The 70,359-nt window shown below is 38.9% G+C and overlaps 8 protein-coding genes, 1 long non-coding RNA gene and 1 pseudogene across 10 annotated transcripts in view; 5 read left to right on the top strand and 5 right to left on the bottom strand.

The window, feature by feature from the left end:
* The first annotated feature begins 4,493 nt into the window (after positions 1-4,493).
* LOC140932452 (uncharacterized) lies at positions 4,494-8,098 on the top strand. The gene is made up of 3 exons (XM_073382061.1): positions 4,494-4,779; positions 4,858-5,328; positions 7,671-8,098. The coding sequence occupies exons 1-3, from the start codon at positions 4,494-4,496 to the stop codon at positions 8,096-8,098; spliced, it is 1,185 nt and encodes a 394-aa protein (XP_073238162.1).
* Positions 8,099-20,278: 12,180 nt separating this feature from the next.
* LOC140932451 (uncharacterized) lies at positions 20,279-23,622 on the top strand. Its single transcript, XM_073382060.1, has 5 exons — positions 20,279-20,305; positions 20,697-20,855; positions 20,970-21,142; positions 21,438-21,806; positions 22,905-23,622. Exons 1-5 carry the CDS (start codon positions 20,279-20,281, stop codon positions 23,620-23,622), a joined length of 1,446 nt encoding a protein of 481 aa, XP_073238161.1.
* Positions 23,623-23,819: 197 nt separating this feature from the next.
* LOC140932450 (uncharacterized) lies at positions 23,820-26,996 on the bottom strand. The gene is made up of 3 exons (XM_073382059.1): positions 26,971-26,996; positions 25,246-25,388; positions 23,820-25,153 (listed from the first exon to the last, which is right to left on the bottom strand). The coding sequence occupies exons 1-3, from the start codon at positions 26,994-26,996 to the stop codon at positions 23,820-23,822; spliced, it is 1,503 nt and encodes a 500-aa protein (XP_073238160.1).
* Positions 26,997-29,011: 2,015 nt separating this feature from the next.
* On the top strand, positions 29,012-34,655 carry LOC140932449 (uncharacterized; annotated as a pseudogene).
* Positions 34,656-36,022: 1,367 nt separating this feature from the next.
* Positions 36,023-37,033, top strand: LOC140932448 (uncharacterized). The gene has a single exon (XM_073382057.1). The coding sequence runs from the start codon at positions 36,023-36,025 to the stop codon at positions 37,031-37,033; it is 1,011 nt and encodes a 336-aa protein (XP_073238158.1).
* Positions 37,034-40,748: 3,715 nt separating this feature from the next.
* Positions 40,749-45,413, bottom strand: LOC140932447 (uncharacterized). Its single transcript, XM_073382056.1, has 4 exons — positions 44,670-45,413; positions 44,135-44,428; positions 41,230-41,723; positions 40,749-41,090 (listed from the first exon to the last, which is right to left on the bottom strand). The coding sequence occupies exons 2-4, from the start codon at positions 44,298-44,300 to the stop codon at positions 40,749-40,751; spliced, it is 1,002 nt and encodes a 333-aa protein (XP_073238157.1). The 5' UTR covers positions 44,301-44,428; positions 44,670-45,413.
* Positions 45,414-48,656: 3,243 nt separating this feature from the next.
* On the top strand, positions 48,657-51,106 carry LOC140931338 (calcium-responsive transcription factor-like). The gene is made up of 3 exons (XM_073381133.1): positions 48,657-49,034; positions 50,258-50,409; positions 50,523-51,106. The coding sequence occupies exons 1-3, from the start codon at positions 48,797-48,799 to the stop codon at positions 50,670-50,672; spliced, it is 540 nt and encodes a 179-aa protein (XP_073237234.1). The 5' UTR covers positions 48,657-48,796; the 3' UTR covers positions 50,673-51,106.
* On the bottom strand, positions 50,419-54,225 carry LOC140931339 (uncharacterized). 2 transcript variants are annotated; one of them, XR_012164957.1, is made up of 2 exons: positions 53,973-54,225; positions 50,419-51,751 (listed from the first exon to the last, which is right to left on the bottom strand). It is a non-coding gene; the product is annotated as an uncharacterized lncRNA (long non-coding RNA). The 2 variants fall into 2 exon arrangements; XR_012164958.1 differs by having other exon boundaries at positions 53,987-54,225.
* A 5-nt stretch (positions 54,226-54,230) lies between these two features.
* Positions 54,231-55,903, bottom strand: LOC140932445 (uncharacterized; the record flags this gene model as incomplete). The annotated part of the gene is made up of 3 exons (XM_073382055.1): positions 55,334-55,903; positions 54,803-55,032; positions 54,231-54,610 (listed from the first exon to the last, which is right to left on the bottom strand). Coding segments are annotated over exons 1-3 (1,098 nt in total), but the record flags the coding sequence as incomplete, so codon positions are not given.
* A 13,815-nt stretch (positions 55,904-69,718) lies between these two features.
* The window catches only part of LOC140932444 (uncharacterized), a 1,050-nt gene continuing 409 nt past the window's right edge, over positions 69,719-70,359 (bottom strand). The window contains exon 1 of the mRNA XM_073382054.1: positions 69,719-70,359. This exon is cut by the window's right edge and continues 409 nt beyond it. Coding sequence (XP_073238155.1) covers positions 69,719-70,359 — 641 coding nt within the window.

Below are 70,359 nucleotides of genomic sequence, written 5' to 3'. Positions count from 1 at the left end.
GTAAAAAATATCCCATATGTGCCAGGGGGCAACGCTTAGGTCCTTCAACAGTTCGTCCTCGTTTAGGTTCTTGAAACCCCTGAATGATATAGCCTTGCTAGGATAATGTCTTCGATCGTTGTCACAAACCGGCACAGCGTTGAGATCGCCGCCGAGCCGAACATAATTGCACTCGTTGTAAATATCAGAACTTGTAACTGCAACTGGAAAGGCTTAAATGAGACCGCATTTCCCGCTCATTTATACCTAAGGTTAGTACTATATATTTCCGAGACCATTCAGTAAATTTCACAGTCGACCTTTCGCAAGAAGGAGTGTTTATCGATAGAGTTCATCGCGTGGATCCCACAAAATACAATTTCAATGCACAAACATTAGTCTCCTCCGCTACTCATAAAATCACGGGAAAATGCGGCGTTCTTTGTCCAAAAACGCTGCTTTTTTTAACGGAGAAACAACTCCACGTCATAAATTTCTTGGCTATGACATCTGGCTATCCCATAATCCTGCGTGTCTTCTAAGTCTTCAATTACTGGAAAATCATTCACTGGGTTCGGACTTTTCACACACTAACCCTAACCATAACGAAACCCCAACCCCTCGTTTTACTGACACTCCCTATCTTTTCCGATGTTCCGTTTCTCCTGGAAATTTCAGTTCCACTGGAACGACTTGCCCAAAAAGTCATGTCTCTTCCACCTCATGACTATCACAGTGTAATACTCAAGGCGTAACGAGGAACTGGTTTTAAAAAGTTGCGAATCTGCCCGGTGTCCAATTCTTGGAAGAGAGTTCGTCAAGTTTTGATGTCCTATTTTGTTTGTTTTTTATTTGATGTTTTCGAGGTTAGAAGGGTTAAAAACGAGGATGTTGGTGATTCGGCGCGCCATTTAACATTTGCCACCTCACTGCCTTTACCCTGCGAGCAAAGCTAAGGTTTGTTTACAAATACCTAGTTCGATCGACCGGGAGAGCCGAAAATTTGGGTTTATGGCTCACTTAACGGGAACAGCCGAAACATGTCCAATCTTAACCTTTGCCTATAAAAAGCATCACAAAAATGCATGATAGCAAGCAGGATAAAACGGTAGCTTTCCTCCAGTTCAAAAGTTGCTCATACTCTTTCAACGTAAACAAATCGACTTGTTTGAAACATAAATTCAAAACATGTTAGATTGTTCCAGGCGTACAGATAGTAGAGCGCGGGAGAAAAATTCACGAAGAAAAAAAAACGAGGGGAGACTAGAGGGGGAAAGGGGGAAGCTGTCGCCCCCCTCGCTCAATCTAGCCGACAGTTCTAGCGTCAAAATCAGGAAATCATGTTATTCCCAGCCAAAAAAGGAAAACACATGTATAGCTACTCAGGTCCAGGTATTTCGGAGAAAACCAAAGAAACCAGGGTTACTTGACCACAAGAAAAAAGCTTATGGCTTAAACAGTGGTGAAAAATAAACTGCACCTGCGATCAAATCCTGTTAGAAAACAACTTCAGAAACATAATCCACAGGAACTGATTACTCAATACGCATGGAACAGACCAGCTTCCTCGTTTTCGGCGAGTTAGCGCTATTTTGGTGTTCCACTGCAGTGGAACACCAAAATAGCGCTAACTCACCGAAAACGCTTCAAAACGGCCTGAGACGCGGGCAAACAACAAAGAATACAACAAGGCAATAAGGTAAGTCGATGTTATTTAAAAACATAACATTTTTTCTTTCTTTTAAGAAAAACCGTTTACATCCCATACAAGCCTTTGTAAATAACCGTTTGTAACACAACACCGCTCGCAAGCAAGAGTCACGTCCGCGTTCATGTAATGAGCTTGGGCCGCCTGTGATTTCGCCAACGGGATGGACCTTTGCTATAGGCTCTCACATCTTTCTTAACTGGACTTGTAACAGCTTTCCCGAGCTCTCTGTGAAGTGGTGGAATTTTAGGAGTACCCAACGGAGCCGCTCGACAAAATACCCGCTCTTCTGCAGAATTTGAGCTCGCTGGGAAAAAAACTTTGGCTAATTAGCTGGCTGGGAAATCTAAATGTCTCTATGTCTTTGCTTTCATCTGAATGCCTCTTTGCAGGTTTTGGTGAGTTACTTTATGGCCTCAACTTTTTTTTGCATTTTGTGATCCATTTTTAGTGCATCCTTCCAATAGCGGGCAGGGTCACTGTTCCAGTAGCCTGGTTAAGAGATCATCATAAAAGTATGTCCAGCAGGTAAGAACGCCTTTTGATTTTATCACGTTGATCATGTTGATCTTGACAATGGTATGTACCTTCATTAGAACATGGCTGTTCAGAGACATTTTTGTTTGACTGTAGCACATAATAAGGTCTTTTCCTTTGAGTCTTTTCTTTTCGACGAAATGTCAGCAGCAAATAGAATTCTAAACGGAGTTTTCATGCAATCTCGGGAGACACAAGTAGGACTTAATTTCGAATGATTTAGATTGGCAGCTGCCATGTTCAGTCAGGATAAAAGGAGCTACAACAGGCTCTTGTCAGAGAGAAAGTTGAACAAGCTAGTGGGAGATTTTAAAGTTGTTTTGTAACCGAAATTTTTCTCACATTTTTTGTAAATGGTAAACAACCGTTGTTTTGCTTGTTAAACGTATTGCGTTCTTGGCGGCGCCGTTGCCGTCCCGTTTAAAGGTCTTAAAAGCTTCGATGAGCAAGAAACGTATAGCTTATTAATGTAAGAGCCATATTTTTGACGGTTCAGCAGCTTTACCTTTGATGTGGCCGCTTCGGGATTTAGACAAACCCGCGAAATTGTTCAGTAAACTATCTTTTAACTCTAAAATATATAACTGATATTCGTTAAATTGTCTTTAACCCGATTCAACGAAGTTTCGGCCGCATTTCTGAACTCATGAGTATCAACAGAATAACACTGAGTTTCACAAGTCCACCTCATGACTATCACAGTTTAATACTCAGGGCGTAACGAGGTCAACTGGTTTAAAAAAGTTGTGAGTCTGCCCAGTGACCAATTCTTGGAAGAGTGTATGTCAAGTTTTTATACCTCATTTTTTTTTGTTTGTTATTTGATGTTTTCGAGTTTAGAAGAGTTAAAAAGGAAGATGTCGGTGATTCGGCGCGCAATTTAAAACCTTGCCACCCCTTGTATACTGAAATCTACCCTGGGGGCAAAGGTTTGCTTTGGGCGCAGTGACATGTTAACATTCACAGATGGGAGTTTGCAAGGATCGTTTACAGTTTAGAGTAAACAATGAAAGAGCAGTTCGAACTTTAAAGCCTTCTTCTGAACAAAAAAGTTGCTTTGAGAGAATTCCTTCCAGGCCAGAATTTGCCTGTAAGTTTGCCGACTGGTTTTCCAGCGGCATTAAACAAAAATATGGACTGCCAACCTTTTTCACTTGCAGCCAATGGCTGAATTGTGGAGGAACCAGAGAGGTGACATGTAAAGGCGCACTCGTGCAGCCACTTCAGTCCATGTTTTGACCACACCTTGCCCACCCTAGTCTGCTACACAGCCGTTTTTAGTGTCGTCACGCAACGCTACTCTTCACGTTGCGTGACGACACTAAAAACGGCTGTGTAGCAGACTACGCCCACCCAGACCCGATGACGGTACAAGTCAGATAGACCATGACATCGGGGCCCACATCCCCTAATTTTTTCGAACAATGTCACAGGTTCTGTTACGTCCCCTTCCAACTGGAGTACAAGGATAAAGGAGACAAGGCCAACGGCTTTACGTCACCGCCCAATGACGCGAACTGAACTGAGAAAGGGGTTTCACAGCTAGCATGATCTCACCAGTTTTTTAAAGACCTTAGTTGATGGTCCGGCCGGGTTTTGAACTCACGACCTCCCGCTCAGCAGACCGGCGCTCTTCTAAGGACCGGTTCAGACGCCGAACTGAGCCGAACATAATTCGAATTAAGCCGACCCAAATTATTTAGACCGACTGAATTGATACAGACGCCGATCTTAATTGCAGCTGAAGTAAGTTCAAAGGGCGAAAAAAGCTCATTTCAGTCTAACTGCTTACAAAATACGTTATAATAATTTATGCATTATGTTCGGTACATGAAAAGTTCGGCGTCTGAATAAAAGCCGGCCGTTCCGTCGCTACAAAGGTGAAATTCTCTGCAGGGCTAGGCGAGAAGAACGGCTGAGTCGTTCCAAATTGAATCAGGCGTTCTTAATTGATTCAGACGCCGAAGTTTTCATGTACTTTTATTAAAATTCAATGTATTAGGTTCGGCTCATGAAAAGTTCGGCGTCTGAACCGAGCCTAACTGAGCTAACCTGGCGGCGGTCTTCCAATCGCGTAATCTGCAATCTAACCGACAGTTCTAGCGTCAAAACAAATCAGGAAATGTATTTATCATGGGTTATGTAACCTTTTCTTTGGGGTGTTACATGGTATGCTGTTCTGTTGCTTCATTAGCGGTAGGCTATATATTTGAGTTGTTCTCATTTATATTCATTCGCGTCTTACGACCGTCCCTACGCCCTCAAAATTATGTCCGATGTTGAAGACGTTACTCCAGCGAGCACAGATTTTCCTGGCAGCGACGTTTTGCTGCCTTCGCTCCCTAAACAACCTTTGTCTCAACCTCTCGAAGCTTCAGTACCAATCCAGTCTTCAGAATCCAGTGATATAGCGTCCGCGTTCTCTCTATTTAAGGATTATTTCGACAAGAAGTTGGGCGCCTTGAAGAGCGATATTCAAGACAGGTCGTGCAGTAATACCGATTCTGTGGCCAAAAAGCTTAAAGAAGAATCCAAGATCACGTTTAGATTCGAAGGTAATAAGAAACAGTTTCAATTCAACTCCGACCCTGCAGAGAAGGTGAAGTCGGCGTGACAGTTGCTCTCGGGAAGAGAAAAATTAGACCTTGTTAAAACTCACCTGGAAGAACTAGACTCTGACATCAAGAAGCGCAACAAACTTATCAGACTGGCAGACAAGTCCGCCGCCGGTTGGGATTTGGTGAACGAGTATTTATCAGACGAGCTGGCTAGCGGGTCAGAGGACGAAAAGCGTATCCGCCGTGCCGAGCAGAGGGCCCTTCGTAAACGCAACCAACGCCAACAGAAAGCGAAGCCATCCAAGCAAGGTTATTCACAACTCCAATCATCTACCGCAACCACCGCGTTTGCTGGCCAACATTCATCATCCTCCAGACCTATTTCTCGTACTTTTGGCGCTTTCAGCAAACCAAGATCAAGTGATATTTGTTTCGCCTGCGGCCAGCAAGGTCATTGGAGATCTCAGTGTCAAGTTAATCCTCAAGCCAGATCTTCAAGCTCGGGGCCGTCCTTTCCTAGTTCTTCTGGTCTTTCGGGCATTGGAGGTAAATAGGACCACAGAATTAAAAACTTGTTCTCCAAGGTTAGATATTAGCTTTACTCAATTTATTAGACATGTATCCTTCTTATTTGGAGTATTTCAGGGAAAGGGACTCTAGTTCATTAGTCGATTTCGATTATGATCGTAATCTATTTGAATTTGAACAGAATTCCGCATTCCCAGCACTTAAGGGTAGACTTAGGTCCTGTTTAAGTTATTGGCACACTATTGGTGCCAATAGTTTTGTTATCGAGACTATTAAATTCGGTTATCGGATCCCATTCATTAGCACACCTTGTCAGGCGCGTTTTTCTAACAATCAGTCAGCTCTTAATAATGCGTCTTTCGTGGAGTCGGCTATCGCTGAATTAGTCCACACTCACGCCGTCGTTGAGGTGCTCTTTATTCCACATGTCGTTAATCCACTCTCTGTCTCGATACAGTCTTCAGGCAAGAAGAGGCTTATCCTGGACTTAGGTCATGTCAATCATTTTATTTGGAAACAGAAGTTTAGGTGTGAAGATTGGAGAGTTTTATTATCATATGTTAATAAGGGCGATTACCTTTTCAGTTTCGATCTCAAGTCTGGATATCATCATATCGATATTTTTCCGGATCACCAAACTTTTCTGGGTTTCTCCTGGGTTTTTTCTGGTACCGTTCGGTATTTTTGTTTTGCATCACTTCCGTTCGGTCTATAAGCTCAGCCCCATACGTCTTCACCAAGTGTCTCAGACCACTCGTTAAGTTTTGGAGGTCTAACGGGCTTAAAATTGTTGTGTTCCTCGACGATGGGTGCGGAAAAGGGGATTCACTGCCTATGGCCAAGCAAAATTCATTGTTTGTGCAATCATCCTTAAGCTGTGCGGGGTTTGTTGCCAACTCCGTCAAATCACTATGGAACCCCACTCAGGTGCTTGTTTGGTAGGGTTTAAACTGGGACTTAGTTATCGGTACCATTTCTATTACCGATAGACGTATTTGCAAATTTATCGCTCTGATTGACAAATTTCTTCTATCCGCACCTTATGTTACGGCTCGGGATTGTGCCGTTATGGCAGGTCATGTTATGTCCATGTCGCCAGTTTTGGGTAACCTGACTCGTCTCAAAACCCGTTTTCTTTACAATGTCATAGACCGCCGTAGTTGGGATTCCCGTTTTAATATCGGGCTTCATAATGATTGCCTCTCTGAAATATTTTTCTGGAAAAACAATATCGTTAGTCTTAATACGAGACCTATTTTGCCTTATAATGCTCCCCTTTTGTTTAGCTATTCGAACGCTAGCAACGTCGCCTGCGGGGCTTTTGTTGTGGGCACTAATGAGGTGTCCCATCGTATGTGGACTGCTTGCGAAGCAGCTAAGAGCTCTACCTGGAGAGAACTTAAGGCTATACAATTTGCCTTAAGTGTGTTCAAAGCCTCGGTTCGGGGTAAGTGTGTAAAGTGGCATTCGGACAGCCAAGGGGCCGTTCGTGTTGAGGAGATAGGGAGTCCTAGTGCAGAATTGCATTCCATTGCGCTTGATATTTTCTATTTTTGTCGAACTTACAATATTACACTTATTCCCCAGTGGGTTCCCAGGGAACTTAATGCTTGTGCTGATGCGATTAGCCACATTGTAGACTTCGATGACTGGTATACAACCCCCGAGTTCTTCGCACACTTGGACCACCTTGGGGCCCACATACAGTCGACAGGTTTGCGAATGCTGCCAACGCCCATCTTCCCAGATTCAATTCTAGGTTTCGCGTGCCCGGCACTGAAGCTGTTGACGCATTTTCAATCTCGTGGAATGGAGAGAATAATTGGCTAGTCCCTCCCGCCCACTGCATTACTAGGGCGGTTCAGCATCTCCTTGTATGCGGTGCGGTTGGTACTTTAGTCGTCCCTTATTGGCCGTCTAATGTGTTTTGGCCTTTCTTGTTCGCAAATGCTATTCAATTCCAACCGTACGTCCTTGAGTACATTCATTTTCCCGACCCTTCAGGGATTTTTGCCCTTGGGTGTTACAAAGATTCACTCATTGGTTCAGACAGGTTTAACAGCGCGGTGCTGGCAGTCAGAATTGGCGCTAAGGGGCCTTAGTTTTTTCAAGCCGAGTGGCTTTATGTTGGCCCACGTGTTTTTTTTTTATTCCGCTCGTCGGTTCATTTGTCCTCGTTTCGCATGAAACTAGCTCGCCGAGTGGCTTGTTTACCGTCGTTTTTGAGTTGGCCCATTCGGCCTTAAATAGTTTTGCATCCGGTCAGAGGCATTACCAAGCGTCCATTTTTTATTGCTGTATTGACTCCCAGTGCGTGTACTGAGGAATTTTGCCATATATTTTTGTTCTTATCCTCGTAGAAGTTCTCAAAGATGCCTTGCAGCCTAATTTTCAACAGGTTGAAGACGGGCGACTCCGGGCACTGGTTCAAGATCTCCCCGCAGTTCTTCTTAAATCCAAAGCCGACAGTACCGCGAGGAAGTACGAAAAGGGCTTCAATACGTGGAGAAAATGGGCTTCTCAGTTTAAAGAAATTGTTATATTTCCCGCTTCTAGTGTGCACGTTTCATTGTTCTTTCTTAGCTTGATTCATGAATCTGCTTCTTGCAGTACTATTGACGAAGTCCATTATGGGCTCAAGTGGGTGCATGATTTGGCAGGTCTACCCGACCCCTGTAATTCCTTGTTAGCTTTACCTTTAATAGAATCTGCTAAGAGGCTTCTCAGTATCCCTGTTAAAAAGAAAGAGCCCTGTGACCCCCGAGGCTATTCAGCTTTTATTTTCTAAGTATGGATCGTCTTCAGCTAGTTTGTCTGATTTACGAGTGCTTACTTTGTGCGTTTTAGGTTATGCAGGGTTTTTTTCGCTTTAACGAGTTGGTTCAGTTACGCAGGTGTGATTTTCAGTTTGAAGATTCTTTTATGAGAATCTTTGTTCATCGAAGTAAGACTGACGTTTACAGGGATGGGGCTTGGGTTGTTATCGCTAAAACTTTCAAGCATACATGTCCTTATTTATTAGTTCAACGATATTTTGTGGCCGCTTCTTTTTCAGCAGACAGCGAAGAGTTCATTTTTCGCCCTCTTGTTTTTCTTCGCAGTACCGGAGCTTATAAATTGCGCGGGTCTGTTCCTTTGTCTTATACTAGAGCGCGGGAGATAGTGCTTGGCGCTTTCGATTCCATCGGCCTTCCCAAGCAAGACTACGGTCTCCATAGCCTTAGGGCCGGAGGCGCCTCCGCTGCTGCTAATGCTCGAGTGCCCGACAGATTGTTTAAAAGACACGGCCGTTGGAAATCAGACAAGGCAAAAGACGGTTACATTAAGGATAGTGTTCATTCATTGTTGTCGGTTTCATTATCACGGGTATTTAATTTTCCGTATTTCCCGTTCTTTTAGTTCGCACACGGCTCGTGTTGACACACCCCAATTGAGGTTGCTTGTTACATGATAAATGTTTTATATTCGTTTGAGCGGGGTAGCGAATTAGAATATAAATGTATTTATCATGGGTTATGTAACCTTTTCTTTGGGGTGTTACATGGTATGCTGTTCTGTTGCTTCATTAGCGGTAGGCTATATATTTGAGTTGTTCTCATTTATATTCATTCGCGTCTTACGACCGTCCCTACGCCCTCAAAATTAAATACCCAGTAACCAGGGGTTTCTCTTAGACGTAGTTTTTTGCATGCTGCTATACGAAAAGTTTAGCACGTTTTGTATGAATCATTGTTATACGAGCATAGTTTAGATCATTTTGTTGGGTTGTTTTTCTTGCTGTAATTTTTTTTACATTTCCGAGTTTTCGTTCTGTTTGTTGTATTATTTCCATCCATTCTGTTGATGAAGGCATAATAAAGAGGGTCGCACACGGCTCGTGTTGACACACCCCAATTGAGGTTGCTTGTTACATGATAAATGTTTTATATTCGTTTGAGCGGGGTAGCGAATTAGAATATAAATCAAGTTATTCACGGCCAAAAAGAAAAACACATGACTCAGGTCCAGGTATTTCGGAGAAAACGACAGAAACTAAATTAAACCCGAGGTTATTTGGCCGCAAGAAAAAAGCCTAAGGCTTACACAGAGGGAAAAGAATATATTAAATAGTAAAAAATACACTGCATCTGCGATCAAATCCTGTCAGAAAACATCTTCAGAAACATAAAGCACAGGAACTATCGAGGAACTAATTACTCAATACGCATGGAACAGACCAGGAGGGCCCGTTCCTCGAAAGTCCCGATAATTAACGGGCCCGGTAAGCTGTCTCCGTTTACATTAAAGATAAAGGTTTCAATAGTTTTGCATCTAACATGATAAAACTGTCAGTAAATGAAACTAAATGGAGTAGTTTGCTAGCCGGGACCCGCGCTCTTATTCTTTATATTTTGATTTGAATTTTTGATTTCGGGCCCGTAAAGTTACCGGGACTTCCGAGAAACGGGCCCCTGCTTCCTAACCTCTAAGCGGCCGAAAAAATTTGCTCAGTCAAAGTGTCCATGAGAGTTTAAGTAATTAGATTGTATTTGATTTGTACAATTTTTGGCAAACAAAACAATAAACAATAAACAGTAGAATACTCCATGCACTGCATAAACCACGCAAAAAGAGAGCAAGAAAAACCTCTATTGTTCAAGCAAACTCTACTCTGCTCTTATAATACCTGCGAAAGGTCCAGTATATTTACCGGTGAGATAAGTATGTGTAGTCAAATGGTGACGAGTGAAATTCACACGCGTTTTGTCCAAATTCTAATAATTTCCTTGGACAAAACGCAAGTGAAATTTTTCCCTAATTTCACGAGTATACCATTTGATTATCATGGGTGACGAATTACGTTAATCCCTTGTTTTTTTAGCCTGTGTACAGCCGCCCCTTACCTCAAAAAAATCGGATTTTTTTTAGGTAAGGGGTGGCTGTACACAGGCTATTGTTTTTTGTTCACAAGTTGTGACTGAATAAACTAATGCAATGTTTCTATTGGTCAGAAAGTTTAGGACTTTTGGCGGGAAATCGCAGCGGTCGGACGTGTATTCATCGTGTCTGCCTAACATTGCCAAAGATGACCCCTCTCTGGCACCTACTCCTATGAAAATACACTATCTGGCTCCCTGACGATGTAATCTACCTTCTTCAATGTAAATGCCTCCCAGAAAGAATAAAAGAGGTGATCGTGGCTCAACCGAAGACGAACCAAGAAATCCGAAGAAATCCAACATGGCGGCCGAGGAAAACATTGATGTTGAAGAACCGATTGAAGCGGGCAAGGAACAAGAAGAGCCTAGCCTTCTTGAAATCAAGGCTCTACTGGTCGACATACAAATCCAAATAGCTGCAGTTCTTAGCGAAAATCGAACGCTGAAGAAGGAAATCGAAGAATTAAAAGAATCTGCCAACTTCTACGAGAAGGAGCTTAAAGATTTGAAAGAGTCCTTGCAAAAGACCAAGGACGAATACAAAGAATTAAAACACATGCTAGCCTCAACAAGGAACGAGCTTAAAACAACAAAGGAGAATCTAGGAAAGCAAAAAGAAGAATCCGATCGACTGTGGGAACACCATGATGATTTGGAACAATACACTCGAAAGAACTCGCTGGAAATCCATGGAATTCCAGAAGATGCGTATCCCAGTACGGAGGCCGCGGTCATCAAGGTTGCTGAAGCCCTAAATATCACCATAGAGCCTGAAGAAATAGAGATTTCACACAAGCTGAATCGGGGCAAATCCATTATAGTGAAATTTTGCAATCATAAAGTGAAATCGAAACTTTACAAAGAACGCACCAAACTAAAGGATGTCAAAATCAAAGATCTATTTCCCAGCTACCCTTCAAATGCACAGGAACGACAACGTATTTTTATAAACGAGAACCTCACGGCTTATAGGCGTAGAATCATGAAAGAAGCGAACAAGAGAAGACAAGAGGGTACTCTACTCAGTGTTTGGTCTTTGGATGGTAAGATTTTTGTTAAGACATCACCCTATGGCTCCCCTGTTAGAATTTTTTCCGAAGAGGACTTAGATCAATTATAAACTGAACAGGCAAAATAATCTACGTTAAGTCTGGAGAGGGACGTCTTATCAACCATTCAAATTTCTCGCTGCCAAAGTAATTTAATTTTACTAACTACAAATTTGTCTATGCTCTGTTCTTTGTTTTTGCGCTACTCTTTTTTATTTATTCAAAGTGTTATTTTGTTTAATTTACCTTTTGTGATCATTTGCTTCAGTCTAATATTATATGCACGTTTTAGTCTTCATTATTTGTTTAAAATATCGAGTACCTTTTGCATCAATCATTTTACACCTAATAGAAAGAATGCAAATCCTTTATTGAGGCGCACATGTTTTTTTCCCGTCGAGACAACGTTTATTACAAAAGACTTGAACAAATCGTGACTTTGAAAATAACTTCATTGAATGTCAGGGGACTTAGGGATGACGCTAAAAGAAGAGAAGTATTTAATTGGCTTCGCGCCAAAAGGCCATCAATATGCATGCTCCAAGAAGTACACTGTATAGAAAAAACAAATCACTTGTGGAAAGCAGAATGGGGCTATCAAGCTTACTTCACCTCTTTTGAAAGCAACAAAGCAGGGGTATGTATTCTTTTTAACAATAATTTTAACCTTCAGCTCCAAAGACTTTACACCGACCCTGCAGGGAGATTTATTATCTGTGACTTAAAAGCTAACGAAAAGCTTTTGACCCTCGCTAACATCTATGCTCCCAACGAGGATAAACCTTCATTCTTTCAAAACTTTTACGATCATCTTTTAAATTTTAATTGTGAAGACATAATAATTGGCGGTGACTTCAACCTTGTTCTTAACATCGAAAATGACAAAAAAGGTGGCATTGCCAAAACGCACCAAAATAGCTTGAAGACCGTTCAAGAAATTTCAGAGAACCTAGATCTTCTCGATGTCTGGAGAATTCACAATCCAGATGACAAAAGGTACACTTGGAGACAACGACAACCTAAGGTTTACTGTAGACTTGATTTCTTTTTAATAAGCCAAAGCGTTATTGGGGACGTCACTAACACCGATATAGTGCCAGGATATAAAACAGACCATTCCATGATTACTTTAGATCTGTCTCTTCATGCAAATAGCAGAGGACCCGGCCTTTGGAAATTAAATACCTCTCTTTTAACCGAAACTGCTTATGTTAATCTTATTAAGACAACGATTAAGGAAGTTCAAGACGAATATGAAAATGATGACATGGTAAACTCTGCTCTATTGTGGGACATGATTAAGCTTAAAATACGGGAAAAATCGCTCAAATACGCAATGAATAAAACTAAGAAAACAAAGGGCCGTGAGGCAGAACTAGAGCATGCAATTTCCAAACTAGAATCGAAAATGGAGAACGGAGACTCTAGCGTAACAGAAAATTCTGAACTTGCAGAACAACTGAATGATCTAAAGAGTGAGTTAGAAAGAATTATTGAGACTCGTACGAAAGGTTCCATATTGAGAGCTAAAATTAAATGGCATAATGAAGGAGAAAAAAATACGAAATATTTCCTCAACCTAGAAAAGAGACACTATAAGCAAGGCATTATAAGCCAACTTAAAGTGGACGAAAATAACTTTATTACTTCGGATCAGGAAATATTAGCAGAAGGGGAATCTTTTTTTATGAATCTATATACATCCAACAGAAATATACACAATTTAATTGACACATATGTTTTTTTTAAACACGAAAACGACACCGTCCTGAATGACGAACAACGGAACAACTGTGAAGGCCTGCTAACTGAAAGGGAATGCCTTGCAGCCCTGAAAACCATGGAACAGGGAAAAACCCCTGGATCTGATGGGCTACCTTCAGAATTTTATAGAGTATTTTGGACAAACATATCAAACTTATTGATTAATGCTCTTAATTATGCGCACGAAACGAGTCAGCTTTCCATCACACAAAGAAGAGGAGTAATCAAACTCATTCCCAAGAAAGACGCTGAGCCGTATTTCATTAAAAACTGGAGACCGCTTACTCTTCTCAACTGCGACTACAAAATTGCAGCAAAGGCTGTAGCTAACAGGCTGAAAAAGGTTCTTCCCGATCTCATCAGCTGTGATCAAACTGGCTTTATGAAAGGCAGGTTTATTGGCGAGAACATACGATTAATAGACTATGTTATTCGTTTTACCAAAGAAAAAAATATCCCAGGGCTATTATTATTTCTTGATTTCGAAAAGGCGTTTGACACGATTGAATGGCCTTTTATCATAAATTCTCTTCAATACTTCGGTTTCGGCCCAAGTGTTGTAAACTGGGTCAAATGCCTTTACAGCAACATAGAGAGCTGCTTCTTAAACAACGGCTGGACAAGCAATTTCTTTAAAATTGAAAGAGGGGTCAGGCAGGGGTGCCCGTTGTCTCCATATCTATTTGTTCTTTCAGTCGAAGTCTTAGCCAAGGCTTTTAAAAGAAACAGCAATATCAGAGGAATACACGTTAACCAAGAGGAAATTAAAATAAGTCAATACGCAGACGATACAACCTTAATATTGAATGGTTCACAAACGTCGCTCTCAGCTGCTCTCAACACACTTGACGATTTTGGAGAAGCCTCGGGTCTCAAACTCAACAGTAAAAAAACAGAAGCAATTTGGATCGGAACATATAGTGGAAAAACAGAAATTCTTCTTCCAGAAAGAAATTTCAGATGGCAAACAAACAAAGTAAAATCTTTAGGCGTTTGGTTTACGACAGACCCTGAAAACACTGTACTTCTAAATTATAAGGAAAAACTGGAAAAAATTAACAATATTCTAAGCAACTGGAAATACCGTAGATTAACCTTAAGTGGGAAGATCACTGTTCTGAAAAGCTTAGTAGCTTCTCAAATTGTGTACGTCTTGGCACCCTTGTGCACAAACAAAAAAATAATTAGCGAGATTAACAAGCTCTTTTACTTGTTCCTTTGGAACGGAAAGGGCGATAAAATAAAGCGAGATATTATGATTAACAATTACCCAGCAGGTGGCCTCAAAATGATTGACATACTATCTTTCAATAAAGCGCTAAAAACCACTTGGATAAAAAAGTACCTGGATACAGATAATCAGGGTAAATGGAAACTTTTTCTAGATCTTGAACTGAAAAAGTTTGAGTGTACCCTACCGTTCACAAGCAACCTTAATAAGATAGACATAGCTAATATCTTCAAAACGCAAGACAGTTTCTTAAAGGAAATTCTCCTAATCTGGTCAGAAATCAATTTTGAAGAGAGGATAACATCAGAGAGCCAGCTTTCAGAACAAGGCATATGGTACAACTCACTTGTAAGGATTAACGACAGCCCTATTTTCTTTAAAGAATGGTATCGTAAAGGCATCACAAAAGTTAAGCACTTAAGGAACAGAGAAGGAAAATTCCTCACTCCACCAGAACTTTTAAACAAATACGACATCAAGGTCCAACCCTTGGCATACTGTGGAATAATTTCTGCTCTTAAAAAGCTATGCAACACATTCAACCAAGGTGACCACACAAACGAAGGTAATAGTTACGAAAGCTTTTCGACAAAACTAATGAAAGCCCAAAAAGCAAGCAAGTTGGTGTATGACAAATTAATTACAAAGAAAAGTGCCCCCCCTACTACAAGCCAGCAAAAATGGAATCAAGACTGCAACTTAGGTCAAAACGAAATAACGTGGGGTGCGACCTACCAGCTAGCTCATAAAATCACAAAAAGCATAAAACTCAGGGAATTTCAATTTAAATTGCTGCACAGAAGAATACCAACAAACGCTTTCTTAACTAAGATAAGAGTAAAAGAAAACTCCAACTGCTCCTTTTGTAAAAAAGAACCAGAAAAACTCGTACACCTTTTCTGGTCCTGCCCCAAAACGGCGCTCTTCTGGGAGAGCATCATAACGCGATTAAAACTTTGCCAAATTATTCCCGATAGTTACTCTGCAGACATGACTGTTTCACTAGGCCTGAGATCAGACTCTTCTAAACTTCAACGCCAGATCAACTTTTGTTTTCTTATTGCCAGGCACTATATCTGGCTCTGCAAAACAAAAGAAGCTATACCTCTATTGCAAGGATTTCTCAAACACCTAAAGACAATTTACAACATACAAGCACAAGCAGAAGCAAACAATGTTCTGCCCAAACAATGGTCATTCCTACACGACATCACGTAGAAACTATCGTTTCTACCATGGCGCTATTCCCAACGCCCCCTGATATTCTCTATGTCTTTCATCCGTAGCTTATCCTGCCTCAATAACGCCAACTATCCTTAAATAAGTTTCTTCCGATGCAACTGTGTACTTGAAGCATACGAAATGTAATAATGTTTGAAAACAGTAGTATTGTTAGCAATGTAAGCAATAAGTATTGTCAGTATTGTAAGTATGGTATGAATGTTGTAAATAATGTAAGCAGTGTAAGCAGTGTTCAATATTGTAATTATTGGGTTAAGTAAAGCAAATAAAAAAAAAAAAAAAAAAAAAAAAAAAAAAAAGTTTAAAAAGATGGGAATGCTATTGAACATTGTGCACGGTCAGGTCCAAAAAAGCCAACAAAAGAACAAAGGGGTCTAACAAGTTTCCCACCCATTCCACATTCCAAAATCCCCATTCCACCCATTCCAAATGGATGTGATTTTGACCATTCGCTTCAAAATAACAGCGGAAATCGAGATAACAAAACATATGTTTTGTGTCCTACGTTGCAGACGAGGACGTGTATCGGCGTTTTGAAAAGCATAATTATGTTCTTTCATTCATTCATTGCCATGGAATATACGTTTACGTTGTTTTTTTACTGTTAATAGCTCGATTAATGCGGCTGGCGGTCATCTGGTCATCTGGTCAGCCGGCGGAAGTTTCATGGAAAAGCATTAAGTGAAAGACTTTTCCCAACATTACGTTTTCAGTCTCTGTGGTGTAGTGGTTAGGTGTAGTCGCGACGAGCCGATGGTCTGGGTTCGAGTCTTACCCGAACTCTTTTTTTCCTTCTTTCTTTTTTTTCCGTTTTTTGTGTTGTTGTTTTTTATAAATATATAGCTAAATAACTGTTACTTAATAAAGTGTAATAAACAGCAAGAAAAGTATCGTGTTTCTAGAGAAAAGAGAGTACACTTTTTTGATAAACAATCTGAATTTCTATAAATTTATTTCCTACAATTTACTGTGGGAAAACCAGAGTTGATAACCACTTGATCATTTTCTAAACAACGTTCCCACGAGTTCTTTGTATAGACTGATAGTAATTATTCTAGTACTTTTCAACATGTAAATAAACATTCAATGTCATTTCGATTCTTTTAAGTTCCACTTCCTAACTAGTGCCAGTATCAACAGAATGTGCCGCAGCATTACTATCTTTTAGATACCCTAGTAATAGAGGTCGTCACCGCGATCAAACGTCTGAGCATGCGCGAAGATTTGCTTGGTGATCGCTACATTCGATTTGGAAAATCTATACACATGTGGCTACGTCTTCTTGCGGGCAAGAACAGAGAAATTTTCTTTGTATTTCAAGAAAGTTCACTGGCGATGAATAGGAAGAATAAGAAGAACGTATAACAGGAAATGTAAGTATGAGTAAACTTGCCTTTGACAATCATAATATTCCCCAAGTGCTCTTATGCTCTTGTTGATCAAAATGGTAGCACACATTTGTAGCCACTAAAAGTATAGCTCAAGTTTAAATAGTTTTAAATTGTTTAAGCTTTCTGTAATGTTTTTATACTAACACTGGCTTGAACGTAATTTGAATGGTTGGTATTTTTATTTAATACAAACCATTAAAGAATCTAATTCTCTCCACTTATTCAAAACGAAATTGAAAAAAAAATTATATATAAATTATTAGTTATAAATCTTGTAGTAAATAGTTATATTTCTTCCATGTCTGATATTATTTTTATACTTATTGTTACTTGTACCATACCTTATATTTTGTCAACTCAGTCTATGTAATTAGTTAATTTATACTTACCTTCATTGTATTTTGCTTTCGATCCTGGCCTTACCGTTACTGTTAACTTTATTTTTACTCTGAGGGAGCCCAATGTCTATAAGCCTCATGGTTTCTTTTTGGGCTTCCTCGCCACTTTCATTTGCTTTTGTGTAACTGTCTTGTTTTTTCGTTATTTGTATTTTGTGGTAAATCAAAAATAAAAACAAAATCAAAATATCTTTTGGGCTCTGGTTCGTTCTGCAAAATAAAAAATTTAGTAAATTGTCTGGTTGTCTTTTTTTTTTTTGCGATGAAACTGTTCTTTTATGACTGACGACCTTAATTTTAAGCTTGTTCTTATCTTTTCACATCAAATATATTATCTCGGTCAGGGTTTAAGTCTGTATTAATAACATGAAACTGTTCTTTTATGACTGACGACCTTAATTTTAAGCTTGTTCTTATCTTTTCACATCAAATATATTATCTCGCTCAGGGTTTAAGTCTGTATTAATAACAAACAAAATGTATCGATAATGAATAATTAGTTTAGATCTCATTCATAAAATTAAAAAGAGCACATCACATGAGTTTAGTAAACATAATCGAGGTTAAAAAAAGATGTATGAACATCTATAGTGTCGGTGTTATTTATTGTTTTAGGCCAGGTACATTGTGAGGGGAAAAAGGTTTTTGTTTTAGCAGATGTTTAATAACCACACATAAGTTCAATAATCACAGCAGCAAAAGATTATTTTTGACTGTTTGACATTGCAAATTGACCAGACATCAGTGTACATGCTGTCATTTCAACACTATTGCTTATTCTTCATGTTTGTTTACATTCATGACTAGGCTTCTGTTTTCATTATGCTGTCCATTCAATGCTCGCAGCTTGGTCTTAGTTTTACAGTTTAAATTACTAGCAATAGGTGGGGGGGAGGTTGGTGGTAAATGAGGTCTCAGTTGTACAACCTTCTGTGTTGATTGATTGATTGATTTTATTTTATTTATTCCTCCAATTCCTAGCTGATACATAGTTATGTAAATATAACTGAGAAAAATAATATAGTAACAGATAAAGATTTACAAAGGAAATAAACGTGTAAAATAGAAATTACAACATTTAAATTGAATTACATTGTATATTGGAAGGAGAGGAGAGGGGCACATCTAGTTAAACTAATATTTAACTGCCATGGTGTTTAATGATCTTGTATGCATCTTTAAAGTGGGCCAAATAATAGGAGTTAGAGATTATTGTGGGTTACTAGATGCTTGTATAGCATTAAAAGGAAAGGCACTTGGTATCTACTGTAGTTTTGTTTTTGTTATAACAATCTGACAACTTATTATTTATTTGATTAAATCTATCTTATTTTTGTACAGAAAGTTAGGAAGGGGATGAATAGAAGACACAGAGTCTAGACCCTGAAGGAGAAGCAGATCCATGAGAAAAGGATGCAAAATGGGAAGAAAGAATGGAAATGATGTACATAAAGAACACCTAATTTAACTGAAAAGACAAATAAAGGTTCCACTCAATTTTATTTGCAATTTTGTCTTCTTTCTTACAGTATTTTAGACTGTCTTTTACAAAAAATCTTGTTAGCCAAGCAGTCTAACTGACCAGCCATCATTTGGAGATGGGCAGCTATCCTTTCAAGGCTTTGTTACCTGTTTATTATTATTATTTTTTCTGCTTTTTCTTAAAGTCTTCTTTCTTGATCTTTGATCACCTCTTTTGCTTAAACAAAGTGCATTATTATGGTCTAAGTGAAAAAGTTAAATTCCGTTTTTTCTCTTCTGTTTCAATCACAAATAGGACACCCCTCACTTCCATTTCTTTTTCTGACAACTGGAAACAGGGATAACTCCAACCAGTTTTTCGATGATCACTTGTAGTTAACTGCTTCTGACGAGCTTAAAATGCAAAGCACACTGCGTTTATTTATAGCAAAATGTTGAAAGCCTTGGCTCACCTGATCAGGAGCTCAAAAGGTAATCAAGGAAATAGGTCATGGGGAGGGGAGGGGAGGGAAAAGCTGAAAAAAAACCATTAACCGAGAAAAAAATATTTCTGTACGGTTGTTCATCTGTATATTACTTAAAATGAGAGGACAGTGAATTCAAATTGCTGAGAACAAAATTTTAGTTAAGTGTGGTTTACCATATTTTCTGATGTCTCTTTCGTTTGTTTTTGGAGTGAAGAGATCTATTAACTGCGTTGCTTCTGCATAATTATTGCACCTTTTTGTCCGAGGTTTGTAGTCGGTAACGTTGTCAGGTTGTTCCTGCCCACCTCGTCAAATACTGCATACAGTCTCTCGAGGATTGGAAGTTTTTTAAATGGTTTTACTGTGTCCCCACGAAGATGGACAGGAGCAGCGTTTGTCCTCGGCAAGTATCGCGTTTCTATGCCTCAGGCAAGGCCATGATCCTTCAGCAGGTACCCCTTCTGCCCTCGATAAAACTTAATCAACACTCCGGAGCTGTTTTTGACTACAGTTTTCTCTTCCTGTTGGCTTCTCCCTTCCTGGACTCATCACGCATTGGAACAGCGACATTCAGTAAACAAGTCTAAACAAATGGCGACGACAAGCTTTCGCATGTCGACTCTTTTAACACGAAGAACTTTTTTAGTGAAGGTCAAAAAAATTTAGTGACCTCGGAGAATAATGAAAATTTATCTAACTATTAACTGTGAAAACAAAAACCTTCACTTTGAAGTATTTCGCTTAACTTTAGCGTATTTCTGACGATTGTTCAACTATACTTTGCTTGACACCGGTCTCTGCAATGGTTTCAATTAAAATTTCGCGCGGGAAATTTCCCCGGCCGGGACCGGATACGAGTGCATTGCGCATGCTCGAGCGTTTGACCGCGGTGGGTAGATAAGGTGGGTAGAGGTCGTGATAGCTATGTCCAGGATGAAGAGGCCATTTGCACTAAGAGGTCACGTGTCATTCGCCGCCATGTTGGAGGGCAAACAAATCGGTTGCTATGCGTTACTATGGAAAAAATGGCTGCCTCGTCGGAAACACAAGAGGTAAATTGATCAAGTTTCTTCGCCACGTTTGGCTCTGTTCGGAACAAGAGGATACTTACACACATTCACGATGTGTACAAGATTCATGGTTTCTCTAAAAAATTGTTGATTTATTTATTGCTTTTAAAAAATCGCTCTCGACAGTGCGTTGATTTCAACAGTTTAAAAACGCTTTCTCCATGTTCATTTGGATAATTTGTCGGCCTGTTGTCGTTTTTTAAATAGAAATGCCCTATACTAGATCCTCATCATATGCTCCAAATTTCACTTGGGAAAAATGTAGATGCTTAGGAGAATTGAGAATTATAGCGATCGGGTTGAATTGGAAGATGAATTATTGCCGTTAATTTAACTTATGTCTATTTTTTGCTCGACGTGTGTTTGAGCGCAGGCAGGCGGCAGCAAGTACCATTGTGTTGTGCCATTATGCAACAACGATGGCCGTTATAAAAACTTAACGTTTCATCGTTTTCCAAGCCCGGTAAGCAGGCCTGACTTAAGAAAGCAGTGGATCGCTAAAATTCGCAGGGATGAAGGAGATTATTTTAAGGTGAGAATTGCATCGTCTCCAGTATTTGATTTGTCAATTTTTTCATAAACGAGTTATATTTTTTAATAGGCAGATATGTCGCTGGCTTAGAATATTCACTTCTTAATTTTCTAGATAACAGACAGCACAAGGGTTTGTGAGGAGCACTTTTTAGAAGAGGACTACCGACCTGGACTCGATAATTTGGGCCGAAAGAGACTTAAAACAGCGGCAATACCTACCCAATTTGCTTGGCATCGCCCAAAGGCAAGGCGAAAGATTGAGCGACATTTTCAGTTACATCCTGAGTAAGCCAACAAATAAACTTTTCTTTCACATACAAAGACCATTATGTAAGAATTTATTATGACCGTTATAATGAGTTTCCGTTTTACTTATTTTGTGGGCTAAGGAAATAAACTTTATAAAAACACCCGGACTTAGCTATGCTTAGTGATCTTGTGAGATAACAGGTGTCTTATTTTTCTTTAATATGTGCTGTTATTTCTTCCGACATAAAATGCTGACGTTGGAAATCAGAAGTATAAAAACATATAATCTGTTATTCGTCAACTTAATCTTTCTTGTCATTTTGCTCAAAAGGAGTGAAAGTGAGTCGGGTAGCAGTGATTGTCAGACGGAGAAGAAGGCTAAACGAGAAGACATCCATCCTGATGAGCCCAATGTCGAGGAGCAGCTTAATGCAGCAAGGGCAGAGATAAGACAGTTGAAAGCTCAAGTTGAGGAATTAAAACTTTATAAATTTGGCCTTGAAAGGTTTTCAAGGGATAATGATAGTATTAAGTTTTATACAGGCTTTGTCAGTTACCAACATCTTGTAACATTTTATGAAATAGTTAAGCCTAGCGCAGAATCTATGCAGTATTGTTACACAAGTAGCATGTCTTCCAACCCACGTCCTGGTGGTAGAACGATGGTGCTTATTGATGAATTATTTCTCTTTTTACTAATGCACCAGTCATTTGAAACCCCCGGACCCCCCCCCTCGGGGATGACCGGGGTATTGCGGGGACATTCACTTCATGTTCACCAAATATTGGTTCCCCGGTAGTCGGGGGATACGCTAAAAGTCACGGTCTTTGCCTCCCGGACCGGGGGATAAGCGGGGCAGTCACTTTATGGTCAGCGGTTTTCATTTTCGCGCCGCATACTAATTCCGCATGATTCCGCATACATTTTTTATCGCTTCGTACCGTGACGATGTTTTGCAAAGTTAAATATCGAGGCGTAAAAAAAGCGGTCATAGCCGATGACTTGAAGAGTTTGGTGAACAAAGGTAGGCATATTTTCACTGATATTATGTAGATTTGTAATTATAATATGCTTTAAAATGCATCGAATGCACCGATACCATCTTATTCGCGAATTCTTCATAAACACTTGACCTGGCTTGACCTATCGACAGCTAGAAACGACACTTAAAGCTTAAACTATGCATTTTTTTGCGCTCTTTGGCTTGATATCAAAGTGAGCATAACTTTTCTATAACTTCCCTTCTGTTTGGATTTCGATACATTGACCAAAAAGCTATGAAAAGGGGTTTATGAAAAGTTTTTATATTCCGATCACGCATGCTTTCAGTCACGTGCCAGATCAGCCAACGCGAAATTCGATCCATACAACTTCGTGCTTCCTACGCATTCTTTTATAGGGCTTTTTGCATTTGGTTGGTAAAATTCGATAGGTATAATTTATAATTTTGTGATCTTGCTTTTTGTGACATCAAGATGTAAAATAGAAAGATGACGCTGAAATCTTTAAATACTTGTCTTTTCTTGTCTATCGAGGGGTTGCAAGTGTTGCCATTGCTGCTGCGAAAGCAAGTTGTTAATTTCACGGCTGTTATCCTATATGTCATCTCTTGCTACTAGTTGACGTTTGAAAGGGAGTACCTTGTATGTTGGACATATGGGGGCGGGGGAGTTCACCATTCACTTTTGCCCCAGGGACCGGGGAGTTCACTGGCTCTCACATGCATAAAAAGTGAATGCCCCGCTAATGCCCGAGGGGGGGGGGGGGTCCGGGGGTTTCAAATGACTGGTGCATAAGGATAAGATTGGGCCTCCTCCAGCAGGATTTGGCTCACAGGTTCAATGTCCATGAGTCTACTGTAAGCAGAAAAGTTATCACTTGGGCCAATTATTTATATTTTTTCCTCGGAGCACAACCAATATGGCCTTCAAAAGAAGCTGTGCAAAAACACCTGCCCCAAGAATTTAGGGTTCTTTATCCAAATACTCGTGTTGTGATTGACTGCACGGAAATTAGAGTTCAGATTCCATCGTCTCTTCTGTTACAGTCGCAAATGTACAGCAGTTACAAAAGTGGCACAACATTGAAGTCTCTCATTGGTATTACACCACATGGAGCAGTTAGTTTTGTATCTGCGCTTTACACTGGATCCATTTCCGATAAAGAAATAACAAGATGCTGTGGTATTTTAGACCTTTTGGAGCCCAATGACAGCGTTATGGCCGACAAAGGTTTTAATATTGGTGACATGTTAACAAACAGAAGAGTGAGCTTAAATCTGCCACCCTATCTTTCAAGTGGGGGTCAGTTCTCTTCAAAAGAGGTTAAAGAAACCAAAACGATCGCAAAACTACGTATTCACGTAGAAAGGGCAATTCGTAGAATTAAAGAGTATCACATTTATGATACTCCCATCCCGTTGTCATTGTTGGGTACTGTCAACCAGCTCTGGACTGTGACTTGTTTGCTGGTTAAGTTTCAAGGACCTTTAATACTAAAAAGCAATTCCTCTTAGTTCGGTCGAGAATTCTCTAGTTTCATGGGCCACAAACTACAACAGAAAGTTACATTGCCCCTTTCTTGGCTTGGGCATCGGGCTGGAAAACTATTTATTTCGTAATTGGTGCCATGATGACCGGATACGATGGCGTCAAAAACGAAAAACTTGCTGTTGCAATTTGTGACCTACCGAAGTGCACCTTAACTTAACCTTCACAGAAAATAGTTGAAATAAAAGTTGTCAACTCGGACTTTACTTTGCTGGAAAACAACAGGATCGAATTTAATTCTTTGACAAAAAAATAAATCGTCATTAATGTAACAAAAAAAATCACACCAGTCTAACCCAGTAGTACCCAGCTGGCACTGTACTTGAAGGTAGTAAATATGATTTTCTTTAAGTCTTAGTTCGTCGGTAACCGGATCGCGCTTCAAATAGGAAACAGCATCAAAACTCGTCACCCCCTCCTGAACAACTTTGCTTTCAAACAAACCAAAAGGGTCTGATGAACCATTTTTAACTGCCTCTATATCATAAACTCTTCTATCAGGAGAACTACCCAGCCAAGGACATTTCGGGTTTATTACAAGACCACAAGGGTATACATTGGCCATGCCCTTTTTCTCTTTACTGGCGTAGATAAATGCTGCCCTTCCTTCCATTTCGATACCACATTTCATGGCAGCTGTTTGTACGTACCTGGAAGGCTGAAGCTGTTGTACAAGGGTTTCAAAATTTGATACTCTTTTTGCGACGATGCCGAATTTACTTGCAGTTATTCTCTTCTGTCGTAATGAGTGCCAGAGTCCACTCTCGCTTTGTTCTCTTGTTTTATGTTCCAAGTCGCGGGCCATGTCTAATGTGACGGTAAGTGTTTGTAACTTTGCAAGTTTGGTGCTTTCTAAACAGGTGGACAAGCTGTTTACAAAGCGATCTCCGGCGCCAGACAGTGGTAGGTCTGGGAAATTTGTCTGACCGTAGTCATTGATAATGTATTGTTCTGTGAGCCTTTGCTGGTAGGACAATGCAGAACCTTTTGGTAAGTTTCCAAAGTGGGTCTGTATACTTCCAAGGCTCAGAGGGTTTTCTGATAACAAACCTACTAGCAAAGGCTCAGGATTGAGACTTTTGAGCTTATTTTTCTCTTCAGGGCCAAGCAAAGGATACTGCCTTGCTGGAGAGTATAGGGTACTTTTAATAAATTTGTTGTAGTTTGCTCCCTCTTGCGGCTTTTTAACCAATACACTGTCGACACACTGGGGTTCAATCTGTCTCGCCCTTGGTACGCTCCATCTCTGAGCAACCATAGTGCATGTTAGGCCATCGGGAACGCTTTTAAAACCTAGTTGCTTCAGGTGTGCCAGGTAGAACAACAAACCAATAAAATGATGACAAAAGCCACCAGCACCAGCCACACAGGAACATTTTCCCGACACCTTCTTATTCTCAGTAATGATGATCAATTGAAGTGAGTCAGCTGGTTCACTTTTCTTCATGGATCTGTGGCATCTTGCAAACACTACTGCCTCGGTAGCTCCATAAGTGACTACCAAAAATAAAAATAAATGGTTTTGAACCTGTAAGACTGCTGTTAAGATTCATGGTTATTGAATGTTGAAAAATTATTTTCAGACTTACTTTTAATATCGTGGAGGTATCCAGGTTCAGCGAAGAATTTATAGGCTTTAGCAGTGCTTTCGCATCCTGTGGAACTTGCTGCATACTTTTCAACGTCAGTAAAAGTTAGAGACGGAAACCGCGAAAGATCGACGGTTTCTGTTCTGTAACGATTAAAGAAATTTTTATAACTTATGATAAATGACTTTAATCAGCTTTTACAATGCTTATGGTACGAATAAGCTTAAACTGAGAACTGCCGACTGTTAAAACTCGATTCTAAAACTAGTTTGTGTTGGAGAAATTCAAGCTAGAAAAAGCTGATTAAACTTATGCACCAGTCATGAAACCCCCGGACCCCCCCCCCCCCCCCTCGGGCATTAGCGGGGCATTCACTTTTTATGCATGTGAGAGCCAGTGAACTCCCCGGTCCCTGGGGCAAAAGTGAATGGTGAACTCCCCCGCCCCCATATGTCCAACATACAAGGTACTCCCTTTCAAACGTCAACTAGTAGCAAGAGATGACATATAGGATGACAGCCGTGAAATTAACAACTTGCTTTCGCAGCAGCAATGGCAACACTTGCAACCCCTCGATAGACAAGAAAAGACAAGTATTTAAAGATTTCAGCGTCATCTTTCTATTTTACATCTTGATGTCACAAAAAGCAAGATCACAAAATTATAAATTATACCTATCGAATTTTACCAACCAAATGCAAAAAGCCCTATAAAAGAATGCGTAGGAAGCACGAAGTTGTATGGATCGAATTTCGCGTTGGCTGATCTGGCACGTGACTGAAAGCATGCGTGATCGGAATATAAAAACTTTTCATAAACCCCTTTTCATAGCTTTTTGGTCAATGTATCGAAATCCAAACAGAAGGGAAGTTATAGAAAAGTTATGCTCACTTTGATATCAAGCCAAAGAGCGCAAAAAAATGCATAGTTTAAGCTTTAAGTGTCGTTTCTAGCTGTCGATAGGTCAAGCCAGGTCAAGTGTTTATGAAGAATTCGCGAATAAGATGGTATCGGTGCATTAGATGCATTTTAAAGCATATTATAATTACAAATCTACATAATATCAGTGAAAATATGCCTACCTTTGTTCACCAAACTCTTCAAGTCATCGGCTATGACCGCTTTTTTTACGCCTCGATATTTAACTTTGCAAAACATCGTCACGGTACGAAGCGATGAAAATGTATGCGGAATCATGCGGAATTAGTATGCGGCGCGAAAATGAAAACCGCTGACCATAAAGTGACTGCCCCGCTTATCCCCCGGTCCGGGAGGCAAAGACCGTGACTTTTAGCGTATCCCCCGACTACCGGGGAACCAATATTTGGTGAACATGAAGTGAATGTCCCCGCAATACCCCGGTCATCCCCGAGGGGGGGGTCCGGGGGTTTCAAATGACTGGTGCATTAAGTCGATCTTTTCCACCTATCACTGTAAGACTATAATTTGAACTAATAAGGAAAAAAGAAAAATATTTACACCCCTTTGAAAGCGAGAAAGGTCAGTGACACGACAATAAAGGCTATACGTTTGCAAATTCGAACAGCGAGGAAGTGTGTTCAAACTGTTGAAGTAAACGGAACATCGAAAGCGATTTTTTAAAGCAATAAATAAATGAACGATTTTTAATAGAATCTGAGAGACTAGTACACATCATACATGTCTGCAAGTAACCCATTGTCTTGAAACAAAGCAAAAAATGGCGAGGAAACTTGATATATTTACCTTTCCGGGTCATAAGCGGCAGCCATTTTTTCCATAGTAACGCATAGCAACCGATTTGTTTGCCCTCCAACATGGCGGCGAATGACACGTGACCTCTTAGTGCAAATGGCCTAGTGAAATCACTTCTTTGTCAAATTGTTGGTGCGGCATTGTCAAGGGAACAAACAAACCAATCATGAGCAACCTTCCTAAACTGCCGTGCGACCAGCTGCTGACCAACAACTAATTGCGAAAGTTGTTAGTTCAGCCTTGATAACGAAGGGTTTTTTTACAGCAGTGAACAAGTTGTAGGTAAGTTATGTTTCAAATATTCAGTCTAGTAGCGCAATCTTTGCAAACCCAGTGTACAATAGGACAAAAATATACTGTCAGTAGTTAGCAACAGAAGGTCATTCTTTCGAACGCGCCCTCTCCTAAAGCTAGAAATCATGTGCAAATTTGTGCTTTTCTTTTTTATACCTTATTTGAAAGAAATTCTTCTGTTTAAAAAAAAAAAGACGAACGAAAACCACTGGAGAACGTTCTGAAACCCTAATTTGCTGCTTCTGCTTTCATATACAGTAGAACCGCGGTAACTCGAACTCTGAGGGTAAACGAAAAACAGTGCCAGTTGTATAGGTAATAGCATGATTTGTAGTGATATTTGGCATAAATACCACGAGTGATATGTCCAAATTGTTATACGTAATTTCACGAGCCGTTAGGCGAGTGAAATTTGAGACAATTTTGAAATATCACGAGTGGTATTTATGCCAAATATCACGTACAAATCATGCTATTATTTGTTTATACCACACCCGCAAAAGGTTTGTAATTTGCACATGTAGGTATTTCAAATTAAGCTGAAATACCACTGCTCTAAGCCAATCAAATTGCAGGAATTTCTCATGTAGTGGTATAAACCGGGGAATTCGAGTTATCGGGGTAAATTTCAGTGAAATTTTGATGAAGGGAAAGGAAATTTAATTCCAGTTAGCGGGAAAATCGAGTTATCCGAAATCGATGCAATTTTATGCTTTACGTAAGTCAGAATTTTTTCAGATTTCTTTCTCCACCACATTTTCGAATTTGAAAATTTTAGTTTTGTACGAAATATAGCTAAACTTGGAGTGCAAAATGTGAAATATTAAACTTCAGAACATCGTAGTGAACTCGCTACATATTGCTTCGAAAATCGTATATCAGTTGAACAGTCGTCTAGAAATTTTTAGCCGTCCTGAAGCTATAGAAACCTAGTATCTTGTAACGAGCTTTAGCGCCAACAAATTTTATGCAAATTACCGGCTACACATTGAATGTGCAGCCAGCTAACTGGTCATTAGCAGCTTGAAGAACCAATACAGCTATGATGTGACCAGAAATTATCTAAACTGTTATTATTGTTATTATTATTTAGAACGGAACACTTGTCTCCACACCAAATTCATGACAGGAGTTAGTATCAGTTGATGATAAATCCACAATTTCCATATTGCTTGCATTTGTATTGTTTAACAAGAGACTATTCAAAAGCGTATTATAGGCATTATTGTACTAACTTTAACCAGGGAATATATTGCATCTATAATGACTAAAGGCTTGCTCACCGATGGTGGCATCGATCCGGACCTTTTAAAATGACATCGACCGGCGGTTCATGAAAGGAAATGGGAAACACCGATGATCTTTGGCATCATTTGGATCCAAATATTATATGTTACATTCTTTGGTAACTCAAGCTTAACTCAATCTTAATTTCCAAGTCAACTCAAACTCACAACCTGGGCCCAGTTTCTTGAAGCGTGGTTAGCGTTAACCAGCGTTTAATACCTTGACAACGTATTGGTTTTGATACTGCTTAACCAATGGTTAAAGCTAACCATGCTTTGAGCAACTCAGCCCTGATCGTTGTCCTCTCCCCGTGCTTACTTAGCTTTTGCTAAAACATTTTTCAGGTCACTGATTTCTTTGAAGAATAAAGAGTGCCCAGAAAATCGTTTCTGCCAGGACCGAAAACATGAAACAATTCTTGAATGTGGGTTTCGCAGTTTTTGCAGGAGTAATGGTTCTTTACATGCTGGAGTTCCATCTGTTGGAGGGACACGGACAAACTTTTCTTTTAGCTTTTTTCACCCCTTCCAACAAAACACAGAATATCAGTATCAGTAGAAATTCAAGCAGAGCAGCTGAAGTTAAGTCAAGCGAGATACCAATCGACCACTACGTGCCAGTCAGTGATCCTACTTTCGCCGGGAAGACATTTGAAATGGACAATGAAACCTTCCGAATCGTACAGGATTTTCTAAAGGAAAACATTTTTAAACGTAAACCTGTGAAGCTAAATCCCAAAGCATCGTATTTTGACGTCGTTGTTCCTGTCTCTGCCGCTTCCAGCAACCATTTTGGAGAGCTGATGAGAGTTGTGGATCACTTTCCCAAGCACTTACCAGGAGTTAAATTGGTTTGTTATGATATTGGACTCAGTGAGCCGCAAATGGATATATTGAAAAGCAAAACTCATGTTATCTATAGAAAGTTTGAATTTGAGAAATATCCACCTCACATCAAAAACTTAAAGAACTATGCTTGGAAATTGCTGCTAATAGGAGAACTGTTATCAGAATGCGATGGAGTAATGTGGATTGACAGTTCAATCAGAATTTACGGTCATTTCGACCATATTGTGGAAAGAATGGTTCACTTTAACTCTGGAGCTCTGTTCTTTCTTAAAATTGAAAAAGATCATTCAATTGCAATGGCCACCAATCCAAAGATGATTGAATATTTTCCAGTATTCCCCAAAGAAGGCCTAACAGAAACTATATTACCAGGGGGTACAATTCTTTTGTTTAACACGGAAGATGTCCAAGAGCATGTCATGAAGTGGGCAGCGGTCTGTGCCCTTGTTACAGATTGTATAGCACCTCCAGGATCAAGACTTCATTGCCCAGGCGGTTTTTGGGAGGCACCACGAGAAAAGCATGGCGGTTGTCATAGATATGATCAAGCTCTTCTGAGCCTTCTTGTTACAAATCTTTATCACAATGAACGTGAAAGGTTCAGCTTAAATAACACTGAAGCTTTATCTGATACGGGCTTTAGGGGCTAACCTCTCTCTTTGCCTACATACATAGAGGATATTACACGGTGGCGCGAAGATATGAAATCCATTATGAAGATATGAATTTTATTTTCGAGTGGCAAAACAATATTGTTATATTGTTTTTATATAGACAAAAAGACATCAATAAAATAATGGATTTTTATTCGCCAAAAAGTAATTGTGACAGCTCAAATTTACAATACAGCAATATAAGACATTGTTTACAATAATCTTGAGAAATAACACTGAGCTGAATAGGGCTCTACATTGACAAAATATTACCCTGCGAGCAGAAGCTACATTTTCGCGGTATGAGATGGCGAGCGAAAAGTAGCCTCTGCTGACAACCGTTTAGTTTGCTACACAGCCGTTTTTAGTGTCGTCACGTAACGCTCCTCCCCACAAACAAGAAAGCCATCAATTTTAAGGAAAATTGAAAAGAAAGATTTGGAGAAGTTTGACCTACAGTTAGTTTGTGATGAGTGGCGTGAACGAGCTCCGGTTTTTTATTCATTCCTTCTTACTTCGGCTATCAATAAAAGAACGAAATCTTTCGACTGGTTGGGAAGCTTGGCTATCGCAGGATCAATTCTGTTGAAACAGCGAAACAAGGACATGAGCGCTGCTGCATCTGTGATAGGTATTCTCCTGAAAAGCAAGTTTGTTGAGGTGCGATTCGTTTTATTGATCTTGAGCTTATTTTACTTTTGATACTTTTTATTCAGTTTTATTTCGTGTCATACGTATCTGAAATTGTTCAAGCTAAATTACAGGACATTTATTATTTAAGGTCAATCTGTATTTGATAAAACAATACACACAATAACGTCATAAAACTGCTTTATTCTCTGAATGATAAAAATAATCGTGGTATTTAAGAAATTTCTATTTTAAAAGATGCTATTAATCATGAACTAAAAAAAAAATCTTCATATAAAAGAGATCTATTTAAAATGTATTATGAAATTTCTAACATAGGTCGTCCTTTGTGTCACAGGCAACCCTCGGTAGGCTCAACAGACTGAAGGTGACAAATTCAAACAGTCAGATTCTTTACACGTTGGACAAACTTGGGGGTGATCATGATGCCCTCCTTTTGAAAGCAAGGGACACAATTTCTCAAGAAAACTCCAAAGCGATAGAGATTCAAGAGAAGCACAAAAATATTTTGATGCAATATGAATCCTATCAAACATACACAGCAGTGTGCCACCAAAAGCAAACTAAAGTCAGGATGGTGGAGTATGAATTCAAGAAAGCTGCACACCCTGGATTTGTTATCTCATTTGACAATCTGGACTTCCAGCTACAGCGAAAGAGTATGACAATGCAATCGCAAAACCGTGACTTTCATTGGGTGAACCACCAAATGATTGAGAACAGGGTGTCTGGAGCACTCCTTGACTCCAAACAACCAAAAGCCAATCTTCAGGAGTTGTCAAACCTGCAGTTTTTACCAACTATTGAAGACCAGCAACGGCAAAGGTCCAATTACATGATTTTAACAGCACGGATTTTAGTGGAATACTTTGATGTTTTGAAGCCTTTAAAGGAAGCGTGCATCTATCATATTCCCCACAAATATACTGAGGAGATGTCAAAGAAGTCAAAAAAGGTTATTAATTACTAGTTGAACTAATTGTGACATTGTTATCCAAATATTATTTATTCAAAAGTCTGACTAACCATCCGAATGCTTATTATTTTTATACACTTTATGTATCCATAAGTCAAGTCCAGTGGAAACCAACAAATGTTTTCCCTTAATCTCTGAAACCTTTCCAAGTACAGTCTTGCTGTCAATGTTCCGAACAAGTTCAATAAGAGCTCTACATGTTCGTTAGGATTTCACCTCTGGTTCAAAATGGTGTTGCAGAAAATTATATACCAGGTGGCAAAAAATTTGGGCAAAGATGTTGCATTAAGGGAAGAAAACAACATTTGGGATAGAAATGACATAAATTTGAAAGAAGCAGGAAATGTGGGATCAGCAACCCTTCCCTCAAGATTCTTGAGGTTGTGACATCATATACTAATATATTTTATCTATGGTATTTTTTTATCTCTTTAAATAATTTATTATTTATTATTGTTTTGGTCAGGTTCCCCTGGGAATTATTTTCAAGAATGAAAATGTAAATGAACACATGATGTCAATACTTCAACAATTCCATTCCTACCTCCTGCAAGCAAGTGATGGTGGTGTGGATGGTCAGATATTTTCTGGTGACCAGCTCACTGTTGAAAGGGCTGTGAATGTGATTTTGTCGGTGGCAAATGGCTACATCCCAAAGGACCGCTTGGAAGGCATCAATCTCCAATTGGGGAACTTGCATGCAGCTGTTAAAGTGCTAAGTGTATGTTTATGATTGTATTATGCCTAAAATATTACTAGTTTGATGTTCATAACTTTCCTATTCAGCAAAATGCTGTAAATGTAATGCTCTGATTAACCTCTCTTGTGACCACCCACTGTATGGAAACACCATTGAAACACCTTTTTTTTACAATGCATTAACACCTCTAAATGCATAGGCTTCAAAGCACACATGATTTAAATCTATAGAATGAGTGATACTAGATCACTCTGATCATGGATGATTAAAGAATAAAATAATTTTTTCTATTAAGACAGGGATTAATTTATTGGTACATCTGGTGCACCATGATTCAGATAATCTTGAATCATACATTTGTAACTCATGAACTGGATATCCACTCTCTTCCTCTTCCTTTTTGGGGGGTATATTTTCAATTTTGTTGAATTGTCTACTGTTGTATTTTTAGATCCCCATCATAAAAAAAATTATAGGAAAATTAAAATTTTTAGCTTACAGCGAAATCACTGCAAATTCATATTGTTTTTTGTTTGTTTGTTTGTTTTCAACAGTTAATCTACTCTAGATTCTTTAGTGGAAAATCTGATGTAGACATCTGCACCATGGTTTGCTGATTGCACCCTAATAAACAGAAGGAATGTAACAAGTGATACCCACTCTTCGTACCGAGCGAACCGAGACTTTTTTTCAGTTGTGTTTACATCAAGGGTAATTGTTGCTGCCATGAAGGTGTTAGGCTTTGAGAACAAGGCAGGAGCCCCCTCAAACCATAGCTTGCCCACGAACTTAAATTCAATGAAGAAGGCAGAAAAGCTAGATTGTCTGCTTGAAATGTCAGCAAAGGTAGTTGATGAATTTGTTTTTCAACATGCTTCGAACGTGAATGACCTTGTGAATCGTGTGGTCACTCAGCAAGAAAGGGATGAAGTTCTTAACCGTCAGCAACTGACCCCCGATGGGAGGTTTCCATGCCGGTACCCTGGATGCGAGAGGTCATTCAAGTATAATGGAAAGTCAAGAAGGGCTCATGAGTTAGCACATGACCCTCCAGTTCAGGTGGAAGATGAGGTAAATGACTTCACCTCATCAACCCCTAATCCTCCCCAAGGTGAATCAAAACCAGAGGATGATGTATTTAACTATAACTGTGCTTTGCTGACAGATGGATTTCTTTTCTTCAATTTCCTTGATGCAATTAAAGAAGAGGATGGGTCGAGGATAATGAGGCAGTACAAGTACATTATGTTGTACTGCAAATCCGATGGCACGCACAGTACGAAATATGCACTGGAATGCTTGTACCAGTTTTTTCTTGTTCACTCTATTCTATCCCAGAGAGGCTCTGAACGGTTTACATGGAACCATTCAGTCAATAATGCTGGTAAGATTGGTACAAACATTCCACTTGATGAAGCCACTGAACACAGCAATAACTTCATCAAGCAGGGCATCAGAAACTTGGGACCAAATGTCACAGAGAAGGCAGTGTCACAACTCTCTTTCTCTGAAACATCCACGACAACAGTCCTGAGCAATCTTGATGAATCAATCAAACGGATGTTAAGATCTGGGAAACATGTAGAAGGATCTGCAACAAGAGATCTTCAGGAGCTCATCAAGAGAGCAGTTGATTTCGATGTCTTTACACAAATTCAATGGAGGAGCTATAAGCACTTCAAAGACTTTCAGTCCAACAGACTAGAAAGCATAGATGCCTCAAGTTTATACCAGTGGATCAACAAACATAAGAAGAATATCACTTGGGGTATTAGAGCACGATAAACATTTGCGTGCAGTAAAAGATGCACATTGTTTGCTCCAGAAAATACACAGCCTCCTAGTGTTTGAATGAAACCTCAAACCCTTCCCAGTAGTTGACTTTCATCCTCAGGAATATTGCAATGATCCGAAGTAAGTCTGATTATACTAGGTATTTTCTGGAACCAAACAATGAGTATTCTTTCTTTGATGGGTACAAGAAAGTAATTAACAAAATGAAGACATCAATGCTATAAATTTGAAGACTGAACTCATTTAATTACAAATGATTCATAACCCTGTATTTTGATACAAACACATGCATTATTTTTGTACAGCTTAGTAGACCATTCCTGCATTTTATGCCAGAGAGCCTATGCAAAGACTTGGGTAGACAATTGGAGACAACTAACCCCCCTTGTCTTGTTGTATTCAGTCAATATAAGCCTTGATATTTTTCTTGTTCAATGAGACAATTGCATGATGACGATATTTGACTACGACTACCAGAATTCATTTCGGTTTTGCTTTGTTACTTAAATTTGTCAATCCTGCTGAGGATTAAAAACAATAGCCTTAATTTGCACAAGAAAACAACAAACTCAAGGATTCTGGGAGTTTTAGTAAAATGACATTATCGCGCAATTGTCCTATTCTTATAAAAAGAGATTGTTATATTATATTATATTAGGTGACCACTCAATCAATGCCAGTGTCATGAGGGAAATTCCAGCAGTGACATATTAGACTATTTGTGCTGGATGTTTGATACTGTTGAAGAAAACGGCAATGTGGAGTTAACCAAAAAGCAACTTGGTCTTTTGAAAAATCCACAAACATTAATTTCAGGTTTGTACAGTGGAACCTCTATTAAACAAACCTCTAAATGACAAATAATGTTTTTCTTTACACCCAGCAATAGCAAAACATGATGAAAAAGATCCTCAGAACAATAGAAAAAATTAAGGAAAATCATTAAATGGGGGCAGTGCCTTGAAAAACAAAACTCCATAAGATAGGAACAAAAAAAGTATTTGACCCAAAAGTCACTTAGGGAAGTTTTTCACACACTCCCAGCTTATTATTTTAATTTACATCTAATAGAAGCTGACAGGAATAAGGGTGAACTAAGGCACAAAACACCATACATAAAACGTCAAGTAATATAACTGGATGGATAAATTATTTATCCATCCATGTTCATCGACTCAATGGTGTCCAATACAGCTCTTGGAACTCCATCTTCTAACATATCACTTGAAGCATTTATCTCTTCCTCAATAAGTGAAGACTGCAGTTTTGACAATGACATATTTTCAATTATCATGTCAAATAGTTCATCATCTTGAAGCAGCTCATTCCACTCATCCATGAACTCATCATCAAAGTCATACTGGTCATCACCCTCCTCTGTATACAGGCTACCGGTATTTACATGTACTGCATTTTCAATATCTTTAAAAACATCAGCGATAACTGAAAGGATTTTTTCTGCATGCCGTCTGTCCCATATTTCAACCACATTGAGAATGTCGGAGAATGTAAAGATCCTTTCTAAGTTTTTAAGAACTTGAGATATCTGATGTTCAGAAAAACCCACCATAAACTGTAAATTAGTCAGAGTTTTGATATTTCCATTGGCTGCAGTAGAGCGATTTTCGTATGACCTTGAAATGAAAACGCGCGAACAAAACAGAAACAACAAACGAACGGAAATAGAGCGATTTGATTGGTTTATCGAACGGACAGACAAACGCGCCTGGCTTTTGATTGGTTAAGCGAACGCTCGTGTAAACTGCAATTCTGAAAGTAATTTTCCAAAACTTCGGGCAACAAAAGCTTCAAAAAGTGTTGAAACTGGGCAGCTGTTAGGATGCCAGACTGGAGGGTAAATGCTTCAGAAGGAATTTACAAATTTGGTGCTGCGTACCCTATCCAAAAAAGGTATCAGATTTTGGCAGATTATTCAACAAGTGGAAGTTTTGCGGTCAGTGCACGAGAAAACCGCGTTTGTTACAACACCGCACGGGCAATTTGTGAAAAGTTTATTGCGACCGGTGATTGTCAAGCTGGAGCAAGAGGGAGGCCAGCTAGCAAGATGCAACCTTTTATGGTTGCCTATCTGGAGGCTATGATTTTCGTGAACCCTTTTTTGTACTTGGAAGAAATGCAAGGCAGACTGAGAGCTGACCTGAACTTGTTACCACACGAAGTTCCGTCGGTACCGGTTATTTGCAGGACGCTGCATGATCTCAATTTAACGAAGCACAAGTCAACTAAAGTCCCACAAGAGCGATTTACACCGTACAACTTAGTAAGAAGACAAGCTTACATCCAGTGGCGGAACCGAAAAGATCCAACAAAACTGTTTTTCGGAGACGAGACGGCCTTTAACAAGCTCACTGATGTACGAACTTCAGGTTGGTGCAGTATTGGTGACGTCCTTCCGAGTGTAGAGCCAAAACGAGACGTAAGAGAAAAAATATCGGCCTTTGCAGTGGTAGGTTACAACGAAGGAATTGTTAATTGCTACCCAGTTCCCGGTAGCTTCAATGCAGTTTCCATAACAAATGCCATCGAGTATCACTTCTTACCCTACTTACCAAGAGATAGTTTTCTGGTTCTTGACAATGCCTCGATACACAACGACGTTGCTGTGCAGAATGTTTTGGCGCGCAAGAACATAACCCTCGTCAAAATGCCTACTTACTCTTTTGACTTAAATCCCATTGAAAGCGTTTTCAGCATCGTAAAAGCCAATGCACTGAAGACTCCGGGTTCCATTCGTGCTTACGGAATGGCAAGCGTTGTAAATGCTTTCGCAGGAGTAATAGTTCCAGTGGTACAGTCATTTTACAGGAGAAGCTGGCAAGTGCAATTCTAAGTGTAATTTCATTTAATTAACGAAACAGTTTTGTTATTCACCCTCATTCCGTAGTAACTGTTTTTACGTAATACGTAGCCACTTATTCGATCCAGCACATCTTACACCAAAATCGTTCATTTTACATCGCATACTTACTTTCAAGAAGGTATTTCTAGAACTCACTGTGGTTTTGTAAGAATTTCTTCAATAGACGCTATGGCTATAGTACTTTAATACCGAGGCAAATGTTGATGCTGGACTGAGTGTAGAAAAGTAAATTAATCGGCATATACTTGCTTGAGCTCTGGGTTTAGTGTTGTCAAAATGTTCTTTTGACTAGTCGACCACGGTACGTGTTTAAGTTTAACTTATTTGTTTAAGACTATATACTGTAGGTCGAGGCCAGGATTGAAGAGACCACTAGCTTGTATGTTTTGGGTGTCATTCTTGCTGTATTTATGATTATTATTATTTACCAATACGGCAACCCCTCAAAAAGAAGATTATTAGCCGGTTGGGTACTATAAGAACAAACTTAAGCATTTAAAACGATTCTCCGATAATTTATTGAATGCACAGTAACAAACTAACATTCAACCGATCTACCCAGTACAATTTTGTTGCACAAAGTCTGGTTATGAAAAATATCCTGAATCCTTTCTTTTAAATCAAACCTATAAGCCAGTTGTTGGTCAAGTTCTGTAAATTTAATCAGAAGCATATGATACATAATTTGTACAAAGTTGTAAATATTTACACAATATGATGCCAATTATAAGTGACAATTATTACAATTTTGTTTTAGTCTATCATTTGGCACTTTCACAATAATATAACTTCTAACTAGCAAATGTCACTTGAAAGTTTGTGAATAGAGTACCGAAGTGTGACGTCATAAAAAATGAAATTTGTGAAATTATGGGATTTGTTAAGATATTCCGAAAGAACAACGTCCAAGACGCCTACTCGCCAAAAATTAGCAATTTGGGGCAGATTGTCTCTGAGATATTAACCCAGTTATGCTCCGATGACTCCACACAAATCCTTCTAAATCTTACCTGGTTCCTAATCTTATGAACCAAGCCAAATTTAGAAGGATTTGTATGGAGTCGTCACAGCATAACTGGGCTAATATCTCAGAGACAATTTGCCCCGAATTGCTAATTTTTGGCGAGTAGGTGTCTTGGACGTTGTTCTTTCAGAATATCTTAACAAATCCCATAATTTCACAAATTTCATTTTTATGACGTCATCACTGCGGTACTCTATTGTGCGCTATGACATGGGTATTATGATCTTCTTGGGCAAAATTGTGTTATTGTTATGCTTGAAAGATAATATCAGGTAAACTTTTGAATGAACAGCAAATCTTTCTAAAAGAAACAGGAGGAACTTGACAAAATTGCATCCTGTTAGTTTCATTGAATTTAATTTTTGAATAAATAAATTTTTGGACAATATTTGTAATTTTGTTATTATTTTTTGTAATTTTTGTAATAAATTGTAAAGTTCTATTAGACATAGCTGGAAAAGGCGCTATATAAGTAAAGTATTATTGTTATTTTTTTAAAGCGTCAAACCATCCTGGCCATTCATTAAGCCAAGAGCACTTGTGATAGTTTCAGTGCTTGAATGCTGGGCTGTCAACCCCCCAAATGACATCATTTGGGCAAAAACTACTCGTTGACTCCAATTGTCACCAAATTTGTGATGACACAAAACTCACAAAAACCAATCAGATTATTAACAATAGCATACTGGAGGTCATGAGGAAATGTTCTATGTTGACATTAAAATAGCTCAAACAATATGCAAAATAGTTGAAATTGTATTGTTGGAAAGTCGAGGCTACTGAAGAAATGACATACTTCAATGATTATCCGGGAGATTTCATTCTCTAATCTGGAGAAAGGGAGATTTCTCCAGAATTTTCCAGGAGAGTTGACAGCACTGCGAATGCTATTGACACAAATGTGTATTAAGCCTTTTTAAAGTACCAGTGAATATCCATGTAATGACCCCTTCAGTTAGTAATTAGTAAATAAAAAAATGTTAATAATAATATGTTACTTCCAATATGAATTTTAATGCAGCCAATGTTGCCGCAATTGTTGGCTCAAACTTATAAATTTCTTCTGAATCATATTTTACCCTCCAGTCTGGCATCCTAACATCTGACCAGGTTCAACACTTTTTGTAAGCTTTTGTTGCCTGAAGTTGTGGAAAATTACTTTCAACAATGTTTCTCATCATGCATTTGCATACCAAAAGCCATGTATGTTAACTTTGTACTTTTTTGATACACCAATCAAATTGCTCCACTGGCGTTTGTTTGTTGTTTCTGTTTTGCTTCACATAATCATTTAAAGTCATATAAAAATCGCTCTAATGAAGTCAAGTTTACAGAAAGTGTTGCCTCAAAAGAGTGTATTAATACTTATGATGAAGTTTTCAGTGCAACAAGTGGCATAATTATTGTTTTAATTTTTGGTCATAAATTCAATAAAATGCCTTGCTTTATTACCGATCAGTGGCTTTCTTATTGTGAATACAATCCAAACCTTGGTAGCCTCAAAGTTGACTTTGAAGATGTAAGACAATCATCAAGGTTACAAACAACAGAGATACAGTGCCAAATATTGGAATAGCTTGCACAACAGGCATCATTGAGGACACTCAGATGGGTTTTGGGCATGTATGCCATTGGCAAGAATTGAACATACAATGACCCTTATAACTGTATTTTTAATCCTTTTTGAAAAGAATTTGTAGATTACAGTTTTGTTACAAATTTACCACATTGGCCATATTTGTATATGTCATGATAACCCTTAGACCTGAAGGCATTGGCACACTGTGCCATGATTTATGCATCTTTTTAAAACATTGTCAAATAGTTTCATGACACTGATGGGCAGCAATTGCAGGTAGACAAGACAACAATGCTGTGAAATGTCTCAGATTTATCCCTATCTCTACACAGTTTACTGTCTCTTTTAAAGTCTCAAAATACCAGTAGTTTTGACATGTTTTAAGACCATTTCACAACATCGTTTGCTCACCAGTCTGCAGCCTGTATTGGTCTCACACCAAGAACAATTTGGTACTCCTAAACAGAGTTCAAGGGAACAAAATATTTTTTTATGACTTTGTGTCAAGTTGCCGAGACTATAGGCCCTTTGTTGATCACATGACTGATTTCCCTTAGTAGAGCCTTGAAGCTAGAGTAATCTAACTTTCAAAAATGGAAAGAGTATGTTCAAATATTAGCAAGGACACCCATTTCCAGACCAATGCTGTACGATGCTGAGATATTGTGAAGGTCTTAACCTGTAATGAATTACAAGGTCATGTATCGAGTCACAAGGTCTAGCCTGTATTACTTTGAGAAATATAACTTTTTTTGGAAGACCTCTAAAATAATGATGGTTGAATAGCAAGAGTTCTTCCCACATGAAGATCCTTCTAATTTTCAAGACTACAGCAATTGCTACTTTTGAGATATAGGTCTGACAATTTATATGTTCGCTAATCATAAAATGCTTTAAATCAACTTCTGTTAAAAATAGTTTTCCAAAAAGTATTTGTTTTGAATTCATTTTCACAGATAAGAGAACAATCAGGTGACCATCATTTTTGTTGCAAAAGGCCTATTTCATACTGATGTCATAGGATTTTGTAAATGTTGCTTTGCAACATTGCCTATATAACTTTTTTTCCTTGGATGTTTGTCTTACATCCTCAACTTTGGTTTAAATGGTTGGCCACATGCAGGGTTTGGGCAGAGACCTCCCATGACACTCCCTGATAAATGGTGGCCACAGCGCTTACAGAATGCAGCTTTCCTTGAACCCGAGGCAGTGGATGTGCTGCTCAAGGCCACAGCAAAATGATTTAGATCAGTATCAGGAATGTTACTGACTGCTCTAGTAACAGTCTGGGAAAAAGATATTACCGGGGAATCCCTTCTCTTGCTCTCCTCACTGACAGGTAATAATTTCAAAAGTAGATCCACAGTATCATACAGCTTATTATCACACGACTGCAAAGCTTTAGCAATGCCCTCTTGTTTAAACTGCGGGAACATTTGCACGAGGACATTTAAGTTGCTGTTGTTTACCATATTTTGAGAGGGACTTTCCAGGAGAATGGCATCAATAATTGCAAATTGCAAAAATTGCAAAAATTGCAAAAGCAATTATTGCTTTCTCTACCTCCCCATTTGCACTTGTCAAGTGCTTTTTCAAATGTGGAGGTGACAGCTGGGGGAAAATGTTGGCCAAAAGAGCAGCATTCTCTACCTCCTCATTTGCACTTGTCAAGTGCATTTCCAAATGTGGAGGTGACAGCTGGGGGGAAATGTCAACCAAAAGAGCAGCACTCTCATCACCAGAGCCATGAGCTGATGGAAGTCCTGAACCAGTATTCTGAAGTTCTGAACCAAGTGAGGATGGAAGTCCCAGGTTCACGTGCTCCACATCACTGTACTCAGTTAGCCCCAGGGCGTTTAATTCATCTCCTTGCCTTGCACTTGTGTTCTTTACACGACCGCTTATGGTATGTTGCCTTTCTTCCATCCAGGCCTTGGTGGCACATGCCATGTTGGAAAGTGGGCTCTTCAACTTGTCTGCTTCACTCAAAGAGCTCATAAAGTTGTTAACAAACAGATCATATTTCGACATCTCAAGTCTTCTGCTTTTCTGTTTCTCTAAACAACAGTATATACATATATACACAATAAATTTAATATATTGTTAAATTTGGACCAAGTCACATCAGTTCAATTTACCTGTCATGTGTTCTTTTTTTCGTTGGATTTCTGAGAGGGTATTGCATGGTTCAATTCAATGTGTCAACATCCCTCCTGTCAACCCCTAAGACAAGTCCAGCCCTTCAGGCCTGAGGGGGGAATTGTTTGAAGCGGTCCTGTCCTGGGGATAGGGAGCAGGGAAATCAAAAATCACATTTTTGTTGTTCTTGTGAATTATGTCATTTCTGAGTTGACATGATGGTGCCAGACTGCATGGAGAAGACTCCTAAGACTGTTCTTTCCTGGGGAAATCTCAAGAATTTGTTGCAGTCTGGTTAGAAACAAATAACCACTCAAAAGTAAAATCTGTATTCTGAAAGGTATGCTTATATCTTCATGGTTCTTACAACTTCAGACACACAAACTTCAAGGACTTTTCAAGGATTTTTCAAGGACAACTTACAGTTTTCAAGGTCTTTAACCCCCTTTGATCACCCTATTGGCTAAAACACGTCATGGAGTCATTTAAAATAATATTGATAATAAATAAAACATTGTCCTTTTACTAAAAATGTTTGTACGTTGCCCGTGAATTTTACAGGTTCTTTCTGCCTATGAAGATGAGCCAAATTTTCCTCGGCAAAATAAAATCTAACTCTACAGAAAAAGGTGTATGCGTAGACAAAGTTGTGAATTTCAAGGACTTTTAAGACCTACTAAAGAAATCTATTTCTTTTCAAGGACCTAAACCAAATTCAAGGACTTTTCAAGACGACTACTAAAATTCAAGACCTTTTCAAGATTGTATGAACCACGAAATTTTTATTGTAGAACCAATGTGCATATGACGCATACTTGGATGGATGGCTTTCGTCACCAACAAAGAAATATTTCTTAAGTGAATTTATCTATATAACAAGACAACTTAAATAGACTGTATATAAATATGGATGCCCGGCTTGCAAAACAGAGATCTCAGTCTAGTGTTTTTATGAAATAGAAAACCTTAGAAACATTTATCCTGTACCCAAAACAATGTTATGTGTGGTTGATGAGGAGTGCAGGGGTGAGAAATTGTCTTTTTCTGTATGCCTTGAGGTGGGGAATAGACTGCCAAGTAATAAAACTTACAAATTCCCAGGGGAAGGGGATGGTTTACACGTAGAAATGAACAATGCATAACCCATAAGAATAATAACAGTAAGACCCTGAGACTAAGAACCTGTTAGGCTCAAATTTTGCCAGTTAAGCACCCTGTATACAGGAACCTGTTCAGCCTAAAATGTGAATCAGGCTCTTATTTTCTTAGCTCCCCACGCAGGATTTTTTGGGGAACTTATACTTCATCGCACCCACAAATGGTGTTTGTGGGGAGGGACGAAATAAACACGCCACTAAAAACCCCTGCGTGGGAGGCTATTATTTTCTTAAATGTATGAAAAAATTTTGTACACTTAAGCAAATAAGTCAACATTCAGAATCCTCTTTAGAGACACAGGTGCCTTAACACTCCAACTGCAATGTTATGGTTTGCAGCTTTTATGTAAGGAAAAAGCTGAACCACTGAATACTCTTAGCTATATTGTATCTTTTTTTTTCAGAAAGAACCTATATAAGAAGAGACTATGAGTAATCCCTATTTTTTTCTCAGAGATAGTAGAGCGAGCGAAACGCAAGCGCGTGTGAAAATCACCCCAGTCATGAAAGGCGAGGACTAATTTAAAACCTTAAACTAACTACCATTTATATGGGATCCTGTTTAGGCTAACTTAGAAAAATCCAGGTTCTTAGACCGTCTCTAGTTGTTGGTTTTACTGTATTACTTTTTAAGCAAATTTAATTTTTAACAATACCATATCACACTTTATTAGTAAGTGTTGATGAGAAGCCAGATAAGTGGGAAAAATTTGTCATGGCTTTACACGATGGCCGCTGATAAGTACACAAGCAATGAAAATAGTGACGTCCCAGATGTCACAGAAAACTACTGAAATTTGATCCTTTCTCTCATTCAGTGCCCTGACTTGATAACAAAATTGTTAGAGAAGCATTACTAATAAAAATGTGAAATTTTAACATTAATGAAATCGCAAAACTGCACTGTAAAAGCTATTCTGAGAATGTATTTTAGGCAACATCGGGAAATCTGTCAAATAATTTGTGTGTCATTCACGAGAATTTCATGTACAAGCCAAAGTGCAACAAATTACTGTAACAACAAATTTTCCTGTCCAACATTTTTAAAAAGGTATACTTCAAATACAAATGGTACTTTCAAAGGCAATAAGATACCTTAAGAGTAACTAAAATAGTTGGAAAGGTAAATTAACAAAAAATTGGATCAAAAGATCATGAAGTTGACAACATACCGGCTTTAAGGGCAGTTGTGGACATCTTTTTTTTCGCCACTTCAGTACCCGAGTTCTTGTTTGCAAGTTGGATGACTTGCTCAATAGTCAGGTCAACGCTGCTTGAGGGTAGCAATGGTCCGGCCAGCTCGTCGGCACGTCTTTTTCGAGCTCGCTCTCGCGCCATTTCGTTGTGTTTTGCAATCTTCTCACACTCCGCGCACTTGCAACATTTAAAAGGGCATGCTGAATGTATTCCAGCTTTAAAACCATGTGCTTTGCACCTTCGGCAAAATCGTTTAACATTTGACGCGTCTGACATAATGAAATTTTCGGGTTTTTTAATTAAAGGACACGAGAAAAAATATTGTCAGATGGAGAGCCCAAAAACGTCACCATCAACAAAGTCACGTGATCAAAGTCTGGTCAAAGCCGCTTCAAGTGGAAAGCGTTTAAAATTTTCTTGACTTCTAATTCATCTCACAATCGACTAAAAGGGATACATAGTCTAACGTCCCACATGACACGAAAAAAAAAAGCAAACTAAAATTCTTACTCGTTTTCGAGGACAAGAAGGACACTATTCACGAATAAACTCGCCAGCGTAGTAAGCGGCGTCACCACATGGGTAACGGAATCGGGCTCTCCATCTTCGTTCAGCACTTTTGGTGTAAAGATGAGCCACACATAACTGCTTCCATTGTTGTTTAATCACCAGAATTTGTAAGAAAACCAAATTTTCACAAGAAGAGACCAAAGTCCCTGAATGCAACAGCTAACTCCACTACCACCTCCACTGATCGCTTGCATGCCCGAGAACTTTCTAGAAATCAGCCCCTGCTTCGCTTTGACGTCATACTGCAACATGATTGGCCAATCGAACAGTGCCTTCTCCATATTAGGGTTTTCTTTGGCGGGAAAACGAACAGCAAGTGGTAACGTTGCGAGTATGCGCGAGCCGCTGGACGGAAGTTGGTGGTGGTATTGGATCGCAGCGAATGCAGCAAAGAAAAATGGCGCCTCTTTTAAAAGTTACCATCGTCTTACAGGTCTTAGTCATCTGTTCTATCTTTGAGGAGTGCAGATAAGACAAAGTCTTCTGTGTAATATGCGAGATTGGTCTCAAGGCTAATAAGTCGCAGATCATTCACAATTTTGCGCGGTTTGTGGTCCATGAGACAGAGTGATTATTGTTTCGTGTTTTGGCTTGCGCGCGGACACGTCGATGGGGTTCTGTGTAACAGCTGCAAAACTCCTCTATTAAACACTGGATTACTAGGAAAAAATCTCTTCATGTAAGTTGTGACCGAGTATAAAACGTCCAACGCTTACGATTTAAATAAAACGCTGTGAAAAAAAATTCTAAATGCTAGTCTGTTTATATAGTCATAACTAAAGTTCTTGCGACAATCTCCTTGCAATAATACGATTTCACGTCAGTTATGGTTCAGGAACGCCCTGTTTTTCAGAGATGTGCAACCTTAGTGCAGTGATTCTGCCAGTGATTACTTTTCAGAGATACCCCATAATAACCACCAGTGGCTAAAGCAGGTGCAGTGCCCTAATTCTGCAACTGATAAAATTTCAAAGATATCCCACCCAGGGCTATGAAATTGTATATTTCCTTTTTTGATTAGATGATATAAAACTAAAGACCTAAACTCTAGAAGTGACATCTATTAAATCTATTGATGCCTTAACTTATTCAGCGGTGTAGACAGAATTTTGTAATATGGAGGCTCTTGACTCCAAGATGCCCCTTATACTTCTAAAATAAAGAATTAGATGAGCCAAAACAGGAGTGTGGTACAAGATGTTTCATATTACAGATGTATTTCATTGAGGTAACCCTAACCATGAAAAATCCTTCCCTTTACTCCCCTCACTTCTACATACTAGAAAATTGCAAATATGCACACAACAGTGAAAATACTTAAAATAGTAAAGATCATAGTCATATCTAAAACAGAATTTTCCCTCTGGGATATTGAAGTGAATTTTCTTCTTCTGGTACTTGGATGCTTGCACTCATTTTTGCTTTTCATAAATTTTGTTTTTGGTATTTTCTACTGCACATGTATTAATTATTTAAGATATAATTAATAAGGCCTAGCTCCCTAGACTAGCCCATATCTTTTTGCGGCCAATTTCTTATGATTTGAAGATTAAAAAATTGAAAATGAGAGAAAATTAGCTCTAACTTTTCCTTTTCATTCAATTTCAACATGAGGAGAACTTAAGGATCTTAAAGCCTGATATTTATAAAGTCTGACTTTATGGTAGCTTCAAGTGAGCTAATGTATGACTCATTAAAATTAAAGCTTGTCTGTGTCACTTCTGGGGCACCACGGCTATTTGATGCAGTTCAGGATGGAGTGACAGACCCTTCACATTCTGCAGACAGCATAGGGTTAAATAAAAAACAGATAGTCGCCATTTTGTACCAGCTCTGCTATGGCTTGAGTGAAAAGTGCGACTGGTTTTAAATGTGACGATGCAGTTGTCCTCAATGACTATCACCTGAATCAACAAGGTTTAGTGCTGAGCATCTCATAGGGAGCTCCTACAACAGGCAAAAGGCAAATGAAATTTTTCATAACTTGTCATCTTGCGATACCAGGAGCATCAATGAGCTTGTTTCGGGGGCAATTTTACATAAATTGCAACTTGTGCAGCCTATGATATATGACTATATACACTACTACAGTGTATACACAGCCAAACCAACATTGGCAAGCCAAGTGCTCCTAAATTCATGTGCACAAACACTGAATATATGAGACCCAGAGTATCAAAAGATCTATTTCTATCGGAGAGTGAAAAGTTACCCCTATGCCATTTAGTTGTTGCCCACAACTAGCGATACCCCTTTAGATATTCAGGATTTCTAAAGTGTCCTGGATACGAATTTATATTCAAGAAGGAAAGAAATCTTTTGGATAGAAAAGGAATAATAACATTTATGATTTTTGTAAGCGTACAAATACATTGTATGTGATGAAGCTAATTCTTATGTGGATGCCAATGTAAGGAATCAAATACAGGGATTTCATGTCCAGTGTTGTCTGTACTTCAAACAGGAATGGCAGTCCAGCAAGTGCAAAGGTGAACAAGGGCAAGAATTGTTTTACGCTTGAACTTGTGCTAGTGTCAAAGTGGGAGTAATATTGTAATGGTCATATGAAAATGCATTGAATCACACTTATTAAACCACTTTTATAGTAGGGCAGGGAAAAGAATACACATATGTGTATTTTCATATTTTATATTGATTTCAGTTATGTTTCAAGATATTATGTAAACATTTTAAGCATAAAATGAAAATTCTTTTAGGCGCCAATTTTGTATGTATAAACAAATCAACATTGAATAGTTATCAGAATAAAATCATCTTCCAAATGGTGAGGGTTCTTGTCACTGAATCTGAGAGCTTACAGTGCATGATTATTAAAATGCAAATTCATCAGTGTTCCCCCCCCTTGGATGCAAAATCAAACATTCAAGAATGAAAGAGTGTTCCGAAACAATGCTCTTACAAATAAGTTTTGTTGGGATATACTTTTACATGTTAACGAAAAATCTAAAAACAAGGTTGAAAAGGACAAGAAAAATTTGTCCATGTTTAACGAAGTTTTAACAAATAATATTTCACAATCCACCGCTTCGATCTCTTAGTCTCTGAGAATAAGTAATCGCCATAGAGCACCAATGTAAACCAGAAAAGCAAATTTTCGAAAATGGAAGGAAACATCCGACTATGGCCTTACTTGTAAGAGCAGGAAATTTGCTTGTTGATTTCATGCCGCTAAATAGTATCAAAATACTCGAACTTCCCCCCTTTGAATTAACCATTAAAAGTGAAAATACGGAGTGACCGAAAGAGAAGTTTAACCTGTTTAGTCGCTTGTGTGGGATATATAACTGGATCTCGCTGTACGGTCAGGGTCAAATACTACAAAAATACCAGGATCACATAAATGACGTTGAATTCAGGCTGCTATAATTTTAACACATAACAATCGATGATGCTGCTCCACATTTCACAAAGTAAATCAAGGGGTATATCTTACCTAAATGTTAGGCGGCTCTGCAGATCGTGGAAGATAACCCAGAAATCCGTGACCGCTTGAATGTCAACAAATCAACATATCACAACAAACGACCTCGTGATTGCTTTATCTGCTTCATCAGAGGAGCCAAATGGACGAAAACAAACAAGCTAAATGGTCCTTCTCGCATACATGACACTTCAACATGGCTTAGCCAAAGTATCCAATCTATAAGACATGTCTGTTGTTGATTGGGTATGCAAAAAAATCTCCCTTGAAAGTGCTTCAGAACAGCTTTCGGCCATTACGATTTCCCGTCGACAAGTGCTTCCCGGCAAGCTTGACGCATGCGCAAACGTTACCACTTGCTGTTCGGGAAAACGAAGAGTCCTTGTTTATATCTTTTCAGCCATTGGCTGATGAAACAAATCACGAACACTTACCAAAAACATTTTTCAAGGTCATACGAAAGTCGCTCTAATGTACCAAAAACCTGTCTCGGAATTCCGAAGATTTTCCCGCTAAGCATTGTTGTTTGGCGGGCATTTTCGAAAGGAAAATAATAAAGTTTCCGGGTGTATGAGATCTGGAAGTTGACTGCTCGGTTTATAGTACTCAGCAAAAGTCGTTTGTTATGGCTTTGCCAGCAAATGCCCAAGAAGGTAGCGGCACAGCTGAAGGCATATATTTAGAAAGTGAGAAAGACAGTGCTACTGTATGTACTTGGCAAGCCAAGTTAAGAGGATCAACGAACAAGTTTGTTGGCTATGTTGGATCAGTTGAGGAAGCCATGACTGTAATAAGACAATATGAACTGGAAACAACAACAAAATTCTCTTGTTTTAAATCAGACAAAATGTTTGGTGCTGGAGGTAAGATAATTATGAAGCAACAAAATAATTATGCACTTATCAACTGAAAGCCGACCCCCCCCGCCACCCCCGGGCCAAGGTGGGGGAACAAAGGGTGTTTGATAAAATTTGACAGCATGTTTTGCCGTTGGGGGCTGGGGATTTCTCAAGATTTGCCATGTTTTAGTTTTCTTCTACAGGACTGTAGGTGGGGGCTTTAAAAGTTTAAGTGCCCCCTCATGTGGGTTAATCACCATTGTAGTTGACATGAAGTCAAATCCCCACCCTGTCCTGGGGGTGGGGGAGGGGGGATTTCAGTTGATAAGTGCATAAACAATAAGTTGGTCATAAAAAAATTCTTGAATCTGATTGGTTATCAGCAGCTATGATTTTAGCAGTGCAGTGTAACATAATAGGGTTAAGAATGCTGGAGTAGAATGTGGTGTAGCTTGCACGCCAGATTACAATCAAAAGATTATAATAAACAATGCTGTGATCTTAGAAATTTTTCTTTTGTTGGGGGGGGGGGAAAATATGCTGGAGTAGAATGTGCATATTCTAAACACAGTAGTATTCATGGCATGAACAATTTATGAATCAAAGACATGAAATACCGTAAAATTCCGAAAATAAGGCCCGGAGCGTATATTTTTGAAAAGCCCTTTTTGAGGGGCTTATATTCGGAGGGGCTTATATACGGGAGGGAAATTTGCGTTTCAAAATCGATTGGGCTAGCCTTATAGTTGGAGGTAAATTACCGTTTTTGCTTTGTTTTATTTTGTATTTGAGGGCAATTTTCCAAGTAAAAGCCCCCAGGGGGCTTATATTTGGAGGGGCGATTTTACAGAGGGTTTTTTGCGTTACCAGTTTGGGGGGCTTATATTTGGAGGGGCTTATACACGGAGGGGCTTATTTTCGGAATTTTACGGTATCTTTAAATCTATGGTTGACTGAATACTATCTGCAAAGGGTGCATGTAATACATTGGCTTGACTGTGGGGTAGGTTGCATACCAGGTTACATTCAAAATTATAATAAACAAGGCTATGCTCTAAGAAAAAAAATTTGGGGAGCCCAAAACACTAACCCTTTGACATTCTGGCTGCCCAGCATAGTAATTTTGGGCAAAAACTAAGATTGCTTTCTTGCCGAAAAGCAACAGTAAGTCACCAGGGGCCTCTGAGGACTGCTAGAGTACAGCCCTAATAAACATAATACAGACTTTCCTTGTTTCTATGACACAGATCCCTTTGCCAAGCAAAGAAAAGTCTATTTCAAAGATGACAAAATTCCATTTGATGGAGTACCATTCAGTATAATTGGCACCAAGGTATTTGACTGCCAACATGGACCAGACAGGAAAAAGTCATTTAAAGCGAGACATTCTGAAGAGAAGGTATGTTGGTTATGACTAAAAAATATCTGCATTTTTATTTCACAGCCACAGCCTTTTTGGTGCTTTTAGCACTAAACTGTAAGGAATCTATAATATTAATCTTCTAACTACAGGTTGATGATCACTCATTCAAAAGGAGGAGGTTTCTACCTCAAGACACAATGAAGTTTGGCTGCCCTGCAAGTATTTGTTTATCAAAAGTCATAAAGTATTGCAATTACAAGGTACAAAACCACCATCACAATAGTGATAATACCAATTGACATTATACTTCCGCTCAGTAAAATACATCCCTTCATTTCATAACTTATTACTGTCTTTTAACTCTATTAGATCAGGGATGACACAGAAAGACTAAGAAGGGACATGTCCAAAAAGCTGAAGACTGATATAACCAGCGGACAGAAACCCCAAGTGGAACGCAGAATTTATATCCAATTACCAAAGGAGGATGAACACAAAGATCACATCACTGGAGAGGTCTGTTGATGTCAATGGAAAGAACTGGGACACTACCTTAACTTGAGAACAATAATATTAACTTTTGTTTTTGGCTCTTTTTGTTTGAGTAATAGTTGAAGGCTTAAGGAAAAACACTTTGAATGGGTGGGACAAGAGTTGAGTCATTTTCATATAAACCTTCTAGTTTTTCATGTATAAATCATTATGGTAATTATAGTTTCGGACAGGTATTACTTTCCTATGAAAAGGCAAGAAGGCATGTGAAAGAAAGTCAAGTCAGACCTTCCACTCAAAGGCTAGGTCACAAAGTACAACAGGTGTATGGGTGGCTACATGCTATGTAGTGTTAACAATCATAGCCTAGGTCTGTAAATGAAGTAATGATCATGAAAAAAGGTCCAAGTAGTGTCTAGGACTAAAATAGAAGCTGATAAAAAATAAACAAAATTGTCTAGGAATTATTATTTCAACTGATTTGTTGCTATTCTATCCAAATAATTTGTTTTTTGAATGTTGTTGTTGACAGAAGTGACATTTCATTCATTACATGTAAGTGTACATTGTACCAGCAGTGCCTACAACTATCAGCATGGCTGTCAAAATATTTCTGTCAAACATGTAATTCCATTTTCATTTTTCTCCTCATGTATCAAACAGCCAGATTGGTGGCATTCTGCAGCCCATCGACATCGCCGAAGGTGTGAAAACTGTGGACAAAATGTTAAGACATCTTAGGCAATTCGTAAAAACTGAACTACTTCCAGGGCAATCTCCACCAGCATCAACAAACAGGCGCTATTATCCAACAGATGTGGACATCAGGAACCACATGTATCAGGCATCAGTCAAAAAAATCCTGTCCAAATCTGATCAGGAAAACCTTGAAAAGAAAATTGAAAATTGGTGTCAGGAGAACCCACAAGGCTCTTTCTATTTTAGACCCTGTGCCCTATCAGCCTCATCAACAGCTTCTGAAAGCATGAACAATGAGGAAACAGATCAAAATTGTGTGTGAGATGATCTTTTGTTTGCTCATCAAACAGCCTGGCAAAAGCAACTCATGATCTGTTACGGAAATGAGATCACCCTGCTTAATGCAACCTACAAGACAATGAGATATGAGCTCCCTCTATTTTTCCTAGTGGTAAAGACAAATGTAAATTACATAGTTGTGGGGTCTTTCATAAATCAACGGGAAACTACAGCCTCCATACAGGAAGCACTAGGGATCTTCCATGATTGGAATGCCAGCTGGAAGCCCCAATTTTTCATGACTGACTTTTGTCATGAAGAGATCCATGCAATTGAGGACACATTCACAAGTACGGATGAATCAACATTGGGCCAATATTCTCAAAGTGTGAAACTAAATGTAAATAAAGACTTGTACATTCAAGCAGGGTGCAAAGAAAATCATTTTTACAGCTTGCCATTCAAGTATTCAAGTACATGTGGGCAAACAAGATTTTGAAGGAATAAGTAACAATTTCTATAAAATTGTAAGTTAACCTTGATCCTCCCTAGTGACTGGAAAACCAGGCCAAATTAATTATGACTTTAGGTATTCAGTTACAAATCTGGATACTTCCTAGAGGGCGAAACCTTAAAGTCAAGCTTAGGTTGATGCCATACGAGGTATCAGTATATCCATCATAGTGCTTTATCTTCTGTACCTAAGACTTTAGCATAGTAGCAACTGACGAGGAAGGCTATAGTTCCAAAACTGCAGTCTTGCTTAAGAATTCATAACAGTCGCATAGACGAATGTTAAGCAAAAACTTAAGTAAATACCTACGAAGGAACAACAAGACATCACACTCCAGTTCAAAGACTCACTTATGTTAAGAAAAACTAAATGAACTGTGTGAGCGCTAAGAGAATTATCTTGACTGACGCACAATATATTTCTCCAAACTTGGTGTAGCTTAGTTTAAGCTACAGTCTGAAGATCGCACTATCCGTGGAAATTCAAAATCCTGCAAACCACACTATCGAGCTGGGCCCAGAGTCATACTGATATGGCAGGAAATAATCACATTCACGGACAAAGAAACTTGCATGCATGCATGTAGTTAATCAGACACAGTCATTTCGGAGAAATCCAAAAAAACTAAAATCTTTATTCAGCCGTAATAAACAGAGGTCAAAGGATATAAAACACTTTACAACTGCATGTGAAATCAAATCCTATCAGGGACACCTACAGAAGCATAAACCACAGGAAATGATTACTCAGTATGCATGTAACAAACTTATTTCATGACCTCTTAACATAAGACTTAGTGCGGCAAAAACAAGATTTACTCAGTCAAAGTTTAGAATGCTACAAGTCATGCACTGTGTAGTGCTAGTAACCTTCGCGAGAGAGACAAAAAGAAAGGGAACCACTGTTCAAGCAGACTCTCAAGGTCACGTTTCACATTATCACGAGCTTATGAGTCGTGTTTAGCCTGTCAACGCTTATAACTTACCTTTTCGAAAATTTCAGCCAGAAAAAAGGCTCCCGAAAATTCTAGATGACCTTTTTAGCGTAAAAATCAGTTAAAAATTGGCAATTATAGCATTTTTTAGATGTTAGAAAATCCTAGGAGAGGCAGGGAAGCAAGGACTTTTACAACAAATGTTCCGAAAATTCTAGATCTCAAATCGTCTTCTGAACAGATATTTATTATTTTCCAAAAATTGTCGTTGGGTGCCCCTGACTAAACTTAATAGCGAAATAAATGCAGTCAGTACTTAAAGAGTAAGTTTGTTATTACATGTAGCTCCAAATAAATGAAAAATTAACAGAATCTGCAGTAATTGGGCGTGTAATGCCATAGACTATTTCAATGAAAACTCTGTAACGACACAATGATAGTGAGGTTTGTTAATTTCAACACTTGTCACGTCAGTTTGATAGATGGAACCTTGTCCATCCACCAAAATGACGTCGCTTGAGAATTAAGCTGATAAACCAGAAATATCTTTTTCTATATAGAATACTCTCCATATGAATGCTTTTAGAAGTGAGCTCGATAGAAAGTAATTTAAGCTTAAGTCTTTCCTTGCCACTTTCTGAACGTAAACTATAAATGTCAATAGTAGCTTTCGCATCATACCTTCTCGGGCCTACCTTCTCTTAAGATTTGCCTTTTAACCAAACAACACAAGGTAGATCGGTTAGGTAAATCCTGGCAAACATAATCTCACTTCATTCGCTAGTTTGAGTGGTATACTGACAAGCATATATCAGTCTAGACCAGACAGTGGCCGCCATATTTGTTTTTACGATAAGAAGCCGACGCGTAAACCGAAGATGTTCACCGGAGATCAGATGACGTCACGTCAGTTTGGCGGATGGAAACAAGTGACGACCTGCCAGCACGCCCTGTCTCCTGAACATAAGCTTCAACATTTTTTGATGGCCCATAGTGAACAATTCTGTGTACTCCTTTGCAATCTACTCCCATACCGAAGGCAATTGTGGCAATGAGTACACAAATTTTTCCATGTTCTGTTTGAAAAGAGTGAAGGATTTGTTGCTTATTGGCTGCAGGTGTGCAAGAATGTAGCATTTCAACTAGGACATATTTTGAATCATTGGCAACTGTAACATACATGTGCTTTCCAAGCATACCCTTAATGGTTGCATAAATAATACCACACTGCTTAATTGTTTGACAGTAAATAATAGTTCTTTCACACAATGATTGTATCTTGATCAGTTCATCAACAAGCCATCCAAAGTACAATAGACCTATTCGGCTAACTCAATGTTGTACCCAATTCAAACCCTCTGGGAATAAAACGTTTTGTTTCAGGAATTTCCATATCATTTAAATGTGAATGCCACATTATAATGCAAAAACAATACACAAAGAATCATATCCCTGGGAGATTTGAATTGGGTACAACATTGAGTTAGCCGAATAGGTCTATTCATGGTCACTGTCTTTAGGCATGTACTCAACAGAATATGTGACATTTGACTTGTTGGTTCTTCCTTTTATCTCATAAGGACTTTCCATGAGTAGGACATTAAGAATAGTGTCTTTAGTGAGCTTTGTTGCGGTTGCAGTCAGTGCAATCATCCTTGCTTTAGGGGCCTGGGATCTCAATTCATGAAGATGGGCATAACACTCGCGAAAAGCTGCTTTTTTACTGTCTTGGGATATCCCCCTGTCATCACAAGAGAGAGAAAATCTTGAATATTCCCACTGATCTGACCGTAAAGGTTTAACATAATTTAACGAGAGATGCTCGTACAAAAATAGCAAATTCAGTTAAAATTGGTCTCTGGCAGACACTCCCTATCTAATATGATATTTAATAACACATGAAGATAGTTTCAACGAGCAAGTTGGATGCGAAAATCGAGAAAATACTTAAACGTATGTCTGATAACAGTGAACTTTGATCGCAGCAGAGAAACTATTGTTTAAGCTGACAGAGAATCTAGAAGGCTAACACCCAAACTTACCACTGCCTTAGGACATGAGCTTCATCAATTGCCAGGGCGCAGAGCTTATTCGAATAGACATGGTTGTCTAACATTCTTCGCCAGCGATCATTCATTAGCCATGCCTCAGGTGAGCCGACGACAATAGAATATTCTCCCTTCTCAATCTTTGTAACGTCTAACTCCTCTTGTGAACTCATACTTATTGCAGACAATCCAAGATCTGTTAGAATTTTAACCTGATCGTCCATGAGGCTTACCAATGGCGACACAACTACAACAATGTGACCTGCACTCTCGTTTACATGGTCAAACACGAACGGGAGAGCTTGATAAATAAGCGATTTTCCGAACCCAGTCGGCAAGTTTACAAAGACATCCTTCTTATCGACCACAATTGCTTGAATTGCCCGCTTCTGATGCGCATTTAGTTCCAAAATCTTAAATAAGGAAGCCGCTCGAATGAATGCTTCCTCTAGCGCGGCCATTTTGCTTTGCTTTGTCCACATTTAGGGTACCGATAAAAGCAAGGCTGTGATTGGATGAAACTTCTGGCGCGAACACTTTCCAGAAAATGGGAACTGAATTCTAATTGGCTAAAAGCGGGAACAAACAAACCAATCATGAGCAACCTTCCTAAACCGCCGTGGGACCAGCTGCGGACCAACAACTAATTGCGAAAGTTGTTTGTTCACCCTTGATAACGAAGGGTTTTTTTACAGCAGTGAACAAGTTGTAGGTAAGTTATGTTTCAAATATTCAGTCTAGTAGCGCAATCTTTGCAAACCCAGTGTACAATAAGACAAAAATATACTGTCAGTAGTTAGCAACAGAAGGTCATTCTTTCGAACGCGCCCTCTCCTAAAGCTAGAAATCATTTGCAAATTTGTGCTTTTCTTGTTTATACTTTATTTGAAAGAAATTCTTCTGTTTAAAAAAAAAGACGAACGAAAACCACTGGAGAACGTTCTGAAACCCTAATTTGCTGCTTCTGCTTTCATATACAGTAGAACCGCGGTAACTCGAACTCTGAGGGCAAACGAAAAACAGTGCCAGTTACCTGGCAATTCGAGTTATCGGGGTAAATTTCAGTGAAAGGAAATTTAATTCCAGTTAGCGGGAAAATCGAGTTATCCGAAATCGATGCAATTTTATGCTTTACGTAAGTGAGAATTTTTTCAGATTTCTTTCTCCACCACATTTTCGAATTTGAAAATTTTAGTTTTGTACGAAATATAGCTAAACTTGGAGTGCAAAATGTGAAATATTAAACTTCAGAACATCGTAGTGAACTCGCTACATATTGCTTCGAAAATCGTATATCAGTTGAACAGTCGTCTAGAAATTTTTAGCCGTCCTGAAGCTATAGAAACCTAGTATCTCGTAACGAGCTTTAGCGCCAACAAATTTTATGCAAATTACTGGCTACACATTGAATGTGCAGCCAGCTAACTGGTCATTAGCAACTTGAAGAACCAATACAGCTATGATGTGACCAGAAATTATCTAAACTGTTATTATTGTTATTATTATTTAGAACGGAACACTTGTCTCCACACCAAATTCATGACAGGAGTTAGTATCAGTTGATGATAAATTCACAATTTCCATATTGCTTGCATTTTTATTGTTTAACAAGAGACTATTCAAAAGCGTATTATAGGCATTATTGTACTAACTTTAACCAGGGAATATATTGCATCTATAATGACTAAAGGCTTGCTCACCGATGGTGGCATCGATCCGGACCTTTTAAAATGACATCGACCGGCGGTTCACGAAAGGAAATGGGCAACACCGATGATCTTTGGCATCATTTGGATCCAAATATTATATGTTACATTCTTTGGTAACTCAAGCTTAACTCAATCTTAATTTCTACGTCAACTCAAACTCTCAACCTGGGCCCAGTTTCTCGAAGCGTGGTTAGCGTTAACCAGCGTTTAATACTTGACAACGTATTGGTTTTGATACTGCTTAACCAATGGTTAAAGCTAACCATGCTTTGAGCAACTCAGCCCTGATCGTTGTCCTCTCCCCGTGCTTACTTAGCTTTTGCTAAAACATTTTTCAGGTCACTGATTTCTTTGAAGAATAAAGAGTGCTCAGAAAACCGTTTCTGCCAGGACCGAAAACATGAAACGATTCTTGAATGTGGGTTTCGCAGTTTTTGCAGGAGTAATGGTTCTTTACATGCTGGAGTTCCATCTGTTGGAGGGACACGGACAAACTTTTCTTTTAGCTTTTTTCACCCCTTCCAACAAAACACAGAATATCAGTATCAGTAGAAATTCAAGCAGAGCAGCTGAAGTTAAGTCAAGCGAGATACCAATCGACCACTACGTGCCAGTCAGTGATCCTACTTTCGCCGGGAAGACATTTGAAATGGACAATGAAACCTTCCGAATCGTACAGGATTTTCTAAAGGAAAACGTTTTTAAACGTAAACCTGTGAAGCTAAATCCCAAAGCATCGTATTTTGACGTCGTTGTTCCTGTCTCTGCCGCTTCCAGCAACCATTTTGGAGAGCTGATGAGAGTTGTAGATCACTTTCCCAAGCACTTACCAGGAGTTAAATTGGTTTGTTATGATATTGGACTCAGTGAGCCGCAAATGGATATATTGAAAAGCAAAACTCATGTTATCTATAGAAAGTTTGAATTTGAGAAATATCCACCTCACATCAAAAACTTAAAGAACTATGCTTGGAAATTGCTGCTAATAGGAGAACTGTTATCAGAATTCGATGGAGTAATGTGGATTGACAGTTCAATCAGAATTTACGGTCATTTCGACCATATTTTGGAAAGAATGGTTCACTTTAACTCTGGAGCTCTGTTCTTTCTTAAAATTGAAAAAGAACATTCAATTGCAATGGCCACCAATCCAAAGATGATTGAATATTTTCCAGTGTTCCCCAAAGAAGGCCTAACAGAAACTATGTTACCAGGGGGTACAATTCTTTTGTTTAACACGGAAGATGTCCAAGAGCATGTCATGAAGTGGGCAGCGGTCTGTGCCCTTGTTACAGATTGTATAGCACCTCCAGGATCAAGACTTCATTGCCCAGGCGGTTTTTGGGAGGCACCACGAGAAAAGCATGGCGGTTGTCATAGATATGATCAAGCTCTTCTGAGCCTTCTTGTTACAAATCTTTATCATAATGAACGTGAAAGGTTCAGCTTAAATAACACTGAAGCTTTATCTGATACGGGCTTTAGGGGCTAACCTCTCTCTTTGCCTACATACATAGAGGATATTACACGGTGGCGCGAAGATATGAAATCCATTATGAAGATATGAATTTTATTTTCGAGTGGCAAAACAATATTGTTATATTGTTTTTATATAGACAAAAAGACATCAATAAAATAATGGATTTTTATTCGCCAAAAAGTAATTGTGACAGCTCAAATTTACAATACAGCAATATAAGACATTGTTTACAATAATCTTGAGAAATAACACTGAGCTGAATAGGGCTCTACATTGACAAAATATTACCCTGCGAGCAGAGGCTACATTTTCGCGGTATGAGATGGCGAGCGAAAAGTAGCCTCTGCCGACAACCGTTCAAATCCGTCCAGAAATCTGGACGAACAAATTAAAAAATCGGGTTTTTACCTGTTCTTGACCGATTTAGAGCATTACGTGATGCTTGCGTCAGCGAATGAACGCTGACCATTATTGCGCCTTTATGCATCCCTTCCCGCCAAATTCTCGCATGCGAACGCGGCTAAAGCGTACGTAGCAACGAAAAAAGTTCAAAACAATTTCAAAAATCTTTGTTTATGTATTTAGATGAGCGTCGTCAACTTGAGAAAGCTCTGTATTTTAAAGCTGTTGGAATACCAAAACAAGCTTGCTACCGGTGTTTCTTACGGGACAGGGTAAAGATGGTTAATTTATCAGATGGTAGTTCTTGTTTGCCAGGAAAAGAAAATGGATACTGCGGTGATTTTGTTGTGTTGCCTCTCAATGCCAGGCTAAATGCTCTGTTTTAAGACACAGATGGGAACCGGAAAATTCAAAAGAATCGTCGATAAGTTTTCTTTTCGTGGAAAAAGAAGAAAAGAAGCTTTTAGCTGAACAACGATTCGCCCTCAAGGACAAGGACTTCAAACTGGTTGATTAATCTTCACTGTGGAACGCTTGTCCTGTTCTGAAAAGAAGCCAAAGCAGCAACGTTTTTAAAATTTTCAGGTACAATTTGCACATTAATGATCAAGGAAATTCCTTTCTTAAATGGAAATTTAAGTGTTTATAGTTGTGTCATAGATGTTTTATACGATTTGAGACGGATTTTGGCGTTGACATTTGATGTCTTCGGCCGCTTTTACTTACGTGAAAGGATCCACGACCCAGTTAGTGTTACGCGAATTGCTTTTGAGGATAGAATTATGGGTTTTCGAATAAAATTTTTTGATAAAAAATTTCTCTGTTTATTGTTTTGTCTATGTTCATTCATAACATTAGTTTAAAACGCAATCGTGAGACTACAGCAGCCAATTTATTAAACGCATCACTTTTGTGTAGGGTTGTCGAATACTATGGTTTATTGGTAAAGCTTGTTATAGATTAAAAATAAGAAAATTTTCGAAGGCTCATTTGCACCTTCAGTTAACTGCTTAAATGGTCATGAAACTACCGTTTTTTGAAATGAAAACTCCCTAAAAACGCGCCGGTGGTTTTTTGAAATAGCTGTATATAGAAAACGCAGTCCCGCAAAACAAGCCGTGCACACGAAATCAAGTCGCCTCTGAATGAGTGAAGAAAACGTCCATACGGAGTTGAGTAGAATTACATTTTACGACTATATCATATATCCTAAGCTTTAATTATAGTTACTGATATGAAATAAATCTTATCCGGATAAAGTACACAGCTAATTCATCGATTCTGTACAGCAAAGAAAAAACTGTCCGGATACTGGGCACATGACATCAAAACTTAGTGAATGTTTCTGGCCTCCGTTATTCCAAACAAATCGAGTTTCAAGAAGAATTAATAAACTTTCTGAAAACCTGACTTCCTTAAGCATCTTCACTTTAAAAATAAAACAGTTTCTTTGAAAATATCATACATTACCCTCCCTTTTCTGAGCAGCACTAATTTTACTGCGCAGTAAACAGCGTAAATATTAGCAATGAAAAGTATACTCACCTGAACAGAACGGCATCTTCCTCGACTGTTTCGCAAGCTTTCAAATCGCCAAAACTTTCATCTTAAAGCTGAAATGTTCAGCTTCCACTCGAAATACTTTGTTTACCGAGAACTGAAAAGGGCCCCTCAAAAATTGAGTTTTTGTTTCAAGTGTCCAGATACTGGTACCGCCCGGACACTGAGCAACATACTGTACATATAAAAAACTTGGTAATAAAACATAAAATATAAAAAGCTAAAACCGACTAAACAGCCACATACTAAAAACGTGACTAGGAAAACTATAATACTCGTTCTAAAAGCTACAATCGTGCATTAAAAGACACAAAAAGCTGCAATCGTGCAATTTACTTCTGAAGTCATCAGCATCACTTGAAAGACGCACTTGAGAAGGCAAGCTGTTCAATAACTTAGTTAATGAATAAGTGAAAGAATTCTTCTTAAATTTAAGATTAAAGTTAGGAAAAATTCAGAAAAGGAAGGACTTATTTGACATTACTGAGAGTTTCAAGTTCTGTGGGGTGATATAGATGAGGACTTAATAAACTGATCAGATAAGCTCAGATAGATACTCCGGGACAAGGCAGATCGTGCATTTAATTAAATATCTGATGATTAAACTTTTTACTACTGGGTTCTTTTGCTAGCTGTGTTTTGAGATCTTAGTATAAATTCAGAAAGTCCATTCGAAGTCTATTACTCATCATAGTCTTAAATTGCGCTAACGATTGACTTAACTTGATATTTTGCGGAAGAGCGTTTCAGAGAGATACCATTCTATAATAAAAAGTTCTTTGGCCAGTTGCAGATCTAAATGAAGGACTTATTTGACATTACTGAGAGTTTCAAGTTCTGTGGGGTGATGTAGATGAGCGCTTAACAAACTGATCAGATAGATACTCCGGGACAAGGCAGATCATGCATTTAAATGCCATAAATGAATCGCGATAGTACAAGTGTTGTTTCTGGGAGCCACTTGAGTTGCCTCTGAGAATGGGAGTTATGATGGTCGTATATCTGGGCCCCGCTAACAATCTTACAGGCAAAGTTTCTGGACAGCTTGGAGTTTGGCAATGTTAGATTTTGATGTATTACTCCAGACTGAGAAGCAATTATAAAGTTTCAAAAGTAGGTTGAGTTTGATCGTCCTGGTGAACGTAGTCCTGAATAGGACTGTTGTTGTTGACAGTGACTGACGTTTCGACAACCTGTGCGGTAGTCATCTTCAGAGTCAAAGTGAGTTGTATCACGTCAGTTGATGGTAATATACTCTGGTTATTGGTCTGGTTGGTCAATTACTTAGTGATGTTATTGGTCGTCTGTCAGTTAAGCAGTGATTTTATTGGCTATGTCTGAAGACTCGTAATCAGTAATTGGTGCGTTTCGATCCGTCTATTGTCACAGTTAAACGGTCGTTTATTGTTAGTCAAATTGTCAGTTCTCCAGTCGTTCTCTCGTAGTTAGTTTTGCTTGATCACGTCAATAAGTCGTTTGTACGCCCGGGTTTGTACGGCGCTGGTAACTGTTGGCTTCGATTCAGTGGCGTTTGTTCTAAGTTAGTAAACCAGCTTTCTAAAGTAAGACGTTCATTTGATAGTAGTCTGTAGAATACGTTATACATGTCGCAGAGTCCCAGTTAATAATAAAGTTTGCCAAAAACTAAGGCATTGATTATAATGATTGATGCTGTGAAATTTATTATTTTTATCATTATTATTATTTATTTTTTTATTTTTTTATTTTTTTATTTTTAACGTCATTACTTTAAATTTTATTCATTTTATTAAGGCGTCTTGCGTGATGGTAACCCCGTTGCAGGACTATAAATTTTTGAATAAAGGTTGAACAAGAATTAAAGTGCGGTTATCAAAGCAGTGTTTAACGCGATTTATATGACTTAGTAACGACATACAAGAAGCGACAGTTGCCGTGACATGATCATTGAAAGTACTTGTATCAAGTATAACGCCAAGGTCTCTGGCGGCTTCCACTGGAGTAAGCTGTTTTCCAAAATTTGACAAACTTAGCGGCCATCTGCGTACTGCCACAGACTGACTGGGAGCTTCGTCTTGTCGGGGTTTAAGAAACGGTCCAGATAAGAACGATAGCAACAACGGCAACGAACATGTTGGAATGCAAAAAGGGTGCTAACTTTTCTTTTGTCTGCACTTACTTCTGATTGGCTTCAACAGCAAAAGTTAACAAAACTTCATAAAGCGGTACATATATTCATCCTTACTTTGCAACCATCTTCCATATAACAAAATCTGGTCTCAGTTTGAATAGCAAAGAAATCCTATGTGGGGAACATGTAAAATTGTAAACTTTTCTTGGCTATTTTTTTCAACTCTCGTGATTGGTCAAAATCTTTTAACACAAAAAAACACCCTTACAAAGTGGAGTGCCTGCATTTTATTGCGTAAACGGCCTTCATGTAGGTTTATGCATTCTCTGTGTAAAAATGAGAACATTCCTACGAGGGGAAAGCACCGTTGCCGTATGACAAAAGAAATTGCTATCCACCTTACCCGGATCATTACTTAATAGTAACTGGTTATTGAAGCATCAGTTACGTATTCTTGCAGGATCTTGATTTATCTATAATAGTAGATATCTATACTAGAACCTCCTTAGTAAAGAAAACAGTGCTAAACGTTTAGAAACTAAAACTGAAATTATTTAAAAAAAAAAAAAAAAGAGAGAGAAAAGGATAGAACGAGACATAAATTTTATTCGAACATGCTAAATTAGTTTTCTTAAAAATAGTTTCCAGAGGTGATGTTCATAGCCCAGGAGAAATTTCAAGGACTCAGACAAATAATCTAAAAAGTATGAGAAATTTGGGTGCATGCTCTCGCGCTCCCGGGGTACTCCCTTTAGTTATATAAGCCATATAGGTATGTGCCGACCCGGTTTTCAAGTAAACTACGGGAGTGTATGAACGTATTTATCGTTTCAATTTCAAATGAAGAAGAAAGAAGCAGAAATTTGCGAATTTGAAGAAGATTTTAAGATTCTTTTTGTTGGCGTTCTAATCTAAGTAGACTTGCCACAAGTCGACCTCACGAATTTATATGCGAGGTCTGAAAATCGGTTTGGATTTTAGAGGCCAGGTCAACTTCGTCCCCAGGGCTTTTTCCTTAAAAAATGAGTGGGGCGCCCCACCCATTTTTTAAGGGAAAAACCCTGGGGACGAGGTTGAGGCCTGGTATGAAAACGGATGTGCGATTGACATTTTTTTGGTCTAAAATAGGGTTAGGATTTGGCGAAACGGGCGGTACACCCCCATCAAGAATTCCCAGGAGTACCTCCACGGGCAATTTTTTTTTACTTGCTACGTCAAAGAAGTTTCAAGGGTTGGTTTAGCTCGCCCGAAATGTGAGCGTAAAAAAGAAATCGCTTACAAATTAAGCTCACTTCGCGTCGTTTTCGAGAGCACTGGGAATGAAGACGAACAGCACCTTGCAGAAACTCTTTTAAAAGAGATATTCTTACACTCAGTGAGACTTGGCTGGATGACTGCTATGAAGACTCTCATGTTATTATTCCAGGATATAATTGCATTCGCCTGGATAGGTCTGGAGCCAAAGAAGGTTTTGGTGGAGTAGCAATCTATGTAAAGGAAGGCTTGCCGTTTCGTGTTAGGAATGATCTTTACTCAGCCGCAAATGAATGTCTATGGATCGAGCTATCGCGCACTAAATGTCGCCCAGTATTGATTTGTTGTGCATATAGAGCCCCCGGTTTTGACTTTGCGAACTTTATTTCAAACTTGGAGATATCTATGACGAAAGTTAACCTGGAAAAATGTGATTTCGTGCTTCTTGGCGACCTAAATGCAAATATGCTGCCATTTTCAAGAAAGAAAGAAAAACAAGAGCTTAAAAAATTTGCAACTTCACACGATCTTACGCAACTCATTACTGAGGCCACCCGAGTGACGGAAACCTGTCAATCCTTGCTTGACGTGATTTTAGTGAACAATGATCACCGCATCAATGACTCCGGTGTTGTTCCTGTTTCGCTGAGTGATCACTACCTCGTCTATTGTGTTTTAAAAGCAGGTGTAATTAAGGCACCACCGAAGACAATTGAATACCGCTCTTATAAAAACTTTGATGCGAACACCTTCCTAGCGGACTTGAATAACGTCCCATGGCACATCATTGAAAACGAGGAAGACATCGACGACGCCGTGTTTATTTGGAATCACTTGTTTTCTGAAATAGCTGACCTGCATGCGCCCGTGAAAAGGCGAAGAATACGAGGTGTTCCGCTCCCGTGGTTGAATGATACAATCAGTGAGGTGATGAAGGATCGTGATTTTCACCATCGTAAAGCCGTGAAAACCAATTCTGCTTTTCACTGGGCTCGCTATAGAAAGTTAAGAAATAGGGTCAATCGTGAAGTCAAGGCAGCAAAATCCAAGTATTATTGTGACTTGATTTTAGAGGCTAAAGGGGATTCAGGAAAGATCTGGAAGGCGGTGAATGAGGTGTCTTCGCGCAAGACTAAATCCTCGAGCCCACAATGTATCGTAGTTGATGGTGTTGAACACACCACCCCAGCCTCTATTGCATCCGTGCTCAACTGTTATTTCTCATCCATTGGCAGAAGTCTTGCAAATAAAATATCAGCTGCTGCTATGTTCCCAGTCAGATCGGCCACGATGCTACAGTCTTTCTCGCTTGACGAAGTTGATGAGAAAAAAGATGAGAAAACAGTACTCAAGCATCTGCTTTCTCTAAAGACAAATAAAGCTATTGGCTTGGACAACATCAGTGCGAGACTTTTAAAGTATGGCGCGCGTGCTATTTGTCCCTCGATCACCAAGTTACTGAATCTCTCTATTCGCACTGGCAATTTTCCTGAAATATGGAAATGCTCGAAAGTGGCTGCACTTTTCAAAACTGGAGATAGGAGAGATGCGTCAAATTATCGCCCAATTTCTATTCTGCCAACAATGAGTAAAATTCTGGAAAAAGTCGTCCATTCCCAATTCTATGACTTTCTGAATTCAAATAATCTCCTTTCAAGCAAACAATTTGGCTTCCGTCCCAAACTGTCTACAACATCGGCTCTCACCAGTTTTGCAGATGAGGTCCTATTGCATATGGAGAGTGGAGAACTGTGCGGTGCAGTGTTCCTAGATCTGACCAAGGCATTCGATACCGTTGACCATACGATCTTGCTATCTAAATTGTCGGCTATCAATGTCTCGCCCAGCACTCTACAGTGGTTCAAGTCTTACCTGAATCATCGTAAACAGCGGACTGCCTGTAGCGATGCTGTGTCTGACCCTCTCCCGATGACCTTTGGGGTACCACAGGGGAGCATTCTAGGACCGCTTCTCTTCTTGGTTTATATTAATGACCTTCCGCTGGTTATAAAGAATTGCGAAGTGACTTTGTATGCTGATGACACGGTCCTGTACTACTTTGCTAAAGAGCCACACCTGTTAGAAGAGGCACTAAATGATGATCTCTTGAAAGTTGCCCAGTGGTTACATGGAAATAAGTTAACTTTAAATCTTACTAAGACGAAATCCATGATTATAGGCAGTAATAGGAAACTTGTTGGTATTTCCTCTTTCACGTTATCTATTTTTGACACTGATATAAATTCTGTAAGTAGTTTTAAATATTTGGGAGTTATGTTGTCTTCAACTTTCACATGGTCCGACCATATTGAGTATATTTCATGTAAGGTTAATAAAAACCTTGGTCTTCTACGTAGGATTAAGTATTATTTACCTTATGATGCCCGGTTACTTTTTTATAATAGCTTAGTGCTACCTATTTTTGATTATGCTGATTTAGTCTGGGGTGACAAGGACAATGTCTCACTTATGAAGGAATTGCAAATTCTCCAAAACAAAGCAGCTAAGTTGATATTAGATAGATCACCTCACTCCTCATCCACCGATGCATTGATTGTCTTGAGATGGCTGAATCTTGAAGAACGTAGGAAATGTCATCGATGTATATATGCATACAAGTGTATTAATGGCCAACTTAATCATTCTTTGGACATTGTAAGAAAGAGTGATATACATTCCTACAATACGCGCAATAACGATACTATCAAGCTCCCCAAAATTAAATATAATTGGGGAAAACAACGTTCGCGGTACCACTGTTTCAAAGACTTTAATGAATTAGAGAGAACTGTAAGAAACTCAGCAAGTTTTCCAATTTTTAAGAAGTGTCTTTTTTCTGCTTTTTATAATTGAGTACTTGTAGTGTGTATGTTTTAATTATTTCTGTAACTGGATTTTAGCTTGAAAATTTTTTTTTTTTTTTTTTTTTTTTTTTTTTTTTTTTTTAATATATATCGATTTTAGCTTAACCTTTTTATATTTTAATTGTATTATATAATATACATCTCGTAATTAGGACCTCTATGTAAACCACTCTTGTGATGGAGCATCCTATTAAAAGATTGTTATTATTATTAAAAAAAACATTGGAATGAATCGTACCGAAGAGTCAGTTAGAACAAGAATTTAATTTTGTTGTTAGACCAAGAGTTGAATTTTTTTTTTATTGTAAATTTTCATTTTCAATTTTCACCAGACATAAAGTTCACAGAGAGGGAGTCTGCACTCCTGAAACACAATAACAAAGAGGAAAACAAAGTATTGCGGCCTTTCTTGACACAGTACCAGCCCTCGGTGTCTACTTTAAAAGAAGTTTTAATGGAAAAATAGAATCTTATAGTTCTCTGAGCCACTTTGTTCGCTGTTATGAGTCTCGAGGAGGTCTTTGACCTATTCAAGTAAAGAAAGACACCTGGATGGAAGGTCTTCCCTACGCACGGTCATGTTGAAAATGGAATAAATTTTCATTGAGCAGGAATCGGGTGTATAAATCATAATGTTCGACTGGCTCTTACTCAGGTTCCACTCGGTTCGTCGGAAAAACAGAATAGAAATTGAGAGATCGTCAATTTCTGTTCTGTTTGGCCAATTTCTGTTTCGCTTTGTTGGGATGTTCTAAATTCCGTTTTGTTCACTCAATTTCTGTTCTAACTTCTTAAAGTCTATTCTGTTGGTCCAGTTTCAGTTGTATTTTTATGAGAAAAGAATTTGATGAAAAGTAATAGCATACAAGTTCTTTATAACAGAATTTGAAGCAGGATATTGGCGGAGATGACCCCTCATATTGTCCATCCAAAGACCGTTCCATTTTCAAATTAAGACGTATTATCTGTCTGACGCGAATTATCCAACTGATAACCCGTCTCATACGGATAATCCGTCTCTAGTGTAAAGACGGCCAATATTTAAAAACATGTCTTAGATAGTCCGCGTAGTTTAAGCCGTCCGTGGTCGTGTGTTGAAACATTTATCAGGCAGTACAGTAAGTGAGAGGAGGAAAGTCATAAAATAGTACTTGGGGTAATTGGAATAGAATATATAAAAAGTCAGCAAGTCCACAGCAACAAACCAATGACTGGTGCCGGATCTCCCAGTTGTAGACCTGGATCAGTACAATTAAACTTATAGAAAAAAATGAAACTGCAAACTGATCCTTACGACAAGGTGATGAAAAAGTAAACAAAAAAATAAAACAAAAAAATATGAAGAAGTAAACAAAAGAATAAAACAAAAAAATATATATTTGTTTACATAAAATATAGATTACTGGAGCCGGACTAATTCAAACACATTGATCTGCAACTCTGAGTTTCATGCTTCTCACGAAGCAATCATGAGGCAACTGACAACAATAACGGTTACATTCAAAGATATACAAATATGGAAACAGGGAACAATGCCCACTAACGTGACTTCTATTTGTTTAAATATATATTTTGTTTGTTTTATTCTTTTGTTTACTTCTTCGTCGCCTTGCCGTGAGGACAATTTGGTACAGTTAACTCTCCTTTAAAGACGGACGTCTTTGGGACCGGTACTAAGAGTCCGTCTTTGGGTGATGTTTGACTTATAGAGAGTCAAATAAAGGGAGTACAGTCGACTCTATCTTAACGGACCCCTCTATAAGACGGACACCTCTGTAAAACGGACACTTAGAGTTGGTCCCTGCCTTTCTTTACTCCTTATTTGACTCTCTATAAGACGCCACGGACATCTCTTTAAGACAGACACTTAGTATCGGCCCCGGAGGTGTCCGACTTAGCGAGAGTTGACTGTAAAGGATTAAGGCAGGGACAAACTCTAGGTGTCCTTTTTACAGTGGTGTCCGTTAAGAGATAGTCTTGACTGTACATTCCCTGAGTACCCACGCTCCATCAGTTATGTTTCCCGAATGTGCCGATTCTTGCTATTCCGCCGTCCAAATAATGTAACAATAATTTGGAAACGAAACATATCACTGTTATATTTTTCTCTCACTGTATTTGAAATGCTTTTATGTTTTATTGATTTAAAAGGCAGTGTAGTCTCTCATTCATTGTTTACTTGCCAACTCACATGTGCTGCTTAGTGCTATAAACAAAATTCGATTTTGGTCTTCCCACTACTTCACACTGTCAGAGCACGTACGTCTGACTTCCTTAACACTGGTGCAGAACTGCTACTATTTTCAGTTGAACCTCTCCGCAACGGCCTGCTAAAGGAACAGAAGAAAGTAGCTGTTGTAGAGGGCTTTAAACAAGAGTCAATGTATGGACTCAAGTCCTCCAAAAAAGGGGGGTCATTGTAGAGGGGTGGTCGTTAGTGAAGGTTCGAATGTCCAGGAAATGAGATTTATGCTCTTTCCGTTAGACATCACTCCCCTGACCGAGTACCGTACGTTTATGCTTCCACTCAAGCGAAGCAAGAAGTCATAACCAAATTTTCTTGCGTACATAGGTTTCCAATTTCTATATAAATGGGGCTAAGCCACGCGGAGTGCTGTCAAAAGCTCTGGTACAAAGACTACTTTAACGTGACACTTGACTCAAGACCTCGTATTCTCGTGGTGTAATTTCAAGGGTCTGTCAGTATCATAGTTCTATATTCTTAGCCTTTATAAAAGGGATTACTCTGTAAGAGACACTTGGCTTTAGCACTGTGGTGTCCTTAGTCAAGGGCGGATCTAGGGGGAGGGTGCAGGGGGTGCCCCCCCCCCCCTTGAGATGACCTGCGGTTTTCTAATACAACTGGTATTCTGCAAAAAAAACTATGTAGTTTATTGGTGTTGAAGTAGAGCAAGAGACGAGTGCACCCCCTCCTAAAAAAAATGCTGGATCCGCCCCTGTTACTAAAGAGGTTTTACTGTAGTTGTTAATAAAGAGAAATTAGCCCATAAATCCCGTATCAGATAAAGCTTCAGTGGCATTTGAGCTGAACCTTTCACGGGCATTATTATAAAGATTTGTAACCAGAAGGCTCAGGAGAGCTTGATCATATCTATGACAGCCGCCATACTTCTCTCCTCCTGGTGTCTGCCAAAAACGGTTGCCGGGGCAATTACGTTTTGATCCTGGAGGTGCGATACAATCTTGAACAAGGGCACAGACCGCTGCCCACTTCATGACATGCTCTTGGATATCTTCCGTGTTAAACAAAAGAATTGTACCACCTGGTAACATATTTTCTGTAAGGCCTTCTTTGGGGGTCATTGGAAAATACTCAATCATCCCACGATGAGTGGCCATTGCAATTGAATGACCTCCTTCAATTTTAAGAAAGAACAGACCTCCAGAGTTAAAGCGAACCATTCTTTCCAAAATATGGACAAAATAACCGTAAATTCTGATTGAACTGTCAATTCCCAGCACTCCATCGAATTCTGATAACAGTTCTCCCATCAGTAGTAATTTCCAAGCATAGTTCCCTAAGTTTTTGATATGAGGTGGATATTTCTCAAATTCAAACTTTCTATAGATGACATGAGCTAATTTCTTTAATGTATCAATTTCTGGCTCACTGAGTCCAA

Source organism: Porites lutea, chromosome 3, assembly GCF_958299795.1.
Source record: "Porites lutea chromosome 3, jaPorLute2.1, whole genome shotgun sequence".
Lineage (NCBI taxonomy): Eukaryota > Metazoa > Cnidaria > Anthozoa > Scleractinia > Poritidae > Porites > Porites lutea.
The sequence above is the reverse complement of the archived record's forward strand: the minus strand, read 5'-3'. Positions and strand labels throughout refer to the sequence as shown.

What these genes read in the sequence shown, in the direction of transcription:
- LOC140932452 (XM_073382061.1), top strand. Translation starts at nt 4,494, where the DNA reads ATGTCCGATGTTGAAGACGTTACTCCAGCGAGCACAGATTTTCCTGGC. An exon ending in GATCACGTTTAGATTCGAAG is followed by an intron (nt 4,780 to 4,857) that starts GTAATAAGAAAC and finishes TCTCGGGAAGAG; the next exon opens with AAAAATTAGACCTTGTTAAA. An exon ending in TGGTCTTTCGGGCATTGGAG is followed by an intron (nt 5,329 to 7,670) that starts GTAAATAGGACC and finishes TTATCCTCGTAG; the next exon opens with AAGTTCTCAAAGATGCCTTG.
- LOC140932451 (XM_073382060.1), top strand. Translation starts at nt 20,279, where the DNA reads ATGGCTGCCTCGTCGGAAACACAAGAG. An exon ending in ATGAAGGAGATTATTTTAAG is followed by an intron (nt 20,856 to 20,969) that starts GTGAGAATTGCA and finishes TTAATTTTCTAG; the next exon opens with ATAACAGACAGCACAAGGGT. An exon ending in CATTTTCAGTTACATCCTGA is followed by an intron (nt 21,143 to 21,437) that starts GTAAGCCAACAA and finishes TTTGCTCAAAAG; the next exon opens with GAGTGAAAGTGAGTCGGGTA.
- LOC140932447 (XM_073382056.1), bottom strand. Translation starts at nt 44,300, where the DNA reads ATGGCGCGAGAGCGAGCTCGAAAAAGACGTGCCGACGAGCTGGCCGGA. An exon ending in CACAACTGCCCTTAAAGCCG is followed by an intron (nt 41,724 to 44,134) that starts GTATGTTGTCAA and finishes ACTGTTGTTTAG; the next exon opens with AGAAACAGAAAAGCAGAAGA. An exon ending in TGACAAGTGCAAATGGGGAG is followed by an intron (nt 41,091 to 41,229) that starts GTAGAGAAAGCA and finishes ATGTTCCCGCAG; the next exon opens with TTTAAACAAGAGGGCATTGC.
- LOC140932450 (XM_073382059.1), bottom strand. Translation starts at nt 26,996, where the DNA reads ATGGCTGCCGCTTATGACCCGGAAAG. An exon ending in GCCGCTTATGACCCGGAAAG is followed by an intron (nt 25,389 to 26,970) that starts GTAAATATATCA and finishes TAATCGTTACAG; the next exon opens with AACAGAAACCGTCGATCTTT. An exon ending in ATACCTCCACGATATTAAAA is followed by an intron (nt 25,154 to 25,245) that starts GTAAGTCTGAAA and finishes TATTTTTGGTAG; the next exon opens with TCACTTATGGAGCTACCGAG.
- LOC140932448 (XM_073382057.1), top strand. Translation starts at nt 36,023, where the DNA reads ATGCCAGACTGGAGGGTAAATGCTTCAGAAGGAATTTACAAATTTGGT.
- LOC140931338 (XM_073381133.1), top strand. Translation starts at nt 48,797, where the DNA reads ATGGCTTTGCCAGCAAATGCCCAAGAAGGTAGCGGCACAGCTGAAGGC. An exon ending in CAAAATGTTTGGTGCTGGAG is followed by an intron (nt 49,035 to 50,257) that starts GTAAGATAATTA and finishes TCTATGACACAG; the next exon opens with ATCCCTTTGCCAAGCAAAGA. An exon ending in CGAGACATTCTGAAGAGAAG is followed by an intron (nt 50,410 to 50,522) that starts GTATGTTGGTTA and finishes TTCTAACTACAG; the next exon opens with GTTGATGATCACTCATTCAA.